Source organism: Mus caroli, unplaced genomic scaffold, assembly GCF_978045245.1.
Source record: "Mus caroli unplaced genomic scaffold, Mus_caroli_1 scaffold_7, whole genome shotgun sequence".
Lineage (NCBI taxonomy): Eukaryota > Metazoa > Chordata > Mammalia > Rodentia > Muridae > Mus > Mus caroli.
The window spans coordinates 94,229,748-94,301,674 of NW_028227262.1; the positions used below are offsets into that span (position 1 = coordinate 94,229,748).

The 71,927-nt window shown below is 46.3% G+C and overlaps 1 protein-coding gene and 1 pseudogene across 1 annotated transcript; one reads left to right on the forward strand and one right to left on the reverse strand.

Moving 5' to 3' along the window:
- Nucleotides 1-18,879: 18,879 nt before the first annotated feature.
- On the reverse strand, nucleotides 18,880-40,440 carry Mturn (maturin, neural progenitor differentiation regulator homolog). The gene is made up of 4 exons (XM_021165815.3): nucleotides 40,210-40,440; nucleotides 32,922-33,044; nucleotides 23,571-23,666; nucleotides 18,880-23,164 (listed from the first exon to the last, which is right to left on the reverse strand). Exons 1-4 carry the CDS (start codon nucleotides 40,369-40,371, stop codon nucleotides 23,099-23,101), a joined length of 447 nt encoding a protein of 148 aa, XP_021021474.2. The 5' UTR covers nucleotides 40,372-40,440; the 3' UTR covers nucleotides 18,880-23,098.
- Nucleotides 40,441-49,540: 9,100 nt separating this feature from the next.
- On the forward strand, nucleotides 49,541-52,225 carry LOC110295614 (large ribosomal subunit protein bL12m pseudogene; annotated as a pseudogene).
- The last annotated feature ends 19,702 nt before the right edge of the window (nucleotides 52,226-71,927 follow it).

Below are 71,927 nucleotides of genomic sequence, written 5' to 3' on the forward strand. Positions count from 1 at the left end.
GTCAAGAAACTGCAGCACACCACTAGAAGTTTTTTGGTGCAATTTCTCTCTATGGACTCCTGACAAATGCAGCTCAACTGTGCGATGTAAGGTGAACCAATACATGTGTGTCATTAGTAAAGAATCCTCCATCACGTGTCCTTTCACATGCTTGCTTTAGCAGAACATCCTCTCTCCTGTGTCTGCTTCAGCAAAACGTTCCTTCATGAGTCTGCCTTGGTCTTTCACCTGTGTCCACCTCAGCTAAATGTTCCTTCACAGGTTTGCCCCAGCAAAACACCATCTAAAGAAAGCCTTTCCAAAGAAGCCTTAAGTTTCCACTTCAGAATACAGCACATTTTGTCTTATCAGATCACAGTGTAATCAAACTAGAACTGAACAGCAGAAACAAGAGAAACAATACAAATATATAGAAATTGAAAACTGAATTTAAAATCATATTATTATTATTATTATTATTACCCTGAAGGTTCTCTGGAACTCCCTCTATAGACCAACTTGTCCTTGAACTCAGAGATGTGCCTGCCTCTGCCTCTTGAGTGCTGGAATTCAAGATGTGTAGCACCACCACCTGGCTTACTATTTTATTTATTATTACTCGTGTGTGTGTGTGTGTGTGTGTGTGTGTGTGTGTGTTTGCATGCACAGATGCCGTGGGATAGATGCAGAAGTCAAGGAACAACTTGGCAGAGTTGTTTCTCCCCTTCTACCTTTACAAGGATTCCTGGGATTGAACTTAGGTCATCCAGCTTGCACAGCAAGCACCTTTATTCTCTGAGCCACCTTGCCCAGACCCATCCCCCGAGCTGCCAAGTGCATTTTCGGGGGGCATTATATATTTGAATAAACCCAGAAAGGGGTTTTGAAGTCTTTGGAATCAAAGAAATCATCAGTGTAAGTGTTATAGCTCTGAGGGGGAAGGCTTCCCCAGTGGAGGTGTCACAGTTCTGGAGGTGTGGGGAGCTTCCCCGGTGGAGGTGTCACAGCTCTGAGGGGAACGGCTTCCCCTGTACAAGTGTTATAGCTTTGAGGGGGAAGATTTCCCTTATGAAGTGTTACAGCTCTGAAGGGAGACTTATCCTGGCAGTCGGGATCCAAGGACAAAGTCACACTGCACAACCAACCAAGAGGGTGGCTGCCTCTGTTCAGGTAAGGAGCAGGGGGAACCTGAGCAGAAGGCAGGCTTAAATAGAGTGTCTTAGGGGAAGATTTTTCCAGGCTGGAGATATCCAAGATGGAAATTGGTGGGATTTTGAGCTCAGGGATTGGTGGGTTTTGAGCTCAGGGATTGGTGGGGTTTTGAGCTCAGGGATTGGTAAGGTTTGGGGCTCAGAGATTGATGGGGTTTTGGGCTCTGGGATTGGTGGGTTTTGGTGGACTTGGGTCTTAGCCCTACAGTCAACACGTTATCAGAGCCTTTGGGATACAGGATGGTCAGTTCCAGAGGAAAGCTTATGGCTATAGCTGCTGCCCTAAGAGTGAGAGTAATCTAAGTAAATGTTAGTGATTCCCGTCACATCCTTGGGAAAACAAGGGCAAGTCAAGCTGAAAGCATTGGACTCAATGGTCAAGACCGGGACATAGGTGAGTAAAATGGACACTAAGAGAACAGAACGAGGGTTCCAACTCCCTGTTCTGACCTCTATAGGCACTGCACACAGGGCATGCACATACATGCAGGCAAAGCACCATAAATTCTTTTAAAAGTTAGTCGTAAAAAAGTTCAGCTGCACCCAGCAGCATATTTGACGGAAAAGCAGAGAGCAAGGCCAAGAATAAGATGAGGGAGCTTTAACAAGATGTCAGTAGATGGGGCAATCAGCTTGAATCCCGAACTTGTTTAGGGTTAGTTCATACAGACACCCAGCCACTGAAAGAGCACTGGAGCCTAGGCCTTGGGTGTCCACTACACTTATCTCTGCACTTCACCCACTTTTATGAGGCATCTTTGTACTGAAATCCGGACTTGTCTTCTACTGGGATTCTCCAATCCCCACCACGTGTTCAGGCTTCAGACTCCCAAGCCCTATTCAGCACTGGTGGGCTGTAAGTTTGTGTGAGATATCAGGTGGCCACTGGAAATGTCACATGCCATGTCTGCACTGGACTTCTTTCTGACTCTGCTCGAGCTGCAGCCTCCCCATGCCCAGTGTCATGCTGACAGCCTCTTAGGACCTGAGAAGATAGATGACCGTACAGAACACAAACCCACAGATTTATGAATCTGGGGTAGAGAGTGAAATGTGAACCCTCTGCCTCTTGCTATTCTCCTGCTCCATAGTGGGCACAGTTGGATGTGCACTCTGCTGGATTTCTACTCTATCCTGCCTAAGGAAAATAAAAATGTGTGCTGTTCTGATACCGCCCTGCAAGGACTGTGTCCTGCTCATTCTCTCCAACTAGCCATGGATAGCAGCATTGCAGCTGCATTAGAACCTGGAGGTCTCTCTGCACCCACTGACCCCCTACTTGCCAAGCATCTTACTATGCATAAACAGACAGCTTCTCTCCCTTCTGTACTTCCTTTTCCTTTGTTTATTGCAGCCTTCTTACATGCACATACATCACACTGGGCATGTTCCTCCCTACGCTCTGACTCCTTCCCTTTTCTTGCCCCATTATTTTTCCTCCTGCATTCTTTTCTTTCTTTGCCCTTTGTATTTTAGTTCTTTTCTTCCTTTACTTTAGGGCCCTATAAGTAAGACAGAAACAACCACTCATATCATATCATATCATATCATATCATATCATATCATATCATATCATACCATATTATATGTGCAGCTATTTCATTAGGATGTCTTCTGTGAAATGGGATGGTGAGGTCAAAGGGCTTGAACTTAGGATCTGACAGAGACTCACAAACAGTCCTTCAGTGTAGCCGAACCACTCCTACCAGTTCTATGTGACAGGACCTCTGTGCTACCACTTGACAGCCTCAATCTCAAATTTGAAAGAATAAGATCTTGATGTTTCCTGGTGGCCAGAGAGCCTGAACACATTTTCACGTATTGGAAATTTGTATTTTCTGTGCAGTGGTTGCCTCTCTGGATCTTTTTTTTTTTTTCTATTGGGTTAGCATTGGGTAATAGTTTTCTCCTGGATTGAAACATTCCATCCTTCAGGGACACTCCTTAAGTAGGAAGGTAAACATTTCAAGATAACTCCAGGAAGTCCCTGAAGCTGACCAGATGCAGTGGGCCTCTCCTTGCCAGAGCAATCAAAGCTCAGAGCTCACCTCAAATGGAAGAAAGCTGAGCTGTAAGGGACACACTCAGCCAAACGGAGCTACAAAGAAGACTCTGAAGCCAGGCCAGCTGCTTGGAAGCAGCAGAAGCCAGCTGGCCTGCCTGGAAGAGGTTTCGATCAACTAAGTCACCTGGAAAGGACGCACTCCAACCTATTGAGATGCCTGCGGGCTGGGTAGGTTCCAAGCTTTGTGAGATGTACTGGTGCTGCGATGGAACCTTGGTGACATAGTTATCTTTGAATCATTTCTGCTCTTGTAATGAATCCCTCATCCATATTCCTGGATATAACCCCAACAGAACTCACTGGTTCATCAGGTTGGACTTTGGTGTCATCTGTACTTTGTTCTGTCCCGGGTTCCCTACCTGGGGTGAGCAGATGTGTTTGTTGTGTCTCCCCAGGAAAAGTTTTGTCACACAGCAGTTAGTTATTGTAAATTACTTGTGAGAAATCTGAGGCCTAGGGACATGGAGTGGCTTGGTACCCTACAACTCACTACAGGACTTTGTCCTTGGTTCTGTGTATCTTCAGAGTATACACCAACCTGGTAGGTGAGCTGTTCTGCCATCTCATGTGTGGTTAGGGTTGATTAATGGACAGAAACTTACAGGCTGTGGAATGAAATCAGGTTCACAACCCTAACAGAGGCACAGTCCTGCTGCTTTGCCTGAACTATCCAGCTGTATGATGTAGCTCCGTGGAGTGCTCCTGGCCAGGGCCTAGCAGTCTAGGGTTGGCTAGACATGTGGGAAAGAAGGACCAGCCCATTAGGCCACATGATCAATATGGCCATTATTGCAGCCATGTGCTGGCCCTTACTCCCCATTCTTCTACCTTTAGCAATCACATTGGCCCTAAATGTGTAGAAGTCAGAGCTAAATATGTTCTAGCTTGTAACCATTTCCCACAGAGACAACTACAGCCTTTTGTTGTTCATTTTCCCTAATTCAAACGCAGACTGCTCCCAGGAAGCAGCACTCAAAAGGGACATGCTGGTGTCGGCTGCTCTCAACTCATTTGACACTGTGCCAAGGCCACTTCCATTGTTTGTGACAGACAGGGCCCTCTTTGCCAGAGACTTCAATCTTACCCTTTGGCATCTGCTAGGAACTCAAAGGAGTGAGTTCTCCTCATCGTAGACCAGTATCCATGGCTGCACTCTCAGCCAAGTCGAAGATCTTGTTGACTGCCGAGAAAATGAATTTGGTTCTCTTTATCACTCTAGGCTCAAAACCCATCTTGGACATTTGTTCCAGGCATGTCTTTTATAGTAAGTACACTGCACTGAGTGAAAGCTTGTTGAGGTCGACTCTGACTGCAGGCTAGTGTCTAGAAACAGAGCGAGGTCCTGGTTAGAACCTGCTCCTGCGTGCAGTGGGGGAAATGGTCTGAGCTCCTTGACAGTTTTTCTCAAATCCGAACCCCCGTTCCCATCTTGGAAGTAGCTTGGAAAGGCCATTCAGTCCTCTGTAGTGTCTGTGTGGTTAAGTGTACAGCTGAAGGTGACCGTGCCTGGGAAGTCAGTCACCGGGACACAGCAGGCCTGCAAGTTAGCAAGGGGAGGTGTCTGTGAGCTGCCAAGGGAGGGAGGAGGCTACATGCTGCAAAGGAGAAATCATTAGGATAAAGTAAGCACAGAGAAGGCAAACAGCATTGAGGAGCACATGGTCCTGCAGAGAGAGGATTCCAAGGCCAGTGGTGCCAACAGAGCTGGGGGTGGCCCCCTGAGCTCTTCAGGAATCCAAAACACCCCTTGACACTCATGAAGTCGTGGGACCTGATGGCAGATGGCATGGCTCTCTCGGGGACTCTGGGAAAAGGGAGTATTTGGAAAGAGGGCTGAGGACTCCTGGTTCCTGTGAATCTGAGGACAGGTGACTGAGGCTGGACATGATCATAGAGACACAGGCAACTTTGTTTAAGTGGCTGTACCTCCCTGCCCCTCACTACTGCCTGGAAGGCACAAAGGCCGCCAGCCTCAAGGGCAGCTTCTGAGTTCTCTCTGAGTGTACCCGAGTTGGCAGCCTGGTGCTTTGCTGTCGCAAGCTGCTCCAGACAGCTGTGGCTTTGTGCCTGCTTGGCTTCTCCTCTGAGGGCGGGGGGGGGGGGGGTAGGAGCAGGGCCACCGCAGGCACTCTTGCCCACCAGCCAGGAGGAGGGGAAGGAGACACAGCTTTTGGATGCTCCTGCCTGTTTAGCTTCTGTCCTGGATGATCACACAGTGGCTGGGGTTGTTTGACTTCAAGCGCTTGCTTCTTGTGAAATGAGCAGGAGCAAAGCAGGCTCCACATATCCCCAGGGAGAGAGAAAGCATTGAAATGCATTCATTCACTCATTCATTAATTCATCCCACAAAGGTTTCTTAAAAGCCAGTACTGTGCTAAGCCCTGTGATAACAGGATAGTAGGACAAAATGCTTGCTTCCTGTAGCGCATGCTCAGGCGGGGCAGATAGACCACACGCAGATGAGAGCTGCATGCCTTGTGACTCACTTGGATGTTGCAGTGTGCTTCTGAATGCTGCTCAAGTTGGTTTGTGCAGTGATCCTACTGACAGTGTGTGAAGCTCGGAGCCGTCTGATCTAATCATAGGCTCTCTGTCCCTTGCAATACTTTTGTTTCCTGTTGCCAACGAAATGTGGTCTTATTGTTCCCCCTATCTCAGAAAAGCAGAATCCTGTGATCAGAGGCCAGGCTTTAGAGTTAGGCAAACCTGGCTTCTGTCAGTTCTACCATGGTGTAGGTTAGTTTAGAGGGGTGCCCTTTACACCTCAAACCTGAAAGTGTCAGTGAAGACAATTGTGGTATCTTTATAAGGATTTTCTCTTTGTGAAACAAGAAATGTTAGAGTTAGGAGAGCGTTTTACCCAGACCTGGACCCAGTGGTCTTGATGAACTTGGCTCCTTGCTGATGTAGTGAATCCTTGCTCCTTGTGAATCTAGAGAGTGGCCTGGTTTCTTGCAGTATGGTCTGTGGACCATAAGCATGCTGACCACTTAGAGTATGTGGAAATGTGCAGGACCCTGAGTGATTTCTCAAAACCTAGATGACCTAAATATTTTCCAAGTGGGTCTGAAGAGCCTTAATGCTTGTGACTTGCTGGTGGTTCATAGTATTGATTAGTGGCCCAAGCTTTTGTTGGTCAGAGTCAAATCATCATGTGACATCCAACTCTGTTGGAACAGTCACCTGACCTTCAGCATCTGCAGTGGAAATTTTCCTGTATTGAGGGTTACACTGTGTTGCCTGGGACCTTAGCCTACCTCTGCCCTGGTTAAGGCTTCCACTGAGCACCTTGAGGTCCCTGCTGGTTAGTTTTTGTCAACTTGACACAAATGCAGATATCTGGGAAGAGAGAATCTTAATTGAGAAAAGGCCTCCATAAGATTGGCCTGTAGGTAAGTCTGTGGAATATCCTTTTGATTAATGATAGATTTAGGAGGGCCTAACTCACTGTGGGTGGTACCATTCCTGGGCAGGTGACCCTAGGTGCTACAAGAAAGCAGGCTGAGAAAGCCAGTAAGTGGCATGCTTCCTTGACCTCTGCATCACCTCCTGCCTCCAGGATCCTACCCTGAGTTCCTGCCCTGACTTCCTTGGATGATAAAGTACAAGCTCTAAGATGAAATAAACCCTTTTCTCCATGAGTTGCTTTTAACCATGCTGTCTTATCACATCAATAGAAAAGCTAATTAAGCCAGGGTCCAAACATATAACCAACCACAGTTCAGATAGACTGCAGCATCCATTTATCCCATTTCTGGGTATAGAGCATGATGGATTTATTTTTGTGATGCATGGAATTAAACCCTATGGCCTTTGAGCATTCCAGGAAGCTGGATCAGGAGGTAGACTAGCTGGGAGCCTGTTTACAGAGTGGGCCGGGCAGGCACACTAGGCTTACATACTGGGTTCATGGTTCCAGTGACATGGCTGGAGAAGAGGGTGATTCTGCATATCATATAGCAATGTCTGGCTAACTCATGTCCTTTTATGAGAGGCTGGAAGCAAGATTATCTGAAAAAGCTGTCATTAGGATGTCTCCTTCCCTGTTACTGACACTCTGGTCACTGCCTCACATTACCTGCCTCGAGCAAAGATCCCGTCAATACTTGTGTCCTTCTGTGGACACAGGTGACTCAGATGCCGTCTACTTGCAACACTAGTAGAGATGGAGGGGGCTAGGTGCCCCCAAAGAAGAGCCCTAAAACTTGTACGATTTGGTGCCTGAGAGTATTTGGGAAGCATTTGAATCAGGAATCTCCAAGAAGTCAAGAATCACGGAGATAGGATCCTGTGTCTGGCTCTGGCTCACTCTCCCTACCAGGATTGGTCTAGGATTGAGTTGGGAAAAGGGTAGTATCAGTCAGTGTACAGATATTGGAAGACAGAGACATTGACCCCAGAGAAAGATTCTGTAGTCCCTACCTCCTGATGTCGATGCTCTAAATTACAGCCACCTGAGATGCCCAGTAAGGGGCTGTATGTGCAGAAGATCCATGGGAATGCTGTTATTGTGACAATGGAGCCTAGATCAGGGCTACAGTATGTCCTAGTAGCTTCTTTGTCCAACCTGCTAGCCACGGTCTTCCCCAGCAGTGTCAGGAACCTACCCTCTAGGAAAGTGAGCCGCATTTCTGATGAGCATTTATTTGTCTTCATCAAAAGTTCTCTTTTTTGGGGGGTATGGGGGACTTTTGGGATAGCATTGGAAATGTAATTGAGGAAAATACGTAATAAAAAAAAGTTCTCTTTTTAAATATTTCTTTGTTTTATTCTACATGTCTGACTGGTTATTTTGCCCACATGTGCACCTATGCACCCATGCATGCATGTTACCCACAGAGGCCAGAAGAGGATGTTGAATCCCCTGGAACTATGGATTTTTATGAGGCACGAAGTTGATGCTGGAACTGAATCTGGGACCTCTGCAAGAGGGACAAGTGCTCTGAACCACTGCGCTATCTCTAACCATTTCTAATTTTTAAAATCTCTCTCTCTCTCTCTCTCTCTCTCTCTCTCTCTCTCTCTCTCTGTCTGTCTCTCTCTCTGTCTCTCTGTCTCTCTGTCTCTCTGTCTCTCTGTCTCTCTGTCTCTCTCTCTCTCTCTCTCTGTGTGTGTGTGTGTGTGTGTGTGATGGTCTACTTGTGGAATCCAATGTTAAACTCAGTTCCTCAGATTTTGTAGCAAGTACCTTTATTCTCTGAACACCTCTCCAGCCTGCTTTTGCCAAAATTTTTATCTGCAGTTGCCCACACCAGCTTCCAAATCGAGCTTTTCAAGAGCATGTGGTCAATTTGTTTTGTCTTTCCAGAGTTTCAGAGCATAGGGTTAGGGCAAGATTTAACCGTACCCTGGGGGATATTTTTTGCTGTGCTAAGCAAAGGGTTGCAAAAATTCTGAAGAGTCCAATTTCGCAGATAGATGGGTGAAGTGGGCTTGTTGGCAGTTAGCTAGGTGGTGGTTCAGCTTGCTTCTAGATAACAGATTTAAAAAGAAGTCTGTGGGGTGTGGGGTGTGCAGACAGGCTTCCAACCTATCTACCAGAGAAAACATCACCAGTTTGGTTTCCAAAATCAAGTCATGTATTTTCTTTTTTGGCCCTTCTTATAACCAATTACAGGAAGTATTTAAGAGGTTAGCAATGTCGTCTTTGAAGAAGGGGGAAGTAAGAAATCAGGTTTAGTTCTGCCACCAAGAGACCCACCCCTCCATACAGAACTGGTTTAAACTGGGGGTGAAGGAGAGCAGGAAGTGGGGGTGGTAGGTGGAGAGAGGTTGCAGCTTAGGAGAAAGAAAGCAAAACTGATTGCAGCTGCCAGGGGAGTTGTGGTGAACTCTGTTTACAAATGCCCAGAAGTTAAAGCTGCAAAGGCCACTGAGAGCCATCCCCCGTCCCCACTGAGAACACCTGGTCCCAGGGGCTCTACGATCTTCCCCACTATTAGATTGCTTGGCATGCCACTCTGGTGCTAACACAACGAAGACACGGGGTAGTTGGAATACAATAGCATTCATTCTTTCCCTCTTACACATTTCCATTGCAGAGTACAGGGAAGAGCTAGTAATGTGGGTGTCCTGGGCACCTCAAACTGCAAAAAAACCTGCCATGTGCCATCCAGCTGACAGACAGCATGGTGAAGAATTTTCTTTCTCTTCTTATCCCCCTCCCCACCTACTCCTGCTTCTGTTGCTTCTTCTTCTCCTTTTCCCTACCCCCTCTCTCCAGCATCTCACTACTCAGTCCAGGCTGATTTTATGTTCTTTAAATAACCTAGGCTAGCCTCTCTCCCTCCTGATTCAACAAGCAGCATGTGGGGATTTCAGGCACATGCGCAGGTGTTTCTTGCCCTTTTACTTTTTTAAAGCTAACATAAAAAACAGGTTCATTTCAGCATCTCACAAACAGATGTTAGCATCTCACAAACAGATGTTAGCATACTTGCTCTTACTCCTCCTTTGCCCTTTCTTGTTGGTCCTCTCCCTCTCAAGTCTCCCCTCTCCCCCATCTTTCTTCCCTTAAGATCTCATCTTTCCCATAAGTCCCCTTTCTACTTTTATCTTACACACACACACACATACCCCTAAATTCTGCATATAAAAGAAAAGATGGTTTTGTTCTGTCTGAGTCTAGCTTATTTTGTTTGCTTATCTCCACATGTTTTCTAGACCCCTTCACCTGTTGATGGATGTTTAGGCTTGTTTCTTAGCTATTGTTGATACCGCAGCAAGAAACATTTGTAGGCTGTTGACTTAGAGTCCCAAGAGCATGTATGTGGCCTTCTATGTTTTAGTACTCTAGGAACCTCCGCACTGACTTCCACAGTAACAGCATCATTTTATATGCCTACCATCAGTGAACACAGGCTGCTCTTTCCCACATTCCACCAGTCTTGGCTGCCCTTGGACTTGGTATCAGTCATTGTGACTGGGGTCAGATTTGCATTTTCCTGTTGGATAAAGGTGGTAAACACTTTCTTTATACATTTATTGGTCATTTGGGTTTCTCGTTTTGAGAATTGTCTTAGTCATTGAGATTTTCGTATTTTATTTTTAAAATTTATTTATTTTATTTTGGGGGTTATATTATAATTACACAATTTCTCACTTCCCTTTCTCCCCCAACACTCCTGTAAAGCCCTCCTTGCTTTCTTTCAAATTCAGAGCTTTCTCATTTCATTAATTGTTGTTGCATATATATATATACACACACACATATATACATGTATATTTTTAAATACATAAACACTCTGCTTCGTCTGTATAATGTTACTCGCATGTATATTTTCAGGGCTTGCCATTTGATATTAACTAAACAATTCGTGTGCTTGTCCCTGGGGAGGACTGCTTCTCCTGTTTTTAGCATTCCGTAATTGCTTGTAGATCCTTGTGTAGAGCTGAGGGACACTTACTTATTCTTTCAGCTCTTTATGTGCTGTAAATGTGACTCCTCTGTCTGATGTATCATGAGCAGAGGCTTTTCTACCACATCATCGTCTCTCTCTTTATTTTGCTGACTACTTCTTTTTTTTTTTAAAGATTTATTTATTGATTATATGTAAGTACACTGTAGCTGTCTTCAGACACACCAGAAGAGGGAGTCAGATCTCGTTACGGATAGTTGTGAGCCACCATGTGGTTGCTGGGATTTGATCTCTGGACCTTTGGAAGAGCAGTCAGGTGCTCTTACCCATTGAGCCATCTCACCAGCCCCGCTGATTACTTCTTGAGACTCTACTGCACAGGAACTTTTTAACTTCATGTAATCCTATCTGTCAGTTTGGGAGATTTTTTTCCTGGGCTATTTGAATACATTTCAGAAAATGCTTGCCTGTGCCTATATCTTGAAACGTTCTCTTTGATTTCTTCTCCCAGCTTCAAACATCTCTCTGGTCTTACATTAAGACTGAACTGGTCTTGCGCTGGTTGAGAGCTAGGCATCCAGTGGCATTCTTCCTGCTGTGACCTACGTTTGCTCAGCACAATGTGTTGAAGAGGCTGTCCTTCCTCCAGTGCATGTTTTGGGTATCTTGATGGGAAACTAGGTGCTTGGTTTAATGTATGTCTTGTGATTTGTTTCTGAGTCACCTATTCTACCCACAAGTGTGTGTTCTTGTGCCAGGTCTAGATTTAGTCTCTGTTTTGTGTTATTTTTCAGAATCCTCTATTTTATTCTATTAGCCTACGCTGCCTATGTCAGGCATGCTACTGTGGTGCCTATGGCTCTGTAGTATAATTTGAGATCAAGTATTTATGCTTCTAGCATTGCTACTTCTGCTTAGGATTGCTTCAGCTATTTGGGGTCTTTTGTGCTACTGTATGAATTTGGACTGTCTTTCCTACATTTGTGAAGAATGCAATTGGAGTTTTGGAGGGTCTTGTGTTATATATAGATTTCTTTTAGAACTATAATCATGTTTACAGTAATTCTGCCAATTCAAGTATGAAAGACCTATACATCTTCTAGTTTCTTCATATATTTCTTCAGTGAGAGCAGGAACTCAAGCAGGGCAGGAACCTGGAGGCAAGAGTTGATGCAGAGGCCAGCGAGGGATGCTGCTTACTGAGTTGCTCCTCATGGCTTTTTCAGCCTGCTTTCTTATAGAACCCAGGACCACCAGCCCTGGTATTGTACCACCCACAATGGGCTGGGCCTTGCCACATCAATCACTAATTAAGAAGATGCCATACAGCCTTGTCTACAACCCAATATTAAGGAGGCATTTTCTTAATTGACGTTCCCTCCTCTCACATGAGTTTACAAGCGTCAAGTTGATATATATCTATCCAGCATACTTCCCACGCTACCTTTGTTCATATCTCCTTTTCTCTTTCTCTATGCATAGTAGTATTTCTTTAAGTATCATCTGCATTGTTGAGTTGGCCATCATGAACTACCTTAGTTTGTTCTTGTCTTCAAATGCCCTTATTTCTACATCAATTTTAAAAGATAACTTTGCTGGTTGGGGATTACTTACTTTCATGGTTTGAAATAGACCACACTTTCCTGTCTTTTAGGGTTGTTGGTAAGAAATCTGGTGTTTTCTTGGAATGTTCGCCTTTGTGGGTGTGTCAACAGTTCCCTCTTACCCTTTAATCCTGTTTCTTTGCTTTCCCTTTTTTATATCCCAACAATGCGTTGTGGAGAGCTTCTACTTTCATCATGTCAAGTTGGGATTATGTATGATGTGGTTTCCCTTCCCCCACCCTGGAACCTGCTTGCTCAAAGGTGGAGTTTCCTGCTCATTCGTTCTGCCACGCCCACTGCTGGACCCTGTTGCTTTGCTGCTTGGAGGGACACACATGTTCGTCCTGCTACTGGACCCCAAGTTACTTGGCAGGAAATCGGGTTCCCTCCCCCTTCCTTTATAACTGAATGTTGGAATTAGTAAAGGGGGGCCTTGAACATGAAATCGTCTTGGCCTCATTCTTTCTCCCGCCCCGTCTAGCTTCCTCTCTTTTCAGCTTGAACTGCCATCCTCAGTTGAACCGTTTGCGTTGCGGACTGCGGGTCGGGCCGGGCAGCAACATGTATGCCTCCTGTCTGGATGTCCATTTCCTTCCCTAGACTTGGGGGATTTTCTGCTTTTATTTCCTTTAATGGGTATGCATTCCTTCAGTTTTTAACCTTAGCCCCTCTTTCTAGTCCATGGGTTCTAGGGCTGGTCTCCTGAGAGTGTTCCCAAGTTCTCAGATGATGTGTTTCATTGACTATGTCCATCAGCCTTGATAATTTTTTTTTCCTTCTTTGTTGAGTCTATTGGTGAAACTCTTCACTCTACTTTTTATTTAGTTCACTGAGTTTCTCATTTTCGAATTTGCATTTGCTTTGTTTTCTTAAATCTCTATTTCTTGCTTGGATTTTCTTTCACGTTGCCTTTTCACCCATTTTACTGACTTTCTCATTGAGTTTGCTGCCTTCCCCCTTTGTGTCCTGGATATAATTCATATGCTCATTTGTAGTCTCATGGAGTCACTGATTTTTCTTCTAAAGTTTTGAGATTATCACCTTCCATTTTAGCTATTTCAGTATATTTGAAATCCATAGTCAAGACATTTAGAGCTGTGGTACTTTGTTTCTTGTGCTTGTTGTATTTCTCTTGTGTATGTGCTAGAGTGGATAGTCTTCCAGTTTTATTTTGGGGAAACTGTATTGTGAGGGCTGCTCTGAGGACTCAACCCCCAATGCCACTTACCAAAGAGAAAACATGTTTCTAGAATGGCCAAAAAAATACCCTTATAATATATAGAAATGCACTTGCAATGAGATGGATTGGCTGGTAGACATGTTCTCTGCGCAAGCCTGATAACCAGAGAGTGGTCACAAACCCCACAAAAATGCAATGACTTGCACTGTAAACCCAGTGCTCCCACACTGAGATCGGAGCTAGAGACTGGATCTAGTGATTTGAATGAAAATGGCTCCCCACAGGTCTATAGGGAGTGGCACTATTAGCAGGTGTGGCCTTGTTTGTGTAGATGTAGATTTGTTGGAGGAAGTGAGTCACTAGGGGGGTGGGTTTTGAGGTCTCAGAAACTAAACCCATACTCTGCCTGCCTATTGAGATACAAAACTCTCAGCTCCTTCTCCAGTACCATGTCTGCCTGCATGCCAACATGATTCCTGCCACGACGATAATGGACTGAATCTCTGAACTATAAGACAGCCCCAATTAAAAGTCATGGTGCCTCTTCACAGCAGTAGAAACCCCAAGACACAGGAGAATCACCTAGAAGTGTGTTGGCCAGCTAGCCTGGAGTATGCCTTGTAGCAGGAATAAGAGACCTTGTGTTAGGAAGGTGGAAGGAAAACAGATTCCTGAAAGTTGCCCTCTGATCTTCACACGTGTGTACTTGCACCGAAGTTAAAGAGGAAGGCTACTGGGATGGGGTGTCTAGGAAGGGATGGGGAAGAGCTAGAAGTGGCTTCTCTGTGTCCTAAAATCTTGGAGAAGGCCAGTTGTATGCATGGGGGGGGGTCACTTTTGAACTCATCTTTCCTATGGTTTGTGCTGGTGTGGAGACAGGATCAGGATGCCCACCGGTGCTATCTTTACTTGAAGAGCTTCCCTTCTTTGAATATCAGGGCCACTGTGAACTGAGCAAATTTTCCCACTCTGAAGATTTCCCAGATCATGCTCAGCTGGGAGTGTCTCCTATGTGTATTCTGAGTGCAATAAACAACCACAATACTGAGATCTGTACAGGCAGAGGCTAGGTCTTCATGCTTTCACAATCTCTTAAATAATAATCAGACAGCTGGGGATGAACTTTATCTATACCTATATCTATATCTACCTCTACCTCTACCTCTACCTCTACCTCCTCTACCTCTACCTCTACCTCTACCTCTACCACCTCTACCTCTACCTCTACCTCTACCTCTACCTCTACCTCTACCTCTACCTCTACCTCTACCTATATCGTTTCTTTGACTTAGGGTTTCACTAAGTTGTCCAAGTTGGTTCTGAACTCATTACTTATTACAGAGCCCAGTGTGGCCTTGACTGTGATCCTCCTGCCTCAGCCTCCTAAGCAGTTTAAAGGCATGTCCTTTAAACCATTCCTAGCACATGCTTCTGTTTTTAGGATCTGTTAGAGTCCCTGTCAAGTGTCTCCTTAACCTTTCTGAGTAGAGGAAGCCAAGATGTAAAAGACCAAATTTCTGTGGGAATTAAGAGTCAGACTCAGAAAAGAAACCTTTCTTTGCAGCTTTGTGGTACAGTTCCCTCAGAAAACCTGGCCTGCTTTCTGGTGCTTAGAATGTTTCTGTCACCATGGCGCTTCACTAGGCACGTCTTCTCAGCTCCACTCTCTCTGTGCCACCGTTTCAGGAGCCAGACAAGCATTGCTGGGGGCTTGGCACATTCTCCATCGTCATTTACCAGGAATCCCTAGGCCCTATTAGGAAGACAAGCAGAGCCCCAACCATCTTTCTGGGCATCTGTAGAAATGAACCTCGCATGCAGCCAGCTCAAAGGTGAAACGAATGTGGTTTGAAATGGGGTCCTTCCCACTGCCGATGCACAAGGCTTAAAATGACAAACGTGCATTCCTGTCAGTGGGGAAACAAGGTGCCAGGTCTTGCTGGACTACACCAGGGTGAGTCTGGGCACACTGTGAGGTCTGACAGGTGAGTGCTGAACTCCACGGAACCTGACCCAGGTCGGAGGGCAGCCTTGTCTCCCTGCTTCTGTACTCTGGCTGAGGGGTTGGATCTCTGCTGCACAAATGTTCAGGAGGAGTTGGAGGAAAGGCTCTCCATCAGGAAGAAAGGCAATAAGCACCTGCATGTCCCAGTGAAGGGCCAAGAGGAGGACAGAGGGAAGGCAAGCAGGCTGTTTCCTCAGCCTTGACCAGGCCTAAGCAACCTCTTCAAAGCCCTTTTTTCTAGCTGCTTGCTAGTCTGTGCCAGGGCCTGAAGATTGGAAACTTTATTTTCATGTTGTCCAGCAGCAGGCTAATCTCTGGTCAAGGGCGGGGCAAGGATGAAACATTGTCAACATTCCATCCGGTGCTCAGGCCCTGCAGAGCTGATGAAAAGAACACTCCCCCACTCCCACCCCCTCGTCCGTCCTTCATGCTTAGAATGAAGGCAGAACCCACCTTACTGGGGAGAGTGGAGTAGTGGGCAGAGTTCTGAGGACTGACTTTCAGATCCAGGCCACCTGAGGCTCTTAGAATTGTGTGATGTTGTGAAAATTGCTTAATTGCTTGCTAGTCTCTGCTTCGTCATCTTGAAAAAGACAGTAGACAGGCAGGCAGGCAGACAGACAGACAGACAGACACACACACACACACACACACACACACACACACACACACCCCTACCCAAAAACTACTGAGAAAAGGAATGAAGTTAAAAGAAACTTAGGACATAACAATCCCAGCATTGGGCAAGCTGTGGAGACGTAAGTGTCCAAGGCCTTTGGCTACAAGGCTAGCTGAAAGCCAGGCTGAGCTATGTGAGACCCTGTTTTTTTGTTTTTTGTTTTTTTTAAACAGAAACAAAAATGGTTTAGTGTGTAATAGGCACATACAGCTAGAGTCTACTCACTTAGCACTGTTTAATTCATGAGAACAGGACTGGAAAGTCACCAGGCTATTCTGGAACTACCCCATGCAGTCTACACTCATTAGGATCAAAAAGCCATTGTCTTAAAATCTAATCAATCAAGTCAAGTTACTAAGCTACAAAGTGTTCAAATGTTTTACTGGGGAGTCTGGGGAATATTTTGATGTTTCTGTCACTATCCTTTCTCCATGTTTGTGCCCTGGGTGCATTCCAGTCCCTGCCAAAGAGCCATATTCAATGACGTTTGACTGTGGTGTAGGTTATGTTTCCTTGGGAGGCAGGAACAAGGAAAACCTAAACAGAACAGACAACAGAAAAGGGGAGAAAAACCTTCGTAACATATTCCCTTCCTGTGGAAGCTTCCGGGGGACTCCAGACTCCCACTTCCTTTTAGGACTGGAGACATGTCCTGTGAAACCTGAGGCATCCCTGCCTGAAGCTCTGCACCTTATGCTTGGAGTCCTGGTGTCCAGCAGTTTAGTCACCCACGCCCATCTGATCCTTCCTCATCTGTCTCGCCCGCAGGCTCTACACAACCTGTCTTAGGTTCTCCTCCAAGCCCATGGACAGCGGCAGTGTAGGCACAGTAAGTAGCAAATCCCACAGGCTGACCAGCAGCAGAAAGTGTCCTGAGCTGAGTCTGACCAGTACAAGATGTAAGCCAACTGTTGCTTCAGCTGTCAATCGGCAGACGGTTTGATACACGGATGAGGGAGCGCAGAGATAGACCAGAAAGACAGGGCAGAAAATAACTGGAGTCAGAGCTTAGCAGGCTGCACTGAAGAATCACATTTTCATCTCTTGTGCTCTGGGTGCCAACTGCCTTTCTGCCCCACCCTGGCTGGTTGCTCCCCAGGGCTGTACCAGTTAGGAGGGTGTGTGGCCTCTGCTTTAGGAAGTCCTTTGTTTATACTGTGCTGACCTCTAGAGGCTTCCAATTAAAAGACATCCCGGAGGACCCACATCACTTTGGCATCTACATCCACTTTGGAGCTGTTTCCCTAGAAAACAAAATGCTAGGTTCTTTTCACATATCTTCTTTGGCTGCTAATCATAGCTTGCCCTTTTTATTTTTATTTATTTATTTTTTTAAAGCGGCACTGTTTTCCATTCCAAAGGGGCAAGATGCTTTAAAGTCTCAGAGGGGCTTTGTGCCTCTTAGAGTATCAAAAGGAAAAGTATCAGCTGGTTCCAGGAGCATTTCAACCCTGCTTCCAAACTACCAGACGGCTAATCCTGACAAACGGAGGGATACTTGGTCGACTCTGGGCTAGATACCCAGCCTTGGAGTCTCCAAATACTGGGGTGTGGGTTGTTTTCCCTCGTGCTGTGAATCCACCCACGTGTGCTCAGCAAGCCCTGGGGATATTGAGCAACCCACCACACCTGGCTGACTTCCCTATGGAAACAAGAGTGTTTATTAAGCTAGGAACCCCGTCCTTCCATCTTTGCTATAGTTTGAATCCTGTGATTTACTATAAAGAGAAGGGGTATTCAGCAAGGCAGGAGGACACCTCCAAGTGTTTGAGCTAATACACAGCTGTGGATCTTCCCTGGAAAGGGGATCCTGGGGAAAGCATGGCCTGCAGGTCACCACAGTTGCTTTATGGGACCTTGTGGCACTCCCTCCTCTACAGCAGGGCTGTGCAGGTGTTCTACTGATGCTCCTCCCCCAAGGGAAATCAGAAATGAATGAGGTCACCAGGCTTACTCTTACCCATGAGAAATCAAAAGGATGGTGGGAGGCCAGGGGAGGGGGGTGGTGGTGAGTAGCGCCATACAGACTGTCAAGGAGGGACCTGTCTAGGCCAGAACCTTCCTCCTGCCAGATGATTTCAGAGATTAAGGGCGGAGAGAGGAGAGATGAGTAAGGCTGAGATCTGTCCTTGCAGGTAAAGGAGCCGAGCCTGTGTGATCAAGTCATAGAAACAGGAATTTTCTCATGATAAAAATCTGTCTCCATGGCCCTTCTGGAGCCAGTTTTTGACCAGAGGACCTTAGAATGTGCACACATAGCTTTCCCCTGGACTTGGAATCTTCGGCCAAGACCAAGGACCTCCAATGACATTCAACACACACAGCCTCAAGCTGGGGCTGCTAAGCTGTTTTCGAGTTTAGAGACCCCTCATTGGAAGTGAGAGACTGGAGCTTAAATAAAGAACAAGACTTGGCTGCCAACTTTCAGGGCTCCTTCTGACATGCCTTTGTCTAGTGAATCAAGGCAACTGGGAGCAAGGTGCCGAGGAAATGTCATCCTGTCATTACTGGACCTGCGCAGGATAGATTGTTAATTGTGGCACAAAGCATTCCTTCACTAGGTTTGCAGAAAGAAATGCTCCCATATGAAACCAGTACTAGTTTAAAGGGAGGTGACAAATTGCTAAACACTAGCCAGAGAGCATTTAGTTCCCAACCACGTGAATTACCTATCTTCAAATCCACCTTTGATGTAACGGCTCCCTCCCGCCCCAGTGCCCATGGTCCTGGCTTTTCCTTTATAAATTGCAGTGTTCTGTAACCCAAATCTGTGAAAAGAGTAAAGATGACAAATAGCACCAGGGCTGGAAGGCTCTTTAATAGCAAGCGTATGGTAATTACATCCTTGGATGTGGTCCTTGCTCTCATGGGAGGGAGGAGGAAGCAGATGGGACAAGGTGCAGAGAGAATTTACACAGTTCCCTCTGAAGCGTCTAACAAAGGACACAGTTTTTGGCAACCCATTTCACAGTTTGTCACTTACAAGAGAGCTCTCTGAAAGGAAATACAGACTCAAAGAAGGCACACACATCACACAGGAAAAACTCGCTGTCTAAAAAATAAAAAATAAAAAAAAAAACAGAAACAAACAACAAAGTCCCTTGCTTTTGTTCCTTCTGATTTGCTTCTCTGGAGAAATCTCACTTGTACACAAATAAGCACTGGTCTGAACTCTGGGTTCGGATTTGCCCAGCACTGAATATTTATTTTAGTGCCTTTTAGAAAGCTGGCATGTGTAGAGAGTGTTGGTCTCTGCCAGTTCAGAAGGTTCTGGTTAAGGCCGAACCTTGAGAGACAAAAAGGAAAGCCCAGAGAAAGGTGGTTTATGAAGCGCACACTGTCAGCTTTCTCCCAACACCAGACGACTTGAACACAGTCCTAATCAAACTGAACGTGAATTCCTACGTAGCTTGGGACACACTTTTGACTGTTCAGAACCTCTCAGCCTGCAGTGTGGTGAATGGGGTTTCTAACAGGAAATGCTCAAGGTCATGACTGTGGACCACAGGCTGCCAGCGTCCCAGCAAGTTTTACAGCTACTCTGTACAAAACCTAAAAACCTCAGCTTCTCACGTCACGCTAGCTACCATCAAACCAAAGTGACTTGGTTTGTATGAAGGAGGAGTGTTTCTAATGTAAATACATTTTATGCATCTCTGGAGAGGATGCAAGAAGCCATGCATGGCATCTCCCTCAAGGTTTGTTCCAGAGACAAGAGCCCCCACTGAGTTTCACTGACACCAGAGCACCAGTGGAAGAGAGAGCTGGTATGGCCCACACTCTGCTGTCACAGCCCCTTGAGCCAATACTCTTGAAGGCAAGCTCTCCTGGCAAGCGGCTGATTTTATTTTTAAGGGGAGGAATTCCACCAGGTGCGAGGGACACTTGCCATGCCTTTGGCTTGGCAGGGGGCATCATGAAAGTCACAGAGCCATTACCAGCATCCTCTAAGCAACCAATTCTCTAGAGACAGCCAAGGACACAAGTTGTCCTGTGTCCCAGAAGGTAAGTGTGGGTGGGCTATGTTTACAACTCAGATGGATGGAGACCTAACTCCTCACTGCACCTGTCCACCTTCTCCCAACACACATTAAGTCTTGCCCATCCCTACATTCCTCTCACTGGAAAAAAACCAGATTTGATTAAACTGTTTCCCAACTGGTGAGTTTTAACATGCAACAACTAAAAGTTCCAGTCTGGGATCACAACACCCTGAACATATGTTTTGTGCTCGGAGAAGAAACTGAAACAATATTCAGAGACATGCATTGTGCTAGAGAACGGTTCTGCCTGTACTGAGCAGGGGTGGCACCCCCAGACCCAGTCTGACTTAAGCGCACTGAAAACCTAGTTCAGGCACTAGCGCGCAGGACAATCTCCTCACGTAGCGGACAGTTTGTGCTCTGGTCATGGAAACACAGAATGTACCCTGTGCTGCAGGGAGCCCAGGAGTCCCAAGTGGACCCTTCGGTCTGACTGACCCCTAGTGATGCTAGGCACTGCACTGGGCCTCACTATGCGCCCTGGCTCTGTTCTTCGATGTCTGAAGCCTGCTTGGCTCAGTGCCATCACCAGGCAGAGGAAAGTAACCTGACAGATATGGGAAAAATGTCTCCGTGGATCACTCAGTGATAGGATCCGCCTCTTGAGTGCTGTCAGTGGCTAGTTCAGATTTCAGCTGGTCACATCGGTCAGCATGCCGTCAGTCCTTCCCTGTATGTTTACTCTCACTGTCTCTGTCTGCTACCTACCAAGTCTTCACTGTCACTTTCCTGAGTGCTAGGACAAGCAAAGTGTTCACTGCCATTCCCCTCCAGCTAGTCTTCACACCAGTCTCCCCTCTTGGGTTACCTGCCTACCACCTCCAAAGCCTTCAGCATAGTGGGGCGAGGAGCAGCTCTGCCTGACACTGACATTCAACAGAGACAAACCATCTTCTGGGACCTCTGCTTACCCACCTCTCAGAGTGACAGAATCTCATCAGTTGCCTGGGATAGAGCCTACCTCAGGCTCCAGGGATCTGGATAACTGCTGGCCACCATATTCTAAAGTAGCTGCATGGCCAGCATCTTAAAGACACCATCTTTGGCAAAATTATGAAGTATCTCTTTCCCATGTCCCTTCAAAGCTAGAAAAGTATATTGCCCGGTTTCATAGAGAAGTCACATGACTTGTCAGGGTCCTGCAGTCAAGGGCAACTGTCTTTCCCAACCCCCAAAGACCCTTCCCCCATGCTATGGCTGCCACTAGAATGCCTGCCTCTGTAGGCTGGGAGGGGTCACATCTGTCTCACTGTGGAACGGGTAGGCTCGGGTGTGCGCACAGGCCCACCCTGGAAGGGACACACACAACAGCAGAAGGAAGGAGGCTCGGAAGGGTGATGGATGTGTGGATGCCTCTGGGGTTTGCCGTGGAAATCAACCACATCCAGGGATATTCTCTCTTCCTCACCCCTGGGCAGAAGAGGAGAGTTTTTAGCAGCCCGCTGCACCACTAGGAGGGGGAGGGGTCTTAGCTCAACTTGTACAAATAGAGACCATTAATGTGGTAACACCAAGTATATCTGGTCAAAGTTTAAATACATTTTTGATAAAAATTCATCTTATATTAATGTTCAAACACATGTAAATTTAGATTTGAAGCCTCTGTGTATAAAATTGAAGGTTACCTCAGAATGGAGCAAACTGCTCAGGCATCCTCATTTAGCCATAAAAGCCATATATTTGTGTGACCTACTATATGTAAAAGAAGGTTACCCGCCTTGGACAGTACCTACCAGACAGAGAGCTCACTCTCCCTGCTGTATGCTCACAAAGTGGGGCGATGGGCAGGACTCAAAGGCTGGACCTTGCACCCTGGAAGGAGCACTCAGTGTGATGTTGCTAATAGGCTACTTCAAGAGAACTTACTTGGCTTGGTATTAATAAGTTTCTTCCAGACAATAAAACACACAGGTACAAAAGCACAGATGGAAACCAGTGTGTGACATCACCCAGCAGCTGAATTCTACAATACACCAAGGAGCATGGGACTCTTCAAACTGCCCCTGGGTTAAATAGAGAACGTCCAGACATGCTGGCCATCCACACAAGCTCCTGTCAGCACAAGTGGTCGTGGTCATCTCCTTCTTCTTCATCATCTTCTTCTTTTTTAAATTTAAAATACCAACAACATAAGTGGTGTGGGTGTGCATTTGAAACAAGCCCAAACTGGATGCACAGAGCAGTCAAGCACTGTCAAGGGGACACTTGCACCCTAAGTTATGAGAACCTGAGACAAGCGTGGAAGGGTCTCACAGTGGCATCAGAGAATACCTTGCTAAGTACTTACTGGCTAAATGATGAGAGCAGTCACTCCTGGGAGTTGTCTGTGTGTCCTGATCATTAAATCATCCTCTTGTAACCCAAGCAATCTCGTAATTAAGATTCTTACTTTCAGGTCCCTTTAAAAATTTCACTGCAAGTAGGTTCCCTAGAGTAATTAATTATAATTTTAAATGAATTAACTCACTGGGAGCCCTTCTTGACATTCTCTAAAGAATAAAAGATTAGGAAAGCAAATGATTTCATTTTATTAATATTTCTATCCTAGTTTCTTTTCCTGTTAGATTTACCTATGGCTTCAAAGCTTAAGGGGCACTTGCTCAGATCCGGGCTGCTCTCACGATTAAGTAAGCTGCCATCTCGTCATAAAGAGAAAAGGTTATTGTTTCATATGCAGGCTTATAAACAGCATCAAGAAACCAATCGTTTATATCTTTCACCCCATCTATACTTTCCACTATTAGAATTTAAAGGCGGCTTTGGAAGCAGCAAGCTTTAAAACGATCAAACACCCAGGAAGCATCTACACTGACCAGTGGCTGGCGGCTGCACGCCCGGGGAACCAAACGCAAACAGTGGTGAACTCTCCAAAGGAGCCTCAGCCACCCTCACCCTCTGCGCTTGCTCATGTGCAGGCGCATGACTAGATATGAAAACTCATGCTTTCTAAGCAAAGCCTTTCACTTACGGACACTTAAAAGGTACACAAATAGTGCAGGCTGCGTTTCTCCTCTGTCATGCTTTTCCTCAGCAAGGTCACCTGTGAGGACTCAAAACACATCCTTAATACATTCAGAGTTCTCTACATTCCAGTTAGGAAACATAATCCTCCAACATAAACTCAAGAGGGAACAGGCAGCCACAACACGGACGGACTCTAACTTCAAAGGGGCAAAAGCTACCAAGACATCTCCATAGAGACCCTGCCAAGGTGGGGCGGCAATTCCGGTCGCTGCTGAGCAAACCTTGTCACAGATATTGTGTGGTCATTTAAAGGGTATTTCATTTTCATTCTGATGCCAGGAGCCGGATGTCCTGTTTTGAAGTGCTAATGCAAAAGGGCTACCCCAGGAGCACCGAACTCCATCTGGAGGACCGGACCCCATGGGGTGCACAGGGCTTACTCCCCTTCTGCAAGGTGACCTAGGAGTTTACTGCTGACTGACCCCCATTTGCGGGTGGTCCGCCTCTGGCTCCTCCTCCTCCACATCTGCACTGTACTCTTCAAAAGCGTCGTCATCTGCATCTGGAAGCCCCAGCAACTGGAGAGAAGAAATTGGACAAGAAAAGCAGCAGCTGTAAGCATTGCAGGCAGAAACCCAAAGGCGTCACACGCCCAAATTCATCTGCTTAGCACTGCAAGTGCAACCCTGGACTCACCTCCCCCACCTCAGCGGTTACAAATTTAACAGGGAACACACTGAGTCTTCATGGTCTGTTGATTCCACTGGCGACCTTGGGGAGGTACGGGGCCCCGCAAACCACACATGTGGTGGATGTGCATGCCGCTCCCACGGTGTTGGTGAGTCACACCACAAGCATTGCCTATGTCCCCAAATCAATCCTCTGCTTAAATTTCTCCCCCGCAAAACACTTGCGGTTATTTACGGTAAGTGGCACATAGACATATGATGAGTAGCAAAGGGTTAAATTTTATGGCATGTTAGTAAGATAACATCATATGTAGACTTAAAACTGAATCTTAAAATTACTTAATGATATAAGATGAGTATAAAATGTAAAAATGGTCAGTTATGATATAGATTGTCTTAAAATTCATATGGATGCACATAGAAAAAGAACTGCAATTAAATATTTTCAAATGTTGAGTTTTCTTTTAAAATTTTACATTCGGTTTGTGTGTTTGCATGCATGTCACAGCATATATGTGGTCACAGGACAATGCATAGGTGTTTGTTTTCTCATTCCATCATGTGATGCCCAGAGACAGAACTAGGGTCATCAGACTTGGCAGCAGGTGCTACAATCTTGTGTGTGTTTCTTTTCATTTCATCTTTAAATTTTTTCCATTTATTTTATATGTATAAATATGTATTTTATGTATATGTATATATGTATATGAATATTTTGCTAGTGTGTATGTGCACTTTGTGCATGCACGGTGCCCACAGAGGTTAGAGAGGGCATCATCAGATCCCCTGGATGTTGGTGAGTTCTGGGGATCAAACCTGGGTCCCCCCAAGGAGCTCTAAATCATTTCCCTAGCCTCCGTTTCATCTATGTTCCACAAGCCTTCTATGATGTTCTATGACTATGACCAGGGAAGCACAACAAATTTAAGGTGAATATATTTCAATTTTGTATACGTGTGCATGTCTGCGTCTTTGGTGTGCTCATGTGAGTACTGGTGCCCTTGGCAGTCAGAGGCGTGGGATCTTGTGGATGGAGCTAGCGTTACATGCAGTGAATGCTGGGAATCAAACTCAGGTCCTCTAGAAGAACAAGCACCCCTAGCTGCTAAGCCATCATCTCTCCAGCCCCATGACAACAGTTTTTAATGACATTGGTCTTCCATTAGATACTGAATAGTACTAATCACTCACAATCAATATGAACCAAAACTTGTGGGCTGGCAGAACACCATGACCTTCATTGCTCCTGGACTTCTGTACGGGATGATGGAGTCAAGAGTGACCAAGAGACATTCCACCCCAGATCTGTCACCTTTAGGTCACTTAACAAAGTGGTCCCAGTGGCCGAAACATTAACTGCATTAAGACATTGAGGTTGGCCTGTTTACTCCTCATGTGGCTTCTCTAAAGCCCTGCCACCCCTCCTCCACTCTCCCTGTGGCTCAAAATGGGCAGGTGGGGGGGACAGTAAGCCAGATGTCCCAACTAAGACAATGCCTATCTCTTAAGTTCTAGAGCTCTCAGTCCCAGACTCCCAGGAAAGCACGCAGGGCAAAGCTATCTGTGAGGTGTTACTGGTCACAAGTGAAGATGGCCACAGCCAGGTGCAGATGCATGCTGCTTCCATAGAGCTCACAGTGGCCAACAGCTCAGAAAGTTACTGCTCACTTGGGAAAGGACAGCGAGAGCTTGTCCAGCCCTGGCACACCAATCTCATACGTCTTTGGAAAAAAAGAGAAGCCCGGTTGTCTCACTACTTACTGTCTCCTTCCCACATTCTAATGAAATACAGGACAGAATCTGCTTCCTGGGAGATAAGATGGCTAGTCACAATGAAAGTAGACAGTTGCTAAGCTGGTGGTCAGCTTTTATTTGAAGAGTTGCTGACACCAGCTCCCACAGTCGAGCGAGGGGAAGTGTCTAACAAAGTGGGAATGCTTTCGCAGCATTAGGAGCCTCGACATCATCTGAGCACCCCAAGAGGAAGACACAAGACCACTCTGTAAAGCGGAATGCCACTAACTACAGAACAGTCAATCCAACATCCATCCAATTTAATCTGAGGTGGCAACTGGCCACTTAGAATGCTGTGTTCTGATGGATTCTGAGGCTCAATGAGAAACCATAGTTTAGTTAGCCATGACATTCATGGGTAAGAATAGTACAGCTGAGGCATGTTTGTAAATACACATATCTATAATGATTCTTCCTCAGGGGACATGGGTTACTCAACCCCAACCCAAGCCATAAGAAGCCCTCAATCCCCTCTCATGGACTCAGCAAGCATTGCTGAAGTAGATCCAGCAGGCTAGTTGACTAACCACACCTCTTCCCTTGCCCCTCTTCATACCTTACTCTTTTTTTCCTTTTCTTTTTTTATTAGATATTTTCTTTACATTTCAAATGTTATGCCCTTTCCTGGTTTCCTCTCCGAAAACCCCCTATCCCCTCCCCCTCCCCATACTCCCCGTTCTCCCACCCATTCCTGCTTCCTGACCCTAGCAGTCCCCTATACTGGGGCTTATCACCTTCACAGGACCAAGGGCCTCTCCTCCCATTGTGACCAACTAGGCCATCCTCTGCTACATATGCAACTAGAGCCATGAGTCCCACCATGTATTTTCTTTGATTGGTGGTTTAGTCCCAGGGAGCTCTGGGGGTACTGGTTAGTTCATATTGTTGTTCCTCCAATGGGGCTGCACACCCTTTCAGCTCCTTGGGTACTTTCTCTAGCTCCTTCATTGGGGATCCTGTTCTCTGTCCAATGGATGGCTGTGAGCATCCACTTCTGTATTTGTCAGGCACTGTCAGAGCCTCTCAGGAGACAGCTATATCAGGCTCCTGTCAGCAAGCTCTTATTGGCATCCACAATAGTGTCTGGGTTTGGTGGTTGTATATGGGATGGATCTCCAGGTGGGGCAGTCTCTGGATGGTCATCCCTTCAGTCTCTGCTCCAAACTTTGTCTCTGTAACTCCTTCCATGGGTATTTTGTTCCCCCTTCTATGAAGGATCGAAGTAGCCACACTTTGGTCTTCCTTTTTCTTGAGTTTCTTGTGGTTTGCAAATAGAAGAATGAGTATCGATCCATTCTTATCTCCTTGTACAAAGCTCAAGTCTAAGTGGATCAAGGAACTCCCACATAAAACCAGAGACACTGAAACTTATAGAGGAGAAAGTGGGGAAGAGCCTCAAACATATGGGCACAGGGGGAAAATTCCTGAACAGAATAGCAATGGCTTGTGCTGTAAGATCAAGAGTTGACAAATGGGACCTCATAAAATTGCAAAGCTTCTGTAAGGCAAAGGATACTGTCAATAAGACAAAATGGCAACCAACAGATTGGAAAAAATCTTTACCAATCCTAAATCCAATAGAGGGCTAATATCCAATATATACAAAGAACTCAAGAAGTTGGACTCCAGAGAACCAAATAACCCTATTAAAAATGGGATAAAGAGCTAAACAAAGAATTCTCAACTAAGGAATACCGAATGGCTGAGAAGAACCTAAAACATGTTCAACATCCTTAGTCATCAGTGAAATTCAAATCAAAACATATCTGAGATTCTACCTCACACCAGTCAGAATGGCTAAGATAAAAACTCAGATGACAGCAGATGCTGGCAAGGATGTGGAGAAAGAGGAACACTCCTCCATTGCTGGTGGGATTGCAAGCTGGTACAACTACTCTGGAAATCAGTTTGGTGGTTCCTCAGAAAATTAGACATAGTACTACCAGAGGACCCAGCTATACAACTCCTGGGCATATACCCAGATGATGTTCCAACTTGTAATAAGAACACATGCTCCACTATGATCATAGTAGCCTTATTTATAATAGCCAGAAGCTGGAAAGAACCTAGATGTCTCTCAACAGAGGAATGGATACAGAAAATGTGGTACATTTACATAATGGAGTACTACACAGCTATTAAAAACAATGAATTTATGAAATTCTTAGACAAATGGGTGGATCGGGAGGATATATCATCCTGAGTGAGGTAACCCAATCACAAAAGAGCACACATATGCACTCAGTGATATGCACTCACTGATAAGAGGATATTAGCCCAGAAGCTCAGAATATACACCTTACTCTGTGCTGTCAACTTAGCATGTGCCTAGTGCTATCTCAAGCAGCGTTACACATGGTTCTCAAGACCAGGAGACACTGAGAGACTACCCAGAGTCACTGAGTTAACAGCAGAGCCAGGACTCAACCTCTGCTGACTTGACTGCAGTCTACCCACACCTACCCATCAGGCAGGCTGCTGAGGGTATGCTTGTCAATTCCCAGCCTGGCACCGGGAAGTTTCCATGCTTTCTACTGGACAAGACGTGTTTTCAAAATGCCTCCCTAGTAGGAAATGTATACAAGTAAGGTTTGCATTATGGCAACCTGTTAGCACATATAGGCTGGCAAACTACCAGAACTAAAGCCCAGAGTTCCAAAAACATCATACAGATATGTAGCAATCCAGCACGGCTGCCAACGTTCCATACCGTGGGTGGTGGAGGATCTAAATCAGAGGTGAGATGACAGACAGCCGGGTAAGGAGCTGGGGCCCTTATTGTATCTGTGCCCACGTGTTCTTATGTGAGAATGGAAAGGGCAAAACCACCGCCGACAGGCCTGATCTGGCTAAACGATCCTTGACAGTCACAACTGGGCAATCCTAGTTTAGTGTTTTTTTTTTTTCCAGCAGCCTGGGACTCAAACAAGTTTCTGCTCATTGTGTAAAGGAACACACTGGTATTCCAGGCCTGGCTGTCCACAAGCTCCCTTGGAACACAATCACATAAACTGTCCACAATTACATAATCGTCTAGGCCCAGCAGGCTATGTGGGCCTCCACTGGAAAGGAAGAACTGTCACCAGTTGAGAATTAAAATTCTCTAGGCCCTGGTCTCCTGTGGGACTAATTTCAGGTCCAGTGGACAAAGTTGCAAATTACTTGAGGTTGTGGCTGGAACGTGGCACCCTGAAGGGGCACCCTGAAGACATCAGCCACCTTGGGCTGGTGTCTTTGCGCTGAGAGTGGAGGTGTATGCGGCCTCTAGAGTCTAGAGCATCCTGGATCAGCTAGAATGTTGGTGAATATTGTGTCCTTGTGGCTTCAGGCTTCCAAGGGAGAAGCAGCATTTCTCACACTTGACCATGTCTCTGACTCACCAAGAACACTACCTACAGGGCAGACCCTGGCTCATGGAGCCTAAGGGAGGCCCCATCTCTGCATTTCTGTTCTGAGGGGGTCCTAGAAGCCCCACTCTGGGCAGCAAGACTAGTTAAAGTATTTGGGGGGGGTATTGAAACTGTCTGTCCTAAAACTCAAGGTGAGTTTCAATCAGTCTTCTCTATATTAGGAGGGAGAAGGAGAGGCAAGATGGAGGCAGGGGTGGACAGGGGAAGAGCGGCAGACACGTTGTGGTCGGGGCATTCGCTGTGGTAGGAGCACTGGCACTGGCCTTCCAAAAAATGACAAAGTTTTGTTTTTGCTTGTTTACTTTGTTTTGTTTTTTTTTTTTTTTTCTTTTGGTTTTCTTGAGACACGGTTTCTCGATTTAGTCCTGGCTGTCCTGAAATTTGTTCTGTAGACCAGGTTGGCCTCAATGTCAGAGATCTGCCTTCTTCTGCCTCCTGATTGCTGGCATTAAAGGTGTCACCACCACTTGGCCAAAAATGACAAGGTCTGAGTGTTCATAACATGAGCAGAAAACAAAGGATGAGGAAAGGTTAAATTTCCAATTTTGAATGTCATTCCTGCAAATCTACATGGACAGGAAAAACCATTTTTCTCTTGGGCTTCTGCCCCACTTGGGTGGCTTGGCAGTGGTGGAGTCTCTCACTTCTTCAAGGCTACTGGGTCAAAGGCAGGGTCAAAGGCAAGGGCTTGGCCAAGCACTGCTCTATGCCATGAAGATTTTCTTGTGTGGTGTCCTCCCTGCCTTCCCCGCTGCTGGATTGCAGCCTTAAAACACTGGTCTCCTTCACACCAGTGCCCAGAACCAAGAGTGTGTTTTTCTGGTAGGAACCCCTTTGTTCAGTGTCACAGCATCCTCAGAGATAAGACTGGGCCACACAGAGGAAGAAGCCATGGGAGCCACAGGAACTAAAGCCAACCTGTCCAGACCATCATGATAACATTAGCCGAAACAGCATTCGATGCTGCCACAGGCACGGGTATGGTACCCAGCCTCCATGAAGGAGAGAGGGGAGAAAGCTTCCTCTCTGAGAGAGCAGCCACCTGAGCCAACACAGGCTCTGCCTTTATCCTGGCTTCACCCTGCTCAGTGGCCGGTGCTCCTCTTAATCAGCTCCCAGGAGGCAGAAGCCAAATACGCTGTGCTGTCCTTTACCCTCCAGAACAAGGCTCTGGCAACAGATGAGTAGAACATTTTTGTGGGAAATCTGATGAAGTAGGAGAAAGATAGAAGGAGGAAGGACGGCTCAAAGAGGAGAAAAGGGTGACACTTTCTTCAAAGATCTGATCAGGTCTCAGCGTGTGTGAAATGAGGCTGTGTGATGTTGATTATTTTGGTGTAGAAAGTGCAGGCAAGACGAAGGGAACGCAGTCCACAGACACAGCTCCATCCAGGTGGCACGACCTTGAGGTGAGACTACTCTTCAGGCTGCGGTTGCCATGGGCCAGCTTTTTAGCAAGGTCAAGCCAACAGGGATGACGAGGTCCCTTGGGGGCCATGGAAGGCTACAGACAGATAGGTCCTTATCACTGTGGAGAGACTGCACGAGGCAGGTGACTGGCTGATGACCATGTGAAAACAATCGTGACTGGAAGGGGGCACACTGGCATTTTAAAGCCCCCCTGACACCCCGAATGCAGCTGTCTTAGGGATAGCGCCGTGTAACTCCCAACACCCAGGGGAACACAGCACTGGTTTCCTGGCTCCTAATCTTCCTGACTGGATAAGGTCTTCTCTCAACTAGGGCAGCAGCAGCAGCGAACCCCCTGCCCGTGCCTTCTTTCAAAGCTCCACACTTAGTTGAGAGCAGCAGGGACAGGAGGGGTTCAGGGTTCCCCACTGACTTCTCGGTCCTGCAAAACTGAGGTCTAAGCACCAGACCCTAGCTTTTCCTCCCACACGCCCTCCCGGTCTCATCATCCACTGTGACGCTCCTTCAACGCACTGCCAAGAAACTCAGGTTTCATCTCTTCCTCGTTTTCTTAGACTCCACTGCAACCCAACAGCAAGGCGAGCTGGGTCGGCTTCCCAGCCATCTCCACCATCCCAGGCTCCTGTTCCACTTCTGCTATTTTTAAGCTGGCCTCACATCTGCCTGGAAGATGGTGCTGCTTTCTGTTCTGGTCCTATGCTTCCTGCTGACAGCCGTTGGGAGGGAGCACTTCAGTCTGCAAGAGGGCACCTCTGAAGAAAGGACATCATCATGCCCCACCCCCCACCCCCTGCTCTATTTCTTCGGGCTCTCTATAGCTGGCAAACCCAAGTCCTTCCACAGCTATGAGACCCTATGTCTTCCTGAACTCCCCTCTCACTGTGCCCAGGTTCCCAACTCCAAACCCTGTAGCTCTGTGGGTACTTCCTATATCAGGAACACAGGCAATCAATCTCCTGACCCTAGGCTTTCTTTCAGAGTTGTCTTTGTGCCTGGCACCCCACCGCCAACCCCCGGCTCTTCCCCGTGGTCATGACTCTGAAATCTCTGAAATAGCTTTCTCATTGAAGAGAAACCCACCGAAGTTCTACTTCTCCTAACGATAATGTTCTCACCCTTCCACTGAGAATAGCTAAAGACTTTTCAAGTATTAGACATGGAAATAACCTCTTGAGTACAGTGGGGACTTGGAAGCCAGAGAGGTCAGCCTAACCTGGATGGGAAAGCAGGAGAGTATACTGTACTTACATGTCAAAGCCCAGGGTCCTTTAAGGGAACAACTACAGCAGGGTCCCCACTTTACACAGGAGGCCCTCCAAAGGTCCATATTCCTGGGACAATGAGCTAAAAGAGACAAGGTCTGAAGCCTTGTTTGTTTGTTTGTTTGTTTGTTTGTCTGTTTTGTTTTTATTTTATTTTATTTATTTTTTTAATCCCCTAGAGTGCCTAGGAGCTACAACTCAAGCAATGAAGGCCACCTCAAGCAGACACGGCTCTCAGGTCATATAGCAGGGCCAACAAGTCCTGTGAAAGGCACTATCATCTGGGTCTCCATTTATTCCTGCCCATGAACTTGCAAACACGCTAACCTGAACTCAGACAACGCCACACACACACACACACACACACACACACATGAGGGATATCAGAAGTTTGAGCCAGGAGACACAAAAAGATGCCAAACAGACTTACTGACCTTGAAATGTTATGCAACCAACCTCCCTGTGTTCAGAGGACTATGAAACAAGCTTGAAATATTTAGTAGAGAAGACTGAAAACAGCTTGAGAAATACACAGAAATTCCACAGCACACCGCCGAATACATGTACTAGAATCATAGCGGGCAACGAAGCAAGCTAGGGTGGGGCATGCTGTGATGCTGGGGATGATGTTGGAAGAGAGAGGGAAGTAAAAAAAAAAAAAACACCATCAAACTAGGAGCGAGTATTCACTGGGCGTGTTCATCAGCTAGCATGAAGGCAGACCAACCACCAGCTTGCCACAGAAACACACAGTCCAAAATCCTGAGAGGGGAGGCAAGCTTTATGCAAGTGTTTCTGAGACCTGCAACAAGAAGGGGCTCCCTTCCTCACAGGCACAAGTGTGGACATCTTTTATCTAGATCTCCAGCCATGGCCCCTGGTGAAAACACCTCTATGATAAAAGGCAAAAGCAAAGCAAAACAGACAAAACCTATGGCTTCCGGCTTCCCGGTGGATTTGGAATTTACTGGGTGAGAACTAGAGTACCTCGTCTTCCGTAAAGGCTCTTTGCCTCCACCCTATCAGTACTTCTAAACTGAGGCTAGAAATAGCCCTCGGCAGCCCTGCACTTAACAGCCGTGGTGCACCCTGCTTTCTGCCTCCCCACAGTGGCTGCTCTCTTCATACTACAGGGCCGACAAACAGACAGAACACTCCTGGGTCTGCCCACTCTCCTGCCCATCCCTGCGATCAGTGTGCAGTGACGGAGGGGTGCGGGGTGGCTTCGGAAGCCGTGCAGCACCTACAGGTCTGAAGGACTTGAAGACTTTTTCCAAGACTTCATGGAGGGTCTTCTTGCCGCAGGAAGAGATGTAATCTTGGGCCAGCTGCAAGAAGGGCAGGCAGTCCTCGCTCTCGCTCCACACGTGCTGGAGGAAACAAAGAACACAGGTCATCACCCTAGAGTTTTAGAGAGTCCCTCACTGGAAGTCAGCCTCCATTGCAGAGTGAAATCCACCCCCTTGGTCTTCATTGGTTTGCTTGGCAAGGGATCGGTGTCAAAGCCATAGAACTCCCCCAAGCTTTTTTGCTTGGCAAGGGATCGGTGTCAAAGCCATAGAACTCCCCCAAGCTTTTTTGCTCCCAGTCTCACCTGTGAGGCCAACGGGTATTGCCCAGCCCATCCTCTCCGAAGGAGTCTGAGGGTGACTTTAAAAGGGCGGGGGAGGGGGTGGAATCAGAGCCTTTGCCTTCAAATTCCTTAACTTTGCCTCCAGCTACAGCTGAAGAATTAATTAACCAGTTTGTAATCATGAACTTGGAACAGGGTGTTCCCTCTGCAGATCAGCCCTTGAGTGGGGATGTTGGTAAATTTCTCCAGACTGAAATGAATTCAGGAGAATATGCAAAGTCGGCCCTGAGCCACTTAGGAAGCCTGGCCTTGCTCAGGGTCCTCATCCCCTCAGCACATTAGGAGGGCATCCTCCCAGGCATCATAAACAACCCAGCACACGTGGATATCAATCTGCATCCAGGTTTGCTGCTATTACTGGGGCTGGGGGGACATTTATCTAGGTGAGGAAATCTGTGTTATCACATCTTTTAAATTAGGGGTAAAGATCTAGAATAAGCTAGAGAAACAGACTTGAGGTCTGGATGAAGAAGCCCTAGTTCTGCAGAACCAACAAGCCAGAAACATGGGGCACCCCACAGGTACCACAGGTCTGTCTCAAGGGTTTCAACTGAATGGACAGTTTTGAGGTCTGGGAAAAGGGAGGTGTTTGGTGGATGGAAGGAGGAGATAAGACCTAGTTAGAAAATGGTCTGAGGTCCGTGTGGCACCCCCTGCCTGCTTCCATTCTTGTGCATGAGCAGGGCCATCACCCTACAAAGTTCTGCTGGCCACCCTATGAGCACATCTCACCACCTTCCTTCTTACTGCGGGATGTCTAAGAAGGGCTGCATAGATTCCCCACACAGCTGGGGTGAGCAGGTACATGTGTCATCTCCATACTCCGATTGTCCCAGTTACAGTCTTAATGGTGGCTTTCTGACCCGCCCAGCTGCCCTACACCAGCAGTCTTCTCTAGTGTTCCTCCACCACCTCACAGAGCCACTAGAGAGTTCCTCACACCATTCGCTATCACAGACCCTAACACTGTGGAGCTGCTGAAATGTCACATATACAACTACTTCCTACACAGTACAGAAGGCTAACTGTACAGAGCGCTCCTCAACTCATTGTCTTGCCTGTTCTCAGTCGACAGAGATGCAGCCAGACAGACTATCAGTATGTTTGGCTAATAAGCTTGCACAGCGCTTGCCTCCACATCACATCTGTAACGCCATTCCAGATTCCTTCAAGTTTGAATCCAGGGTAGACATGGGGTGACCACCTAGCAGCACTTAACGTTCTATCTGCCTTCCCTGGGCACTGTGTGAGTGCAGAGTGAAAAGCTAGTGGCGTATCAGTGTGTGTGCAGTGCTGGCTGGCAGCCTGGGCCTGGTCTGTAAGTAGTGGGCACAGGGAGATTTTCTGCATCTGCAGGGAGACGGTAGCAAGCTGGGCTTCCCACCTGCCACAGACAGGAGTCACAGGATGAGTAAACCTGAAACCCAGGGTGACTTTGCTGTGACTGCTCTCCTAGGCCACTTGGATTGAAATCAATTCATAAGCAGGTAGATCTAAAATAAACAGATACGTAAGCAAAACCTTATAGACTTCTCTTCTTAAAAGTGCATTTGGGCTTTAAATTACACAGTAAGCAGAAGTGTCTCATTTAGGCAAAAACAGAATGGCAGCGCCCGACGTCTGGCGGTGGAGCGCATTGGTGGGGATCACCGGTGGGGAGCACTGGTTAGGCGTTTCTCAGCTTCCTTAGCCTCAGGAAGACATCTCCTGACTTCCCATCTCCTGACTTCCAATCTCCTGCCTCCACTTCTGGAGCTATTTATTGCTATATGTTGGAGAATTTAGACTTGAACTCCAGGAAAGGTCTTCTGCCTAAAGAGCCTTCATCAACTAGTACAGGGGTTCCCAGAGTCCCAGCCTTACTGGTTTTGTGGACTTAAGAAAAAAAAAAAAAAAGACCTGTAAAGATGGCTGTGAGGTTAAAAACACTTGCTGCTCTTGGTGTGATTCCCTGGTCCCTACACTATAGCGCAGGACTGTGTGTGACTCTGGTTCCAGGGTGGTCAGCACCTCTGTAGGCACCAGGCACATACGCAGTGCACATACTCACATATGCAGGAAAAAGACTCGTACACACAAAGCAATAAATAAATCAGAAAAAACAAACAAAAAAAAAAACCAAAGCAAAACCCTTAACTGTAATCACTGTCTGCAAGGTACCATGAAGAAACAGGGGCTTGGATCATGACAACTTGAAAAGACACCATCCACAGACTGCTAATCATCTTATTTCTACTGTCTTTACAAACATAAAGTATTTAACTTTATTTAAAATACTTCTTTCCAAAACTAATGGTATCTAGCACTGTTAGAATACAAGGCAGGGTGACTTGAGATGTAACCATGAAGTGTGTGTGACAAAAAGAAAGATGATAAAAGGAAAGAATCGTAAAATCAGGTTGAGTGGCTGAAGTCCCAAAGTCCTGGGCCATAAGGTACAGCCACTGTAACGGCAGCCGGGAAAATACTCCAAGCACATATAATCAAACACCCACATTAGCCAGGAGAACACTAGAGCAGGAACTGGAGAAACTAGCTGCAGCCACAGAAATAGCTTAGCTGGGAGTGTCAGATTGAAGCATGCTGGCTGCCCTGGGTATGGAGGACGCTTGGAGCTGGGGTGAGCTCAGGCCTCCTATGATAACAGGAGATGCCGGGAGCAGGAAGTGCAGCAGAGCTGGGGTTCTTAACTGTTGACTGTCACTGGGATGCTTGTTACAATGCAGACTTCCAGGCCCATTTCACATTTCTCACTGAGAACTGAAGCAGTTCCATTACTGACCACAGCCCTGAGCTTCAGTGACTCACTTGGTCTTTGCTGTCCCCACCCTGAATGACCTGCCACTCTTACAGCAAATGCCCCATGGGGGCCCTGTGACTATAGGCCTTCTGTACCTCTTTCTGTTACAGCAGGCCTGAGCTCATCTAGCTAAGACAGCACAAGCAAGTCACGAGCAGGGCAGGGAGTGTGTTCCACTTTCTATATAGAGATGACAAGACCTGGTCATCAAAGCATGACGTTAGATCACTAGGCTAACTCAATCCCTCCAAGCTCTTCTTGTCCTGGGGGCATGCTGCTAGACCTACAGCTATAAGCTGGTGAGACCAAGAGGGGTTCAGAGCACAGATTATTCCCCGGACAAAATAAAACAAACTCCACTTACTTCCCATTCCCACTGTATTAAATGCCCTCAGTAATCTAACCCAGTTAAGGCATACAGGGTTAGGTGCAGGGTGTGTGTAAATATGTCATTTCATATACTAGCTCTGAGTAGCCTCAGATTTTGGCATCTAAAAAAGCCCCCAAACCAATATCGCCATGGGCCATCTTAGCTGATGGTGCTCTATTTTTAATTGGTGTCTCTTAATCTAAAATCCACGTAGCAGACAGAACACAGAAACCACAAGCCACTTTGTGGCGCCCAACACACTTGCATACTCAGTGGGAAGAGCACAGTCAGCCATAACTAAGGCAGCCTGCCCATCTAAGCATTCTGTCAGGGAGGAAACTGGTGCTCTAAAGGTTAAGTACCTTGCTTGTGGCTACACAGGCAGCAGAAGGCAGAGAACACCCCGCAGGGGTTTTGCTTGCATGCCCTCAACTGCCTCTGTGCATGCTGCTGAAGGGGGTCTTGGCTCAGCCATGTGTAAGTCACAGACAGCAGTTATATTTAGAGGGGGTCTGAAAATCACAGGCGTCTGCCTGCAGACTGCCTGTCAATTAGCAGATAAGTGACTGCTGGTTCCCAATCATCTGGGCTCATAACACCCCAACATTACCCTCTTCACGATTAGCTAACTATACAAGTGGCTTTGTTCTTCCTTGAAATAACTTCTATGAAGTTGTTTCACTTCTATGAAGTGATTCCACTTCGCACTTGGCTCCTCATACAGCGCTCACAGTAGTGATGGGTTTTAGTATGATTATCTCACTCTGGATGGAGCAATCAAAAGTAGTAGGTAAAGAGACACCTTTCCTCCCTCTCGCCATTGCAAGACCACGGTGCAGCCCCACCTACATACATCACAGACCCGCTCACAAATGGGAACCGTGTAAACATACATGCATACTTGCATACTCAGTGGGAAGAGCACAGTCAGCCATAACTAAGGCAGCCTGCCTATCTAACCGTGAGCACGGTTTCTTTAATAATATGGCTACTGCTATGTGTTTGGATCAGAGGGGATGAAACTACACAAAATTGTGCATCTAAACATGCTTCTGATGGGTTGTCAGGAAGGTGGAACTATAAGGTAAACCAGCTGTCCCTGCGATCAGCAATCTCTATTCTAGGTGATGTGTAGGCACTCTTCACTTAGTGGACAAGGGAGGAGGTCAGCCAGTGCTCCAACCGGACACAAACCAGCATATTTAGGAATGTACAGGAGCATATGAGCATGTGTATGCACACACACACACACACACACACACACACACACACACACACACACACACACACACACAGAGTTCTGTTCCCTGGCACCTGAATGGCTGCCCACAATCCCCTTCTCAGGGCCGATAACCCTCAAGACCTTCTGAGTTGGCAGAAGAGAGAACTGCCAGCTGGTTGCCAAGTTCCTGCCCCCCTTCTCCTGGGTGGCACAGCCCTTCCTGTCACTTGCGAAGCCACAATTCCCAACATGAAGTTTGGAAAGGGGCTACATTGGCAGGTAGCCTTCGAGGCGAGGAGACACCCAGGAGTTGCCCAGTGAAGTGGCATTCAAAGGTATCTTTGTTCTTGAGCCTCTGAAGCTACCGTGAGCCAATTTTCAGTGAGGCGACAGAGATCTGGGCTATCAGAGTCTCTTACACATCAAGCCTCAGTTTCCTCGCCTCTAAAATGAGTACACCATCTACCTCATAGATTTCTTGCGAGGCCCAGTAAGAAGGCATCTTTCAAGGTTCAGCAGATGGCTCGGTGGGTCAAGTGCTTGCTGTATAATCATGAAGACCTGAATTCAGGTCCCCAGCACCAGAAGACAAGATCCTGGGGTCTTGCCTGGGTACAGGAAGAGACAAGCCATGTGAAGGATCACCCCTAAGTGCCCTCACAGGCACAGAGGAACAGGGCCCTGCATATGCTTGCCTCACGATGCTGGCGGAACTCGGGTGGTCTGGACACCGAGTGGGGAAAAGAGAGAGTTAGGAGGTTTTTAGAATTGGGGCTGGAATCTGTCTTGCAGACGGCAGTGACATTTACAGCGATTACACTAACACAGGCTCCCAGATATGAGCACCACAAGCCAAGGGTACCCAAGCAGCCCTGCTTGGCATCCAGTGACAACAGCCTGCCACTTGAAGTCAGGTAACAGGAGGACATAGTTGTCTAAGCCTGGAAGAGAGTGATGTCCCCAAGAACACAGACAGAGGTGTGCACTTGGGGATGGCCGAACAGAATCGGGGCTAAGTACTGCTATATTCCTTCAGAGCCAACTACCTGTGCTTAGAGGCACAGTGCCATCTGTCAGTTAGATACCTCTGACCAAGGAGAGACCAAGCCTTCATCAGTGTTTGTAACTATTTAAACAGTCTTAAACTTTGTAAATTGAAAGATGCTATATAATAGTCTTACTGTTAACAAAATCTCCAAATAGCAGAGATGCTACTCAATTCAAATTCCTTCAATGCTTAACAGATTTTACACACACTACACAAGTGTTCTAACTAAGCTACATCCTTAGTTCCAGGTAAGAGTTTATACAAAGATAGGGGGGAACACCAGGTCTCTGAACTTTAAATTTGCAGGACACTTGCTGTGCATCAAACTGCTAGGTCTACTTCAAAGATTGCCAGAGAACTGGTATTAGGAAACTAATTTTGTGGGTAGGCAACTCAAGGGAAGACAAGCGAACAGAACCTAAATCTAGCTGCCACTCAAAGCCAGGAGCATACTTTGTTGGGCAGCTGTGCACCTGTCCTGTCCGGGTCTCAGGGATCCTAAGCTGAACTTCCCATGGATGGATGAGGTGTACAGACCCAGCGGGGTGGGGGATATGTCCAGCTTTGTCATTTCACCTGATAAGCCAAGCGGTCGATGCACGATGCACCACCCCATCTTCCTCTGCTGCAGCAGCGCCTCCAGCCTCAGGCCGTCGACCACACGATTACCCTCATCCCCAGCTGCCTCCATCTTACATTTGGGGACTATTATTTACAGTGCTTACAAACACTCCACGGAGCGCCATTCCCGCCCTGCCTCCACACCTCCCATCACAACCGCGTGCTCTCAGCATCTCCTTCCTAAACTGTCAGCACCAGAATACCTAGTGGGAGGGATGCTGGCCAAAGGTTTGGTCGCTGTAGTTCCTGGTTCTGGTCCCTCTGGACCTGGGTGTGTGGGTTCTTCCTCTGGAAAAGGCGAAAGGCCTCGGCGAGGACACAGTAGCCTCATGGCAGGCTAGAACCCGCATGGGCTACAAACACTTGCTGGCAGCTCATTGAGGAGCTAGGGAAGCAGGAGACCCGAGATAGGCGTGCCCCCGCGAGCGCGCGCGTGTGCACGCGCGTGCATTTTTAAGCTCCAGGGCGTAATTCCGCAAAGAGGGTCCAAAAGATCTATCACTGCGGGTGTGGACAGAGGCTTTGTGTCCGTTCGAGAGACTCGCAGGCTGGGGAGGGGGCCCTGTTGGGAGGGGCGGCTGCAGAGTTGTGTCTGAGACCCCGAGGGGGACTGACACCGCTCCGGGACCCACCTCGGATCCTGCCGCAGGGGCTGTGAGCCCCACCCGGTGGGTGCCCCATAGAGGCTCCCATGGGATGCTCTTAGCCACGCGCCCGGTGCGCGTTGGTCCGGTAGGTCGCCACACCTCCGCTCCCTGGACCCCTGCCACCGCTATCCGCCCCACCCGGCCCCCCTGGAGGAGCTTGGGCAAAGCGGAGCGCGCCCGTCCCATGCACTCACAAAGCTGTCGCCACAGCCGTTGTCCGGACATAGCACGTAGAAGGAGACGCCCGGGTCGGCGTAGAAGTCCATCCTGCGCTCCGTCTCCTCGGCGGCGATGAGCTCAAAGGGCGTGCTGGAACACCACTTCTCCGCGACATCTGCCAGCTGCTGGAAGTCCATGGCGGTGCCGCCCGCGCCTCCTCCGGGGCTCACGGCTCCCGGGTCTGTTTACACCGCCCGCTCCGCCTCCGCCCCGCCCCCACCCCCACCGCCCGCCTTGAAAGGAACCCAAGCACCCCGGGACCCCGCCAGCCCGGGGCCGCCCCGGCTCGTGACGTCACGAACTCTGGCCAATCCCCGGAGCCCTACCCGGCACCGCCCGGAGCCCGATGACGTCAGGATGTGGGCGGGGCGCCCGTCTCTGCAGGTGGCGGCGGGGTGGGGCGGGGCTGGCTCCGGACCCCTGGTTTGGAGCCAGTTTGGAAGGCTTTCTCTGGAATCCGCTATAAACGCGAGGGACGCACCCAGAAGTACAGACTGCTTGGTCCTTGCCAGGGCTGATTGTAGAGGTGCTGCGAGCACCCGGGGATACAGCTTTGCTTTCTACAGAAGCCAAAATTCGGTCCTCCCAGGAACCTTGAGTGTATTTTCTAGACTGATTTGGAAGGAAGTGTACTCTTACACGCACATCAAGCTGCGTGCTTCTTACAGATACCTTCACTGATTTGGCTTGAATTTATATTATATGACCTAAAATGGCCAACTGTTGTTTTGTTTGTTGGGCTTGAGGTTTTGTTTTGTATTTTGAGTTGTTGGAAAATTGAACCCAGGGTCGTGCTTTTCAGGCGTGTTACCACCGAGCCACACCCCAACCCTGCTTGGAAAGCAAGGAGCCTGCCCGTTGACTACACCTGTTGAATGCTCTGGCTGCTGCGTGCCCAGCAGACACACTGGTTTACAGGGAGTTCAAGAGTCCTCGTCTGAACACTTGGCTTCCGGAAGGGACACATTAAATAGCATTCATTCTATAAACATTTACTCGTGGTTATTTTTAAAGTGCGCCTTCTGAACCAGGAGCCTTGCTAGCTGGGGTGTAAACATGAATGAGCTGGAGTCTAACCGCCTCAGTAAGCTGGCAGTCTAGCAAAGGGAAGCCCAGTGAATGCACCTGTTATTACAGGCAGAAGACGTTATTCCACAGTCGTCTGTTTTGATCATTTCAGTGGCAGAATTTCCTTACGTTTATTTGCTTGTCTTTGCATTTGTCTTTAGACTGTGGGAGCGATTCTTCCACTGCTTCCTGCCTTCTGAGGCTAAGAGAACACACTTGACAGTGTGACTGGGGTATGTCCTGGGAACCCCAGTTTCAACAACTGTGAAAATGGGTATATATTCATGACCTTATAGTAAGGGTTTGAGAAAGTGTGTGTGTGTGTGTGTGTGTGTGTGTGTGTGTGTGAAAGGAATAGAAATCCAGGGGGTTTTTCTACAATTTACTGATTTTTTATCTGTATGAGTGTTTTTGCATAAATGTAGCATGTATGTGTCTGGTGTCCAGAGACCAGAAGAGGGTATTGGATACCCTGGGACTGGAGTTATAGACCTTTGTGAGCCACCATGTGTGTATCATCAAATCTAGGCTCTTTGGGAGAACAGCTAGATGCCTTAACTAATGAGCCATCTCTCTAGCCCTGGGTTTTTTAAATGTAGGAAATTTGATTATATGCCTAGGCTTATAGCAGTACTCATTGGTGTCCGATGTGTGAAGCAGTATTGATTAACTTGACATTCTGTTAAACCAAGCATGAATGTCAAATTTTGGATGGCTGCTGATTTGACATGGCATTTATGTAATATGTGTAGAAGTGTGTACAAGCTCAAGACTGTCTAACACCCAGAATGGATGCTGAAACTCAATGGTGCATTAATTACATTCATCTCTCATGATCTACATTTTGACTGAAATAATGGAACAAGAGAGAGGGGTTGTCTTTGTCATACAGGAGCAGAGTCTGGAGGAGGGCCAGCCAGAACACATCTGGCGAGTCGTTGATCATGTGGCGCCTCTGTGAGGGCCTTCACATAGCTTGACAGATAAGTTGAGGCAAACTCCTCTCTGCTGCCTCACTAGAGACACACATTAGAACAGAGGCCGTGTAGCAAAGGACCAGGAAACTTGGTGGGATCAACTGCAGGCACAGCTTTGTAGGCTTAGAGTCTTAAAACTTACACTTAATAAGCATTGTCAACCCCTTCAACACCCCTTCTAGCCCACTGTCTGAAGGGAGGGGAGAAAAGATGGTACATAGGACAAGGGGATGTGGACCTGTTTAGAAGCAGTTCTTTGGGGGTGATTCCGGTCTCCTTTTGTCAGGATACCAGCAGTCCCATTCGGTAGAGTCAGGATAGCAAGCAGGAATCAGCAGTGGCGGCATGATCCAGTAGAAGCAGCCAGATCTCCGAGACAGTGGGAGCGACTAGGAGCAGCAGCGACCCCAAGAGACGTTCTCTGTTGTGCTTCTCTCAAGGAAGTGAAAATTGGCACAGACTAGAGGTCAGCTAAGCATTGCAAGGCTAGCTATGCAAGCACACTGTCACTGTCCCTTGAGTCCCCTTTATATTCTCTCCAAACATCACAGTGTCCTCCAAGAGGTCTTTCCTCAGCAAAACACCATGTGAGTCTGCATCAGATGACACAACCAGAAGCTTGCACTTCAAAACTTTTTGGTTTTGTTTGTTTGTGGATTGTGTGTGTGTGTTGTTTTGTTGGTTTGGGTTTTTTTGGGGGGGGCAGGGGAGTGATGTTGGGGATGGAGGAACCCAGGTCCTCTCACACATCAGGCAAGCAATTTCCCCCTGTGCTGCAGACCCAGCCTAAGGTTACTGTCTTTCAAGGGTTATTGTCTTAAAATCGTGATACTTACAGAAGTGCAAGGCAGAGCACCAGAACCGTGCTTGACTCCTCAGTGACACCTGTACTTCTGTGACTGAATGGTCGAACGGCCACCGGGCAGGAGTGAAAGGCACTTAGCTGGGCGCGGTGTTTACCTACACCAAGACTGGTTCTCTGTAAGGCAGTTCAACCACAAACTCTAGAATCCGAACACCCAGGAAGGTAGGCTTGCTCTCAGCTCACGTGGAGTTCTCCGTAGACCGTCTCAAGAAACCTTTTGTATTTCTTTCATGATCTTTTTTTGGTGCCCTGTGCTGGTCTCCTTGGAAGAGGGAACCTCAATTAAGAAATGCCTTTATCAGATTGACCCACAGGCAAGTCTGTAGGATGTTTTCTTGATTGTTGACTGATGTAGGAGGACCCAGTCCGCCATGGGGAGGTGCCACTCCTAGGCCAGGGGTCCTGGGAAATATAAAAAAGATAGCTGGCCTTGATCCCAAGAGCAAGTCAGTAAGCAGACTCCAAGGTTCCAGCTTCAGATCCTGACTCCAGGTGCTGCCTAGGCTTCCTACCATGATGGACTGTGAGGAGTAGTGTAATATGCAACTCAAATATGTAATATGTAACTCAAATATGTAATATGTAACTCAAATATGTAATATGTAACTCAAATATGTAATATGTAACTCAAATATGTAATATGTAACTCAAAATGCAACTCTTTCCTCTCCAGGGTTTGTTTTTTTTTTTTTTTTTTTTTTTTTTTTTTTTTGCCAGTTTTTTCTTTTAAAACCAAATCACAGCAATATAAAGCAAACCAATACAGACTCTTTTTCCTTTTGTGATCATAATAATTTCAAAGAAAGATTGTTTATCATCATCATCATCATCGCAGGGTTGGGGGTTGGAGCTAGGGTCTTATGCACGCAAGGCAAGTGCTCTACCCCTGTGCTATAACCCAGCCTTAAAACAAGTTTAGTCTAATCCTGTAAAATCCAGTATAAAATTAAGTTCTTTCTAGAAGGTGGGGTTTTTTTTAGATTTATTTATTTATTTTATGTATGTGAGATACACTGTCACTGTCTTCAGACATACCAGAAGTGGACATTGAATCCCTGTTACAGATGGTTGTGAGCCACAATGTGGTTGCTGGGAATAGAACTCAGGACTTCTGGAAGAGCAGTCAGTGCTCTTAACCGCTTTGCCATCTCTCCAGCCCACCTCTAGAAGTTTTCATAAGGAATCTGATAGATTATAAAAAGAGTTGTAATCCTGTTGCTAAGAAACCTTTGCAATCACATTCATCCACGTATCTCTAAAGGAGGATGAATTTATTTCCTCTTAAATTCTCCCCAAATTCTTGTTTCCTAGAAGTAACATTTCTCCCCATAAAGCTGGGATCCTACAAGGCAGATGTCAGACAAGCTCTCTAAGCTGTCTTCATGAGTACTGGTGAATGAAGTAAATCGTGTTTTCTTTAGCTTTAAAGTCCAGCTAGACATGGTAGCAATGAGTATAATCTTATTATGTTGGAAACTGAGGCAAGAAGAGTGGTAGTTCGAGGCAAGCCTGGGCTACACAGGTCAGGCTAGCCTGAACTACATATGGCAACCCTATTTCAAAAACTGTAACAACAACAACAACAAAACAAAACCAAAAAAAAAAAAAACCTAGTGGATGGCCAAATCTAATGAAAGAAATATTATCCTCTGGTGTGAACTGAATATGAGTTGTTTCTTGTGTGAATTGAACATGGATTATCTCTGGTGTGAACTGAACCTGGGTTGTCTCTGGTGTGAACTGAACATGAATTGTCTCTGGTGTGAACTGACCATGGATTATCTCTGGTGTGAACTGAACATGGGTTGTGTCTGGTGTGAACTGAACATGGATTATCTCTGGTATGAACTGAATATAAGTTGTTTCTTGTGTGAACTGAACATGGATTGTCTCTGGTGTGAACTGAACATGGATTGTCTCTGGTGTGAACTGAATATGAGTTGTTTCTTGTATGAATTGAACACGGGTTGTCTCCCACAGACACATATTTGGAATGCTTGATTTCCAGATGGTGATGCTGTTTGAGGAGAGCTTGTGGAGGTAGCTGCTAGGTGGAGGAAGCTGGTCCTTGAGAATATATTATCCCTTGCTACTTCCTGCTTCCTGGTTGGCCATGAGGTCAACATCTTTTCTCTTCCCTGTTTTTACTCCCATTTTGTTCTACAGAGTTACATGGGAGCAGGAGGCAAGCAATGATGATTATGCCTTCCAAAGAGCAGGACCAAATAAATCTTTCCTCCCTCCAGACACCATGCCTTCCTCACTGTCTTGGTTACTTTATTATGATGATGATAAGATCCAATGACAAACAACTTGCAGAAGATCCCTTTTAATTGAGGTCTCACGGTTCTAAGAGGTGGGAGTCCATGACCATGACCCTGACAGGCAGGCATGGCACTGGATCCAATCCCCAAGCAGGAGGCAGAGAAGGAGAGGGAGCTGGGAGTGGCCATTGGCTTTCGGAACCTCAAAGCCCACCTCTAGTGACACATCTTCTCCAGCAAGGTCACACTTCCTAATTCTCCTGGAACAGTTTCACCAACCAGGGGGCCAAGCATTTAAACATATGAACCTATAGGGGCTGTTCTCATTCAAACGACCACACTTCCCATGACGTAGTACCTTCCTCAAATCAACTTCTTTAAGTTGTTTCTAGCAGGGCGTTTTGTCACATTGATGAGAAAAGTTAAAGCCAAAATAGCCCATAGTAGAAACCTTCAGGCCAACATTGACTAAAACAAGAATTATCTCTAAGTGATGACTTAAATTGTTATGATTTAATGTATAATTGGTAATCCTTAAGTGGGAAGGTCCAGAGAGGGTGCCAAAGTATAACGACTCAACAGGGAAATGTGCTTGCTTATTCCAAACAATATTCTAAACAAAGACACTGAAGCCATGCCTGACAAAGGTAGAAATAGAGATGTGGGCACTGAGCACAGTGGTCAAGGTTATGTTTAAGGAATTCCGGATTACAAGGAGGAACATACGGGTTATAGACAAAAGACGATTTGAAATACAATGATTGTGGGACATACTCTGTCATGAGCATGGCATGGGGATGCTAAGGAGCAAGCCCTTGCTTCTTTATGATGCTTCATGGGTAACTGTGACACACATGTCCACTGGTAGATTCCTGTCTAGGAAGAACCAGTCAAGGTAAAGACAAGGGAGGAGCCAGACAGAAGGAGCCCATAACACAAGCAGATCAAGCAGCATGGCCAATATTCAGTGCTCATAGAAAACCATGTCAGCTGGGGTGGTGGTGATGCCACCCCAGCATTCGGGAGGCAGAGACAGGTGGGTCTCAAGTTCAAGGCCAGCCTGGTCTTCAGAAAGAGTTCCAAGACAGGCAGGGCTACACAGGGAAACCCTTGTATCAAAGAACAAGAGAGAGAGAGAGAGAGAGAGAGAGAGAGAGAGAGAGAGAGAGAGAGAGAGAGAGAGAGAGAGAGAAGAGGGGGAGGGGGGGAAGAAAGAAAGAAGGAAGGAAAGAAAAGGAAGGATGAAAGAAGAAGAAAAAGAAAAAAGGAAAAAAGGAGAAAAGAAAGAGAAAAGAAAGGAAGACCACGTTAGAAGAGTGTTGGTCAGCATTTTCCTAGAGGATTAGACCAAACTATAAACAGCCAAGGCACTGACAGGCGTCCAGGGCTTCCTTCTGACACTTGCCATAATACTTCATCCACACACGTTAGCCTGCAGACGGCCAGGCATCGCTTTGGATTTGGTGATCTTCCTTCTGCAACTCTTACACAAGCATCAAAGAAAGCAGGACCTCTCCACAATTGTGGGGGAGCAGGACATGACGAGGGGCTCACTAGAATCATCACTGTGATGGGTTTTCCTAACACTTCAAGGGGTAGCATAATAGATTTTGGGGTGCGTGTGCTTTACTATAATGAGGCAGATTTTTTTTTTTTTAAATAGCATTAAAGAAGAGCCCAAGGCAATATTGGTGATACTGCCCAGCCCACTGCTCTTATCCAGAAAAGTGTTTTTTTTTCAAAAAAGAAGAAGGAGAGATGACTGAAACAGGGATTTCTGCTTTTGTTGGAGACTCTGTTGTGTCATGTGACTTTTTTTCTTTTTCTTTTTTGGAAACTGCCTTATGAGAGGATATTTTTCTGAAGCAGACACAGGAGAGGATTTTGTTGAGAACAGACACATGATGTTTGGAGAGAGTGTCAGTATAACCCAACAGACAGTGGATGGTGCTCTGGCATGGGTTAGCCTTGCAGCTCTTTGCTGGGCATCGCTGGGCTTCACTGATGACACCGTTGCATTGATCCACCTTGCTTTCTTCACCGATCTTCGCTTGTCATGGCTTCATGGAGAGAAATGCACCAAAGAACTTCTAGTGGTGTTCCGGCAGCTTCTTGCTGCTTCGGTTGACTCCAGCCAATTCCGCTGACTCCAGCCGATCAGCAGAGCCTCTTGGTTTCTTCTGGATTGAGCTTCTGCTCTGCTGCCAACTTGTGTTTGGGGTTTACTAGTGGACTGGACTGCTAACAACAAAAGATTGGAATTGCCCAAAAGAACTATTTCTAAACAGGTCCAGCCCCCATAACCTGTTAACCTTTATATACATAATATATAATTAAATAAACATACATAATATAAGCATACATAATATATAATTAAATAAACAAACAAACAAATAAATATCTTTAGAAGAAACACACATAGATATTTCAGTGGTTAAAGCACTGGCTGCTCTTCCAGGGGATCCAGCTTTAATTCTCAGCACACACATAGTGGCTCCCAGCCACCTGTCACTTGGGTTTTGGAATCTTCCTCTAAGGTAAAGAAAAGCTACTAAGACCAGGCATGTGTCAGGGAGATTCTATAAGGAGTCCAGGAGAGGCCATTTCATGACACTATAAAAGTCAACTCTGGCTGGGCGGTAATGGTGCACGCCTTTAATCCCAGCACTTGGGAGGCAGAGGCAGGAGGATTTCTGAGTTTGAGGCCAGCCTGGTCTACAAAGTGAGTTCCAGGACAGTCAGGGCTACACAGAGAAACCCTGTCTCAAAAAACACAAAAACAAAACAACAACCTGATTTGGAGATCCCAAGATGTTAAAGAGGCCAGAGCTGAAGCATACCTGCCAAGTGGAGCTGCACACAGGACATGGAACCAGCCCAAAGAGAGACGTGTGTCGTAGTCAGCAAAACTGGAAGAGGAGAGTGATCGGAGCCCTTGACATCTGACATAGAGCTACACCAGACACAGAACTACGAGCTTTGGATTTTCCATGTTGGGTCTTGGTCTCGCTTTGGTCTAGTCTTTCCTCAGGACTCGCTCTTCCCTCCCTTTTGGAATGGCAAATATATACTCTGTGTGATTGTATGTTTTAAGTATGCAATTTAACTTTTGCTTTTACAATAGAGTTAGTTTTAAAAGACTGCCTTAAGTCTCAGAAGAGACTGTGTTGGGACTGTGAAAGACTATGGGGGACTTTTGAAGTTGGACTAAAGACAGTCCAAGTCATTTGAATGAGAATGGCCTGACCGGCTTATACAGTCCCCGCACGCTTGGTCACCATTGTGGGAGGGGTGTGTCACTGGAGGAAGGCTCTGAGGTCTCAGAAGCTCACATGGGTCCCAGGGAATGGTATACCCCACCCCTACCTCCTGCTTGTGGATTGTAGGTAAGCTCTCAGCTGCTGCTCCAGCGCTATGCCTGTCTGTCTGTGGTCATGCTTGCTGTCGTGATAACTCACTAACTTAGGCTCTGAAACAGCAAGTCCTCCGTACATTCTTTCTTCTCTTAAGAGAGAGACAGCAGGCTGGGGGCAAGCCCTTTCCGCATCACCCCTCCTGGCCTCTGCTTCCAGGTTCCTACCTGAGTTTTTGGCTGGACTTTTCTGAGAGTTGTGAGATGAGATAAACACTTTCCTCCCTAAGTTAGTTTTGGTCACAACACTTGATCACAGCCATGGAAACCCTAACTAAGACAGATTGCAGTCAGTATTGTAAGTAGCCCTGAGTCAATTTAAAGTATTACAAGAGACTGTGCGCAAATCAAATATGAGCACTATGCCATCCTATTTAAAGAACTTAAGCAACCACAGATATCTGTATTGGTGGAGACACCCAAATCAAGTCTCACAGACATCTGGGGTGGTTACATTAGAAAGGCAGTTAGAGCAGCCTAAACACAGAACATTGGGTTACTAAGACAGCTTAGTGGGTGAAGGCACCTGAGATAGTCCGAGAACCTCCATTCAATCCTTACAGCTCACACAGTGGAAGGAGAGAATCTAATCCTGAAAGTTGTCTTCTGATTTCCACATGCTTGCTGTGGCACCCCCACACACACACACACACACACACACACACACACACACACTCACACACACACACAAATATGATAATGATGATGATGGTGATGATGATGGTGGTGATGATGATGATGATACGGTGGGTGAGAACTCAGGAGTTAATTCCAACCCCAGGCATGGCTGAACCTAGGTACCTAAGTAAAGTTCTTGAGTACCTGTTTCCTTCTGTCCCCCTGTTTTCTTCCTCGGCGCTGGCCTGCTACTCAGCAACCTACCTCCTTATTCTGTGGCACAACCCCAAGCAACTATAGCTTAAATGCTTCGCATCCCAAAAGTGAGAGGCTCACATCCCGTCCTTCTCTCCAAGGTTCTGATGGTTCTCCCACAAGGCCTTGCATCATTCTCCAGCTACATCTCCTGTCTGAGAGCACAGCTCAGACTGTGCAGTCCCCTACATGCTCAGCCTGGACCTGCTGCCCACCCCACCCCTGAGCTGCTGGCACTGGACCTACCACATTCCTGGGCCTGCAGGCAGCACTTCAGCTGACCCGACAGCATGGCTGCTTCTCTGTGGAGGGAGCCTTCGTACTGAGCCTTACAGAGGCCCTCTGGTTCCGTTTTAGCTCTGCTATTGCCTAGCAGTGACCTTGGGTGGTTATGGCTTCCTTCGGTACTACCACTTCAAAAAGAGAACAAACGGGTGACAGAACTCCTAGTCTAAATTCCCATTATTATATTTAATTAAGTCAGAAAAATGGGATTATTTTCCCTTCCAGGGATCAGAAACAACTGGAAGCAGGCTTTGGTTGTCTCAGTCGAAGGTCTTCTGGTTGCTGAAACTTATTCAATGTAGCGTGGAGAAGATATGTGTGTATGGGGGGGGGAGGGGTTTGCATAAAAATCCTCAGTACCTCACAGACTCCAAGGCCAGTCAAGGTCTCATGAGAGCCCAACCCCAATAAGTGGAAACCCACTAAGAGCTTTTGTCTCCTCCCCTCCCCTCGCCTCCCCTCCCCTCCTCCCCTCCTCTCATCCCTCATCTCCTGACATTGCCCCCATCTCCCCCTCTCACTAGAATTACCTTTACATTTGACTCCTTCACATCAGCACTTTCTTCTCTCTAATGGCCACTGTTTCTCCTTTTCCAGACATATGGGTGAAAATGGTTTTCTATATGGCAGTTTACGCTCACCAACGTCCACTTCACCACAGCTCACAGGCCTATCACCATGTCTGAATCCCAGCTCTCTGGGGACAGGCATCCATTACAGCTGAGAGGGGGTTGCCACTATCACAACGATGTCTTCCGTATAAAGATGGGGTATTCTCAGTGAGCGGGAGCACGACTGAGCGTGCATTCCATACAGCACCTATTTCAACAACTCAGGTAAGTACACAGCGGGTGGGGATGCACTCAGCAGTGAAGAGCACCCTCAATTCTTCCAGAGGACTTGGGTTTGATTTCCAGCACCCATATCAGATAGCCCACAGCCTCCTGGACCTCTAGTCCAGTGGATCTGGTGCCATCTTCTGCACACTGTAGGCACTCCCATACACGTGGCACAAACATGCACAGACAAACAGATAAATAAAGAGAAATCTTTAAAATTACACATGAGTTCATGACAGCCCCATAAAGAAGAGATTTAAAATGTGAGACTCAGGATTTTGTTGTTGTTATTTTTCAAGACAGGGTTTCTCTGTGTAGCCCTGGCTACCCTGGAACTCACTATGTAGATCAGGCTGGCCTTAAACTCAGAGATTCACCAGTCTCTGCCTCTCAAGCATTGGGATTAAAGGTGTGTGCCACCACAGCCCGGCTAGACTCAGGATTTTAAAATAGCAACAAAAACCCTTGGAAGAGGGTGTATTCAGAGGATATAGAATCACAACACAAGTCATAGTAAGCCTTTTAAAGAAATAAAGTTGGGGCCGGTGGCGGCTAGCCACTGCCTGTGGGGGCCAAGGCTTGGACTCCGGGGGCCAGCGCTCCTCCTTGCCAGGCAACAGATGCCCAGCGTCTGTGCAGCGCGGCAGTTGAGAAGCAGCAGCCCCCGAAGGAGTGAAGCACTCGCCGGCGCACCTCTGGATAATGCTCCCAAAGGATATCCCCCAAGATCCAGCAGCTGGTCCAAGACATTGCCAGCCTTACGCTCCTGGAGATCTCAGACCTCAACGAACTCCTGAAGAAAACACTGAAGATCCAGGATGTCGGCCTTATGCCAATGGGTGGCATGGTGCCTGGTCCCATCTCTGCTGCAGCACCGGCCTCTGAGGCGGCCGAGGAGGAAGATGTCCCCAAACAGAAAGAGCGGACACACTTCACCGTCCGCCTGACAGAGGCAAAGCCTGTGGACAAAGTCAAGTTGATCAAGGAGATCAAGAACTACGTCCAGGGCATCAACCTCGTCCAGGCCAAGAAGCTGGTAGAGTCCCTGCCCCAGGAAACCAAAGCCAACGTCGCCAAAGCTGAGGCCGAGAAGATCAGAGCAGCCTTGGAGGCAGTGGGTGGCACTGTGGATCTGGAGTGAGGCATGGTTATGAGGACTTACGGACTAGAGTTCTGGGATCCAGGCAAAGCCTGCTCACCCCGATTCACTCCCAGCTGCTGTGGTGGGAGCAACAGCTAGTGACAGGAGTGACCGAAGTCTCCTGAGAGGGACAGGATGGACCTACTGTGATGGGGTGGGGCAGTGACAACCTTTGCAGAACTCACAAGAGATTGCCTTGGGAGCTTACCAAGTGAACACACCCTCTGGTGGCTACTGAGAAAATATACTATTCAGGCTGGAAAAAAAAAAAAAAGAAAGAAAAGAAAAGAAACAAAGTTTGGAAAATATCACAGCCCAGAGCCCAACACTCACGGTCTGTCGGGGTCTTGCATGGCCTGTGTATTCTTGGCAGTGAGGATACTGAGAGATCCAAATATAGGGATGATGACATTTCTTTCCCAAAGTGACTTAGAGTAGCCAGATGGACCAGTCCCTGCAGCAGTTCATAAGCTAGGCTGCCGTGACTCTGCCGCTTAGAAGGAAGGTCATTGGGTGAAAGCCCAGGCAGAATCAGGAGATTCACCCTCGTCATCTTGTGTTTTGGGGTCATTGCTCTTCTGTTTCTCTCTGCAGACAGCTTTATGACTGAGCTGCCTCCCAGGGACTCATCATAAATGGAGAGCATGGAACTCCAAGAAAGATACACCTAAGCCACCCACAGGCTGGCCTAGCCACACATCTCCTGGACACCAGTGGTCTTCTTTCAGGAGAACAGGGCTGACTGGGTACTGGGGTTTGCAGCAACCTTCAGCACAGGTCGAAAGGCTGCGGCATGCACACACATCACCAGCTTGGGGATCATGCTCTCTACCGAACCCACTGCTTTCCCACCTCCCTGAGGGAAGATGGTCTCATCCAGGGCTGGTCTGCACATACACAGAGCGAGCTAAGCATGTGGCTTGCTCCTGAGGTCCACCTGGCTCAGCCATTCTCCAAAGTTCCTAGTGACTGTCTTTGCTAGTTAGATGTAAGGAATTCTAACTGGCTTGAAACAGGTCTAGACCTGCATAGGGAAGATATGCACACCATTTCCTGCAGGGTAGACCCACACTGGTGAGGTCAGAACCTCTGGGAGCAGCAGTTTGGGATCTAAGACACTGCTTCTTTATTGATTTCGAAATTGAAACAGCATCTGCTCTGAGATGTGCATCTGAAAATAGAGGCAACAATTAAGCCATGAACGAGAGCAGTCAATTCATTGTCCAGGCAAGAAGCCTCTATAAACCATAAACTGTTCATCCTGTCGGTGCAGTCCCTCTGGAGTCTGTTTCTGACCAGGGTCAGAAACACAGAAGTGGATATCTTCCTGATACACACTGTGAGTGACTACCCCTTGGGACCAGCTTCCCAGGGAAGGAAATGGAGACACATCTTGGTCCACAGAGAGGTACATTGACAGTGGGGAGAGGTTATGTGTTTTCCTGGGTAACCTTGCCACTCTAAGCTTTAGAGTCTAATCAGAGGATGTAGCTTTGGCTCTACCCCTAGGTCTGTGTTTCATTTTCTTATGGGTAAAACACACACACACACACACACACACACACACACACACACACACACACACCAAGGTTAGCATTGGTACATATACTCAAAGGTTTAGATGGTGTGAAAAATACCATTGAGGTACATTTCCGAGAATGAGATGCTGAAGATGTTCAGGGGTAGAAATTTGGACATAAAAGTTTTATCTTAAGAATTTTCATGAATTCAATAAAATCTTAAAAACATACTTTAAAAAATTTTTTTTGTTTTGTTTTTTCGAGACAGGGTTTCTCTGTATAGCCCTGGCTGTCCTAGAATTCACTTTGTAGACAAGGCTGGCCTCGAACTCAGAAATCTGCCTGCCTCTGCCTCCCGAGTGCTGGGATTAAAGGCGTGCACCACCATGCCCGGCATACTTTAAATTTTTAAAAAATAGTTTTCCAAAAAATTAAGGTAGATTCTAATCATTTACCCTCTTCCCTTTCCTCCCACCATTGCTCCCATACTCACCCCCCTAAACCAATTCATAGTCATCGTCTCCTTTTCTTTAGTTGTGATATGTGTGTATGTATGCATTACATTATATTATTAGTTGTGTAATATATATGCATTAATATATAATACAATCTGCTAGGTCCACCTATTGTTGCTTGCATGTTGTGATGGTTTGTATATGCTTGGTCCAGGGAGTGGCACTATTAGAAGGTATGGCCTTGTTGGAGTAGTGCTGCAGACCCTCTTGGTCCCTTGTCTGTGCGGAACGGGTCTCTGGTCACAGGTGGGCAAGGAGTCGGTGGGAATTGACAGACAGACTCAACACAAGGGAGTGTGGATCTGAATGTAATTTGTCAAATTGAGCATCAAACTTTTTATACAGAAGAAAATAGGGAAGTTGGGTGACACACTGGCAAGGTACAAAGAGGTTACTGGATTCTTACACAAAACAGAGGAATGCAAACACGGAAGAACTGGCAGGAACCAACTGGGATAGAATTCAATGTTAACAACTGGGATCAAAAACAGCTCCACCTAAGGTTCACTTAATCTTAGAAGCCAGGGGCAAGGGCTTCATGCCCTTGCCATAGTTCCTACTCTAGTCTATTGTATAGTCCGCCTTCCCCCTAGGCCATTGTAAATACTTGTGTATGGGTGTAACTCAGCTATCTATAGTTCTAAGTATCTACTCTGGTTCCTCTTTAGGTCACAAACTTCGTTCTTCTTAGATAATGGTAAATTTCTGTGTAGTGCAATGATTTAGCTATCCATGCCCAAGGTGGGATCAAGGACTGTGAATCAAGGACTGCCTAGAATCTAACTTAGCTATATGTCAAAATATCAATCCTTAGGAGCACTTGTAATAAAGCAATATTAAGGGAAAGCACACAGATCCGTTTACCAACTAAAGCAAGAACATTGGAGCATTCTTTATACAGGATGCCATGATTCCAGGAGACTAAATTTCCGAGAACTTTTTGCCTCGGGACAGCACCCAGGTTTTCGGGGCCTGTTGTGCTTGTCACTACTGGAGTGGATGTAGCAGAGTAGGTGTTTCACTGTGACTGTGGACTTTTAAGACCCTACTCCTAGCTGCCTGGAAGCTAATATTCTGCTAGCAGCCTTCAGATGAAGATGTAGAACTCTCAGCTCCTTGTGTACCATACCTGCCTGGATGCTGCCATGTTCCTGCCTTGATGATAATGGGCTGATCCTCTGAACCTCTAAGCCAGTCCTAATTAAATGTTGTCTTTATAAGAGTTGCCTTGGTCATAGTGTCTGTTCAAAGGAGTAAGACCCTAATTAAGATATGATATGTATATGATTTCTGAGCTTACAGCTTGATATTGGATAACCAATTAAGGAGCTCATCTCTGGGGAAGGTTAATGCATTCTCTCTCTCTCTCTCCATCCTGTAGTCTTTGTCTAGGGGTGGAGCCCCAGTGAGGCTACTACTACATCAATATGTCTGCTGGTGCTGTCCTTGGTTGGTCTAGTTTAGGCAGCCACATTGTTGAGGTACCATGAGCAAAACTTCCCTGGTGTTTCTAGGAGACATCACCTTACAGAAGATGCCCTGGTCCTCTGGTTCTTACGATCTTTCCTCCGCTCTTTTTCCAAGTTCCCTGAGCCCTAGGTGCAGTTGTTCTGTTGTAGATTTACCAACTGAGGGCAGGCACCCCTGGATCAGCTATTCTTTGCAGTTGTGGTTTTCTGTAATGGTTTCAATCTCCTGCAAAGATAAGCTTTTTTGATGAGAACAAGAGCAAGACTCATCTGTGGGTATAAAGATGAGTATTTAGGATGCAGTTAGGAATTAGGCTAGTTTAGCAAAGCAGCAAAAGAAAGGTCTCTTCTAAAATCCATGGCTTCACTAGCCTCCCGGAGTTAGCTAGGTTTCCAGTACTAAGCATGTTTTCCCTCCTGTTGAGCAGGCCTTAAGTCCAATTAGACAGTTGTTGGTAGCTGCCATGATATTAGTGCCACTATTGCACCCTTAGGGATATCTGGTTATGGTTGTGGTTTATAGGCACACCTTTACATCTCATTCATTCACTCACACACTAGAGAAAGAGAACTGTTGGTGATCATAAGGAGATCCCGAGGCTTGTCTTAGTAATTATAGCATAGTGAGACACACACACATAGTGTAGTTTGATGAATGTTATGTGACAATCATCACTCTCTCCTACAGCATTTTCATTAGCTTAAGTGAAATATCCGTTTCATTAGCCATATCCCACTCTCTTAACTCCTGGAAAGCATCAATCTGCCTCCAGTCTCTATATTTAACCTATAAATACCTCATGCTAATGGAATCACAATATGTGGCCTTTCACATCTGGCCTCTTTCACATACAGTGTTTTAAGCTTCCCTGTTGTAGCATACAATCAGTGGTATCAGTTTAGCATTGCTTCTTATGGTGGGATAATACGTTGCTGCATAGATACACCACATTCTCTTTATCTACTCACCATTTGACAGGCTCCTGAGATATTTCAATTTGGGCAATTGTCAACGTGTGTGTGAGCCTTTCTGCAAATGTAAGTTTGCCATTCTTGGGGGTCTACACCCAGGAGTGGAACTCCTGGGCTGTGTATTAAGTCTGTGATTAACCCACGGAGGAGTTGCCCAACTGCTTTACTGTAATTGCTGTGCAATTTACACTTTTACTAACCACACACTTCTCCATCCATGTCTTCACTTATCATTATCTGGCCTTCCCCCTCTAATTACAGCCATCAAAGTGTCTATGAAGAGCTATCTTATTGTGGTTTCAACTCACACTTCCCTAATGACTAAGTTCTCAGTTTTTTTGTGGTCACAGAAGACTAGTCTCATAACGTGGATTTTATTTTAGAGATCTACTACTCTCAGGAGAGCAGAGGTTCTCAACCTTCGCAATGCTGCCACCCTTTAATACAGCTCCTCATGTTGTGGTGACCCTCCAACCATACAATTAGTTTTCTTGCTACTTCATAACTGTTACTTATGAATTGTCATGTAAATATCTGTGTTCCCCATGGTCTTGGGTGACCCTTGTGAAAGGTCCATTCACCCCCCAGAAGGGTTGTGACCCACAGACTGGGAAGTGCTGCAGCAGATAACTGATCACTACCCATTGGCGGATTTTCTACAAAGACAGCATGTGCTTTGTATATCAGCTGAGTACCCAAGCCAGTTATATGTGGCTTGGGAAGTCAGGAGATGAGTGCACATGAATACATCCTAGAGGCTGAGACATTATGCTGGCAAGCCAGTAGACTTACTGTTCAACGCAGGGCTCTCTACTCCTTTATACTAAATGGTGGCTGAAGGCCAGTTAAGCTAAAACAGACACTGGTTGCTGTTTTCATCTCCATTTTCACTCTTAATAAAATGTGTTGGCAAAAAGCTCTCAAGGAAGATGGGTCCCCACTTCTGAAGAGGTTTTTGTTGGGTAATGAGAGCAAAGCACTCTCTGATGATAAGACAGCTGCTGTAATGGAAGGGTGAGATGCTCTTATTAATAAGTCTTCCAGGAGGAGGATTTACCGTGTGGGATCCTGCCCTGAGCAAGTTATTGGTAGTTGAGAATGCACCGCTCACAGACATTAGATCATTTTTAATAACAGCCCTTTCCTCGGCAGAAGCTGGGTCTGTCTAGGCTAAGGCCTGGGCTCTGCCACTTGCTGGCTAGCCTCTGTGAACACCAATTTCTCTATCAATATGGAAATTAAAGTGCCGGTCTCTTAGAGTTGTGTTCAGGATGCGTAAAGATAATCCATTGACCTTCCCTCAGTGCCCGGTGCGTGGACAAAAGACAATCCATGTCTGTTACCTTTGCCTTCCCTCAAACCAGGAATTGAATGATACTATTCACATCGTGGCTTGGGAAAAAGAAAGGCGCCATCCCCAGAGAAGCCATCATTTGGGGGGCTGCCTTCCTAGCTCACAACCATTTCCAGTTCCCTAATAACTATGCGCTGGTCCAAAGTGATGGCCACACAGCAGTCATATCAGGACCCTCAGGCCACTTTTGATTGAATGCAGTCCGTTTCATTCTTGTCTGAGGCTTTGGGAGTGAGATCATAAGACCGATGGGTCAAGCTTATGTAACCATTACTACGGCACATGACCCATAATTGCTGCCAGTGGGTTCTAGCTTACGGTGGGACACATGGAAAGCATGTTCACGGAGCAGAGAGAAGCAGACAGACAGCAGGGAGTATCAATGAGAGGAAAGACCCACATTCTCCCTGTTTCTGGAGCTGTCTGTTCCTGAGGTAGCCCTGCTCTTCTTTTTTATCTTGAGGTACCACAGAGGTAGCCAGCTGAGGTGCCTATGACCTACAATAGCCAACATGGCAAACAATTCCTAAAGACCTTCAGGCCACTTTCCTGAACTTGGCAGGCAAGATCTGTATAAGCCACACACTTAACCAGGCAGGCAGTTGAGTGAGGTTTAATGTTCCATTTGAGACCACCTGCCATCTGATGGCAGCAAAGCAACCACATTAGCTTCGGATAAAGTCAGGCACTTCCAGCTTCTCAGACATCTTAAGCTTCACCCCAATTCAGGACAGTCTCACAGGTGACCCCCAGAATGGCACCACAGGGTTTCTCAAGTGTACCGTAGTGGGGGACATTTAGTCCAGGGTCATCTTATGGTATATAGAATAAATCTTAAGAATCTCATGTGGGCTGGGCATGGTGGTGACAACCTGAAATCCCAGAACATGAGACATGGACACAGGATGATCAGGAGTTGAAGACCATCCTCAACCACATTCTAAGTTCAAGCCCAGCCTCGAGAAGGAGAATATGTCTAGAAGAGTAATAGAAGACTCTCACTTGAAACTAAGCTTGAATGTCAGGAACTCGACTTTCTTTTCTTCTTCTTCTTCTTCTTCTTCTTCTTCTTCTTCTTCTTCTTCTTCTTCTTCTTCTTCTTCTTCTTCTTCTTCTTCTTCTTCTTCTTCTTCTTCCTCCTCTTCCTCTTCCTCTTCCTCTTCCTCCTCTTCCTCTTCCTCTTCCTCTTCCTCTTCCTCTTCTTCTTCCTCTTCCTCTTCCTCTTCTTCTCCTCCTTCTCCCCCTCTCCCCCTTCTCCTCCTTCTCTCCCTCTCCCCTTCTCTCCTCTCTCCCTCCTCTCCCCCCTCTCCTCCCTCTTTCTCCTCCCCCTCCTCTTCCCCCTCCTCCTCCTTATCATCATCGTCATCATCATCATCATCATCACCATCAAGAACCCAGACTTGGAATTCAAGTATCTGGCTGAGGCATTTCAGCATACTGACAGTGGACGAGCACCATGGGGTGACTTTTAGGATGTGCATGTAGGGCATTCTCAAGGCTGCATGAGTTTGAGTTGATTTCTTGGTTGCAGGGGTCTGAGAACCTGCCTTCCAAGAATGCTTTCCCTCTTGCAAGCCTACCACTCTCCATGATTCCAGGATCGTCTCCTCCCAGGTATCCAGCCTACATTCCTCAATCATTCTGTAACCTGGAGGAGAGAAAGGCGAAGCCAATGCTAGACTGGCCATCTGCAGGAGCAATTGAAACATGGCACCCATTCTCTTGAGGCCAGACTGCTTCTAGAAGGAGGGAAGAGGAGTGACATTCCATCTCACTTGCTTGTCACTTGTTGCTAGGCTTCAGCTTATCTTTGTCTTTTGGCCTATTGGGAAACTTACTGATCTCTTCTGTTCTCTCCTAGTATGCAACACAGCTAGTTGTAGGCCCACTTCAGACATCCCAACCTTGCTCAGTAGTCTCTGCCAAGAAAGATAGAATGGGGGAATATCTAAGTATGGAAGATTTTTTTTTTAGCACAGAAATAATAGTTGAGTCACTCAGAACAATCAATTAAAACTATAGTCCTTAAATACATCCTTTAGCTGGGTGGTGGTGGTTGTAGCAGCATACACCTTTAATCTCAGCATTTAGGATGCAGGGGGAGGGAATCTCTGTGAGTTCAAAGCCAGCCTGGTCTACAGAGGGAGTTCTAGGGCAGCTAGGGCTACACAGAGAAACCCTGTCTCAAAACAAAAACTAAAACAAAAGCAAACAAACAAAATACAAAACCAAAATGTTATATCTTTTTAAATAATGGCATCTAACAGAGCTATAGAATTAATTGGAATTTCAGGGATATTAGCTTGGGTATTTCTTTTTTAGATACCTAAGTGGTGGGTACAGAATAGCATATCTGCAGAATAGTGAAATACATGCCTGAAGCCCCCATTTATCGTTTCTCCTATCTATCTATCTATCTATCTATCTATCTATCTATCTATCTATCTATCTATCTATCATCTGTCTGTCTGTCCATCCATCCATCCATCCATCCATCCATCCATCCACCTTGTGTGTGTGTGAGGGGTGTACATCAATGTGTACATATGGAGTTCAGAGAAGAACCTGGGGGTTGGTTTTTTCCTTCCATCACCTGAATTCCGGGATGGGGCTCAGGTGGTCAAACTATATAGCAAGCACCTTTATTCACCAAGGCACCTCACAGGCCTCCATTTAGCCACAGAAGTTTTTCTTCCATTATTTTAAGATAAATTTTAATTCCATAATAAAGACACAATGTAATATTAAATGAAAATGACACATATAATACGTGGTAGACATATACACCCAGTTAAGTCTCACATGCATGAACACACATATAAACTTGCATGCATAAGCTATACACATAAAATAGAAAATAAGGACTCATACAGCATTTACAGTACTGATGTGCTTCTCCTCCTCCCCCTTCATCTCCTTCCAATAACTGTATGAATTCACAACTTTTCATTACTGTAATAAAAAGAAAGTTCTTTTTAAAGAGTAGAATGGGACTTCTATTTCTCATAAAAAATACAAAAAAGTAATTTGATAATCTCTTCTGCATCGTGTAAGAGAGCTGCACAAAATCTATCAAAAATATTTTAAATGCTTGGATGGACTGACAAGATCAAAGAAGGCCCCAGGTATGTGACTAATGGAAAGGGAAGTCGGAAGTGAGGATGTGAAATGTTTCTACAGGTGGGGTTAGTTAAAAGTTGCAGTGGTTTCTAAAGGGCCACACCCACACTGGAATATCAGAAAGCCATCACTAACATAGAGAGACAGAAAATAATTTATATGCCTCTTCGTGGACAAAAGAGATCATGTGAAAAACAAGTTCTTCTGGTTGGTTTTCTCCATGAATGTAACTTCATGTCTTCAGGCGGCCCAGGGCAAGAAGGCGAGTGCTCCCTAAATGGTAAGTGACCAAAGAACTGGTCCAGGAACCAAGGCAGTGGTATTCTCTGAGATGATCAGTGGTCAATGAAGAAATGGTCCGGGTGGAGATTTTCCTGTGGCAAATGCCAAAGAGCTCTTGAGGGACTCCATTACCATGCAAGCCACAGGAAAGCCTCATGGGAAAAACAAGTTTGCTAGATGAGCTCACAAACAGAAACAACAAAATGCAGGGAGACGCCTCAGAAGGGCCAACAGACACACAGCCCAGCACTAGGGGATCCTGAGACTTTCATATGATAGGATGATCACTTGCAAGAGATTGTCAGGCAATCACGTTTCAAACAATTAGCCCCTAGAAGATAAAATTAAACATCAGCAAAGGACAAACTGGATGAAAGATGCTCTCACACGCTAGCTATAAGCCTAGAAACACAGACCAATTGCTGTGTTTGAAAGTCAACACTACCATCTACTGTCCAGGTAGCTTTGGGAGACTCACCTTAAAGTTCTGTGCTTAGGTTCCTCATCTGTCAAGTGTGGCTATTAATGGTCCCACGGGAGGGTGTGTGTGTGAGGATTAAATGTCTCCTTTCCCTACACTGCTTAGAAAATTGCAAATATACTTGGGATGGGTGATTTCTACCATTTGAGTGCTAAATGTTAACGGCTTTGGTTCTCAGGGCTGTGCTGCTGAGAAGTTTGGGACCTGGGAAGAGGCAGGTCTTTCTGGAGGTCTTTAGGTCTTGGGAACTATGCCTTTGAAAGAGATCATGGGATCTCTGTCCCCTTATTTATGTTTCTATGAACAGTTTTACCTCACTGTGCTATAGAAGGTCAATTAATTATGCACTGGAACCTCCTGGGAGCTAAAATCCCATTTATCTTTATCGTTTTAGATATTTTGTTAGAATAACAGAAAGTTAACCAATACCATTGCTACTATTATGAAAAAGGAGGTGAGATTCTGAAAAGAAATAGAATGTTTAGAAATGACACTAGAGTCACCAAATTTATTTACTTATTTATCTATTTATTCTGGTAATCAAACCCAGGGTCTCACACATGCTAGGTAAGTGCCCTACCTCTGAACCACAGCCATCCACTGGCCCTGGAGCCAGTTGCAAAAACAGGCACCCTGCTTACCTCTCACCCTGCTGCCTTTAGGTCACAAGAACAGGGCATCTGACCAGGTGTTGTGTATAGAGAATTTGGTGATACCCTTAGTCTTGAGCGTCCGCTGGGGGCTTTAGAATGTGTGTGTGTGTGTGTGTGTGTATCTAAAACTACTGAATTACGTTATTACTTTTATAAATTATGGTAAAGCACGCATACATTGGCATGTTGGCCATTTTGTTGGGGCAAACATGTGAAGGATTGTTTTCCTGAAGTGGACACAGGTGAAAGGATGTTCGGCTAATGCAAGCATGTGAAAGGACATGCGATGAAAAAAAAATCACAAAGAAACCAAGCTTTCTCCTTTAGTCACTGGAGAAATACAAGTCAAAATCACAAGGGGGTTCTACTCCATCCTCACTAGAATGGTTGTAATTAGAAAGAAAACAGAAGGTACACAATAACAGATGTTCATAGCAGTGCGGGGAAAGCAGAATCATTTTGGACCGTGGACTGTGCAGCAGTGGTACAGGAACATCTGGAGTGGGGTGATTTCTGAAATGTTAAATACAAACTTACCTTATACAACCAAGCAATTCTGTGTTTAGTATACATGACAGAAATAAAAACATCCATTCACACAAAAGCAGCACACAGGTATCCATAGCAGTATCATTAATAACCAAAACTTGGAAACAGTCCAAAGACTCATTAATTGGGAAAGGATAAACAAGAGTGGTGTCCATACAATGAGATAACCCACAGCAGTAAAAAAAGAATAAAATAGATATAAATTACAATATAAATGAACTTCAAAAACTTGCTAACTGAAAAAACATTAGTCATAAAACACCACATGTCGCCCACACAGCAGCATTTACATTAAAGGCCTCAGAGAGCCAACAGCATGGAGGTAGAAAACAGATTACCAAGTCTCTGTGGCTAGAGAGGGAAGATGGGTGAGGACTGTGGATCAGTTACTGTTTTTGCTGTTGCAACAGAACATCAGACAGAAGGCAACTTAGCCAGGTCTTATTTTGCTCCCTAGTTTGAAGGAATGTGGCCCATCACCATTGGGGGCGTTGGGGGCGTTGGGGGCGGGGGGTGAACCAGGAGCACTGGGAGATCATAGAGCAAGCGCTCAGAGGCCTGCGTTTACAGACATTCCCCGTTGCGCTGGCCACCGCAGGTACATTATGGGCATGGGGTGGACTTAAGGTTAAAAAGGACAACCAGAAATTACAGTACAGGGAGGGTGCGTGACCTTGGGAGTGTGATTAAAAACCACCAAACCACACATTTACAATAAGCAAGTTTACAGCATATAATTTCTTAAATGTGGGATTAGGGAAGCAGGGTGCATGCCACACATGGATTCTGCAGCTCTTTTATGAATGTGAAAGTGCTATAAACTAAAAGTAACCAATAGCCACGTCAAGCTCTTGGTGCACTTTGTTAAGAGAGTGACCACACAGCCAGGAGTGGTGGCGCTTGCCTTTAATCCCAGCACTCAGGAGGCAGAGGAAGGCAGATTTCTGAGTTCGAGGCCAGCCTGGTCTACAAAGTGAGTTCCAGGACAGCCAGAGCTATACAGAGAAATCCTGTCTGGAAAAACCAAAACCAAAACCAAAGAAAAAAAAAGGAGTGACCACACACATGGATGTGACAGAGGTAAACTACAAGGTAGTGAAGTCACATGGAACCACAATGCCAAGGGCAGTTCTGTGCCAGGCTATGCAGGGGCCATTCCTTCATTATTATCTATGGCCAGTCAGGTTTCTGGCTCAAGATGAATCCTGTAGTGTTTCACAGGTCGAGATAACAAGCTAGCTGTGCTGGAGAAAATCTACATCCCAGGGGAGGTGTGCCAGGACAGGGAGACAGGTGTGTGGTCTGAGCTCCACCAGTGCAGAGAGAAGCATGGAGGCTCAAGGGTACACATGAGACTTACATGGGCTTGCACTCGGGGAGATATTTTTAGTGATTTTAATATTTTCTGTCTAATTTTTAAATACATTTTAACAGGTAGGGGTGTATGTATAAATGAGAAAGAGTGTGGTGTGTAGAGGGTTTGGTGATACCCTTGGACCTCAGCTGGGGGCTTTAGAATGTGTGTGTGTGTGTGTGTGTGTGTGTGTGTGTGTGTGTGTATCTAAAACTACTGAATTACATTAGTACTTTTATTAATGATGGTAAAGCACGCATACATTGGCATGTTGGCCATTGTAGGCGAACAGCTCAGGGAGTCACGCACACTGATGATCCCACAGGAGCACTGCGAAAGTCTAGTTCTAGAACATTCTTATCATTCCAAACAGAAGCTCTGCAACATTACAAAATCAATTCCCTGTCTCCCCCCACCCCTCCACCCCGTCCCTGCTTAACTCTGGTTTCTCTTCTGTCCTTTTGAACTTGTCTGCTCTAGCTACTTCATGTAAGCTGACTCCTTCCATATAAATGTCCTCAGCATTTGAGATAGTTTTAAGGCTTGTGCATATTACTGTACGTGATACAACATTGTTCTGTTCATGATAAAATGGCATCCCAGGGTTTAAGCCGTATTTTCCTCTGCCTTTATCTGCTGGGCCACAGCTTCCCTGCCCAGTGATTTCACTTGGGCAGGGGAAGAGTTGGCGTCACAAAGAAACCAACCTTTCTGTTGTGTGGACAGACCACAGAGCTCAGGTGTAAACCCGGGGATGGGGTTTCTTGCAGGCTCCCTGCTCCAGGATGGGCTCCAAATGGCTTCTCCAGACTCTGTATTTGTTCAGATGGACTGGGAAACGCTGTTTCACTGTGAGTTCAGTTTCCCCCCGAGACTCAAAAGAAGTTACAACATTCCCGAGTTACATAAAACAGGCTATTTGGATGACTAATCTCTTCCTGTGGGTAAAGGAATAGCAACACAGGAAAGACACTTGGTGAGGAAATGAAGCGGTTGATAGTAACTCGGTAACGTTTCCAGTGCCAGCTTTCTGGCACCCTGACTTACCTGAGATTTACCATAGTTTTAGATTTAGTTCTAGCTCATGGTTTCAAGAGGTTCCGATCTTTGGTCACATGATCTGTGGAACACAGTGGCAGGAAGCAGCATTGTTCATTTCCTGGTGACTGGGAAGGGGGGTCAGGGAGGAGTAGTGATCTAACTCCCTTCATCCAAGCCCCACCTCACAGAACACGAGGCCAGTGACCGAGCTGCCAACACAGGCTACGGAGGACACTTAAGACGTGATACTGTAAAGCCAGTGTGATTATGAGGGACAGTTGACACGACATCATCCACACTTTTGAATATTAATTTTAGAGGAATAGCTCTTATACTCTTTTCTTTTTGCATGTTGGGGTGGGGCTAGGGGGTCTTACGCACTCCCTGAGCTATACCCCAGTCCTCCAGTTAAAAGAAAACATCATGGTTTTCAAACAAAAGCAAAGAAACATACAACGTAAACAAAAGCATGTAAAACCAAATCAAAGCCACCTTCTCTGCTTCTTAGGAATACTGGTTCCAATTTGTCTCTCCCCAGACTCGGAGAGATAGGGACTAGTTTTATAAACATAGTCAAACTTTCAATTTCTCATTTTGGCTTCTAATTATATTTACCTTTGAGTAAAAAAGATCCCGCCTGCTTGCAAGTAAATATTTACAGACGTAGTCACTAAACTCTAAATATCCCTTTGAGATGGGCATTCGCTCTCTGTAGGGAGGAGGGCCCTGATGATTATAAACGAGTCACTTAGTCCAAAGCCAGGAGAGAAAGCTAACTTCATCTATAACTTATAAAGGAAGTAAGACGAGCTGGGTGAGTGGATGAAGGTGACCATGACTTCTTGCCCAACTGCAGTGCATGTTTAGGTCTCTGGTTGGACCCGAAGAGTGTGCCAAGGGAACAGAGACCCCTTCCTGCCTTCCCACATTGCACTCAAAGTGACCAATTTCCATAAAGATTACCAGAATCTATATCCAATTCCTGCCTTAAGCCCTGTGGAGCAGCTCTCCTCCCTGACAAACCTATTTTTCTGCTCCCTCCCAGTCCAATTTGTCTTACCTCTCTTGGGTGCCAGACAACAAATCCAGAAACTTTGGTTCAGAGTGGCTTTGGGATCCCCAAATTAAGCTCACTAAGACATAGGTGAAAGGCTTTGCACTCACAGAACCCATTTATGGCTACCTGAACAGTGAAGCGGAGGAGTTTTTGTTTTGTTTTCTAAATGTCCAGAGTACACATCAGAAATCAATTGGGAAGCTGAGCTACGAGGATGTGGTATGTGAGCCTGTAAGAAACGAATCAGCCAAGGAAAATGGAAGCATAGATTCAGTTCAACCTCAAAACCACTAGAACATCCTGAAAGGTCTGTGTGCCTTACTCTGCAGCTCAGTATGGGAGGAGACGGGGGGGGGGGGGGGGATCGTGGTGCAGGCTTTGGGACTTAGCTACTGTGGTACGGAGTACAGATGGGGAGTGCCTAGCCAGCTTCATAAGGCCACAACAGCTTGCAGGGTGGGTCAGATGGCCTGTTCTTGTGACCTAAAGGCAACAGGGCGAGAGATAAGCAGGGTGCCTGTTTTTGCAACTGGCTCCAGGGCCAGTGGATGGGTGGGAATTCTGGATCTCCATGGGCAGCAGGTTTCTTGAAGCCTTGGTCCTGTTTTACAGCTTTGGTGTGGAATTGGGGGATTCCCTGAAGAGTCAGCTTGGATTGCACAGGTAGACCTTGTCTCAAAATCTAGAACAAGGGTAAAAACAGCAATAATATTTTTCTGCTCTAACTGTTCAGTTTGGGCGGCAGTAGCTGGAACACAGGTGCTTGCAGCTGTCCAGTGTTCTCTCTAGAACCTGACCTGATTCAAGGCACCTTTGTCTTGGAAATGGGCAGAAGTTTTAGTTCCTGATTCCTTACACACAAGTTCCTGTGCTGCTGACCGGATGACTCGTTCTATCCAATGGCTTCTTCAGTGGTGTATTCCAAGCCCCCTACGTGCTGACTCAAGCTAGATATCCTGCTTTTTCACTAGCCTGAGATCATACATGGCTGGTTTCCTTTCCCTTTCCCTTCCCTTTCCCTTTCCCTTTCCCTTTCCCTTTCCCTTTCCCTTTCCCTTTCCCTTTCCCTTTCCCTCCCTTCCTTTCTTTTTCCTTCCTTCCTTCCTTCCTTCCTTCCTTCCTTCCTTCCTTCCTTCCTTCCTTCCTTTTCCTTCTTTCTCTTTTTCTTTTCTACCCAGAATTTTGGAAATGACCACCTGCTGCTGCTTTCTGTCACTAAGCTCTGTGTTTCTTTGTGTGTGTGTGTGTGTTTTCACTGAATCCAGGCCCCTGATGACTTGCTTCTATGGATCAGTGGTGATGTAACCTTCTCAGGGTATTTGAATGTCCAGCATTTTCTGTTGGACTTCCTAGAACACAGACCATTCATTCAATTAGATTAACTTTTTGGTAGCATATAAACAATGAGTTTCATTGTGGCAGTGTCATGCATATAGATCATTATATGTTTTCTCTTTTCTTTCTTTTGGTTTTTTTGAGATAGGGTCTCTCTCTATAGTCCTAGCTGTCCTGAAGTTCAATATGTAGACCAGGCTAGTCTAATTATCTGGATCTACTTGCCATTGCCTCCCGAGTTCTGGGATTAAAGGCTTGCACTATGTGCCTGGCATTATACGGTTTCTTAATCATCCCTCCCCCAACACAACTGTCCACCATGTAGCCCCTCCCCCATCCTACTGACTCTTCTCACCTCCATTTCCCTGACACACATGTTCTACTTCTCTTGTTTTCCCTCTCCCTTCCTTCTCATGACCCCTTTAGTCTGGTTTATTTTAGCTAACACTCTGAGCTCCACATTCATCTTATAAATGTCCTAATTGCATTCTTCACCGCTCAGCACATTTTCTCCCTCTGACGGTCTATCGATGGGCATCTGGGCTGGCTCTGTATCTTCCCACTGTGAGCAGTACAGTGATACCCTCGGATGTGTAGCTAGCGCTGTGATGTGCTGATGTAGAATTCTTTGGTAGCATGCTCCCAGGAAGAGTATAGCTGGATCTTATGGTAGGTCTAGTTTCGGTTTTTTGAGGAGGCACCATGCTGATTTCTATAGTGGCTGCATTTGTTGCCACTCCCACTAGCAGTGTATGAGGAAGAACCTAGTGCCTTATGTTAACATGAAGATTCACATCTTAATTTCAGAGACAAATTTTCTTCTATTATGCCTCTAAATTATGCTTTTATCCCCTTGGCCAATTGTGGGGCTGGGAAGGTACGAGACTCGGGGAAGCAGTCTGAAGCAAGAGTGAGGTCAAGATGTGTCCAAACCCCAACAATCTTGCCCTGAGACTGGCAGGAGTTAGGACTGTTTCCTTCTTGCTCTGGGCCTGCGTGTCCCAGCGCACTTAGCCTGTATGACCCCCACCTCTACCAGCCTTGAGATAGTCAAGTAGCCTGGTAGCCACATTACAGGCTTAACTTCCTCTTTCCCTATAAGGATATGTCCAGCCAGCACCTGGAATTCCTTTTCATGCAAATGAAGCATTCCTAGTACCTCAGCACCAGCCAATAAACATACACTTATCTCAAAATAACCTTACCCACTCCCCAAGGTTTATACAGCCCGTATTCACCCCCAATAAAGGAGAACTGTTTTACTCAAAACCATCCCAGAGAAGGCCGTTTGTCCCTGCACTTGACGTCCTGTGGAACCCACCTACCTGGCTGAGGGTCAGTCCTTCAAGTCTTGCCTCCTAAGCAACTGTGCCTGGACACCCGAGGCCGGAAGCAGAGGCAGGCCAGCAGTCAGTTACTTTTTAAAAATCCCTTTACTTTTGCTAACCTAAGCCTGTTCCTCTGTGTTATTAATTTACTTTTCAAATATGTTAGCATGTTTATCTTCTTTTGGGGGGCAGAATTTCACTACATGGCTCAGTCTTAGTTAGGGTTTCCTATGGTATCCCGAGCTTTTGTCCCCGCCGGCAAGAACACACTCAGGACAACCGGAATCTTCTGCAGCAAAGCTTTATTGATTACTTCTCAGGAAGATCCCAACCCCAGAAAATGGAGTCCCTTATATAGCACTCAGCCATGACATTTCAGCACCTGATGTGGCGTGACAGCTCTTGATTCGTTGCTCGCCCATCACACCACTATTACACCCTGAGAATGGGCAGTGACTAGGAGTGAGTTCACTCTCGCACTTGCGCACAAGGCTTGTTTACTAGTTAGTCACAGCGGAGGCCAGCGCCATCTTATAATGGTGATTGCTCGTGGCACGCGCACGGCTCTCCACAGCGATTGCTCGCTGCACAGCTTTCCACACCTCCCCCTTTTTATTTTATTAAATTGAGGCTGGACTAGGTCTGTGTAATTATGCCCATCCGCTGTGGCTCCTGTCTTAGGTCGTTCCTCCAATGTCACAGCCTTTCCTGTCAGAGGGTAACCCTATCGCCACTGGGCCCCGTGTCTTAGGATGATCTGTGCATGAGGAAAGTTGCCTGTCCCTGGATACCGCAGTGCTATGTGACAGTAACTACTAAATGACCTATGGCGAACTCTACAAAAGAGGCCAGCCACCAATGTCAACTAATTTTTGAGCATAGATAGCCAGATTTCGGGGGAGGCACCTTTCTCAATGGCAGCAAGTGCTTGAGCTATCACAACCTTGTCACATGTTTGTTGGGTTCTGAGCTTGCAAACCAACCAGAGCATGAACACAAGTCCACAGCAGGTGGCAACACCAAATAAACCCACCCCCACCCATTCCTTAAAATAAGAAAATGCAGATGAAATCCAGGAGGAGAGGCCCTCTGTCAATGACAGGTCCACTCACGTTGAGTTGATCTTTAAAACTGCCACCCTCAGGGCCTCAAGAGTCTCATCGAATCCCTCAGACCAATTTCCTGCAAGATACAAGGAAAGCTGTCTAGACAGATTAGCTGCATAAGTAAAAGTTACATATTGGACACTGGTAATACACAGGGCTTCCAGTTTTCTTTCACAACCCAACTGGGCCATCTGGTATAGAACTCCTATCTGTTCTTCTGCCAGGTCAAGGCGCTGATTCAATATCATCAGCCCTCCCTTTAACTTGGTACTAGCAGAAGTTTGGACAGTGATGGCATCAGCCAGATCTGCTGAAAGCTGATTTAATTTTGTGCCTGATTGAACCGTACTAGCCATAGCATACCCTGCAGCTGTAGCAGCAGCTGCACTGGCTGAAATTGCTATGATCACGGCAGCAGTAATTCCAAAATCTCTTTTTTGTCGAAACAGAGATAAGGTGGAGAGTGTTTCCACTGGAACAGGGATCCAACGTGGGATCCGTGCTACCATGGGATGGGTGTTCTTTGTTATGTCCCAACATTGAGAAATCCAACAAGAATCATTGGAACAGATTTCAAATGAATCATTTGAAAGAATAAACAAGAAAGGGGGGTAAACACAGACTGGGGTAGATGGATAATTAATCTGGTTTACCAAAGTTTTATTGAACCCAGTGATCTCTACACTGGTATTAGCATATCCATAAGAGTCCTGGGAGGCAGCATGTATTCCCCAATACTGAGCAAATCTTGAGATGCCAGTAAAAAAAGCCTTTCCAACTGCTCCTCCCTGGATAAAGATCAAAGGATTGAGTTCTGTACAACTACCATTGATTCCACAAAGCACCCACTTGTGAAAGGGATGCATTCTAAAGTCCTGTATGAAAAGTCCCTCTTTCATAACAAATTCCTTCTCTGGATCATCTATCATGTTGGGAGAAAAGGAAAAGGTTTTATTCTGATCTGCCCAACGAGTGATGGAGGATTGACAATCAGACCAAGGCAGTATCAGCCCTTCATCTTCCAAGCTACAATGAGGGGCTATTTTTGGTTGGTGGGGATGTTCTTTGTCTGAAAAGTTAGGTGGTAGAAATGTACCATTAACCCAAATTGCCTCCTGCCAAAAGGTCCGATTTGTAAAGGTTATATCTGCGTTGGAAGTATCTTGGGTTGTGCTTACCCAACCTCCTCGGTGCTCATTAAACTTCCCCAAAGCTCGAGCTGTGAGGTTGATACATTTTCCTGGTCCATTAATTTGAAAACATAAAGAACCCTGTTCTAATAAAGAGCGATTTTCCCCTAATGGTGCTCGGGTGGGATCATAGGGTAGATATGGCAAATCTAATGTTTTATTAGTAGTAAAGAATTTTGGAAAAACTATTGCATTATGGCGAACTGGCATTGGTTTAGGGAAAGTCGAGAGAATGGCCCATCTCTGTTCGCCCCTCATACTAGGAACCTGAGACAAGTTCAGCATTGTCAGGATCAGGAGCAGTCCTCGGGAGGTCTGCATCTTCTGCACCATCCTTGATGAATATCTTGCGGGTGAGTCGTTCCGGCAGCCAAAATGGGTTGTCTTCACTCTGTGGAAAAACACAAACAGCTCCCCTGGATCTTATCAAAATAGGATCCGGGCCTTTCCACAGACCAGTTAAGACATCCTTCCATTTGACCATTTCTTTTGGTCTATCAGGGTCTGAGCTATGTCGATCAGCTGCAGAGCGACCTTGCTCGTCAAGATTCAAAAAATTAAGTGTAAAGAGTGCCATAGATACAGCTACTCTTGGCACTGAGGGCAGAGTCTCATCAACTCCCCCTTTTTGTTTTATAAGATA

Bases quoted from the DNA above. Each gene is read 5' to 3' on its own strand.
- Mturn (XM_021165815.3), bottom strand. From the start codon at position 40,371: ATGGACTTCCAGCAGCTGGCAGATGTCGCGGAGAAGTGGTGTTCCAGC. The intron at 23,667-32,921 runs GTAGGTGCTGCA...TCTTCTCTCCAG, and splicing joins TCTTCAAGTCCTTCAGACCT to TTGCTGGGGCTTCCAGATGC. The intron at 23,165-23,570 runs GTCAGTCAGCAG...GAGTCCTCACAG, and splicing joins CGGACCACCCGCAAATGGGG to GTGACCTTGCTGAGGAAAAG.